Here is a 72,089-nt window from a genome sequence, read left to right on the forward strand (position 1 = left end):
TTTGATTAATATAGATTTAAAAATTCTGGCCAAGGTTCTGGCGTTACGCTTGGAGTTGATTGCTCCCCTCCTTATGCATGAGGATCAGTCTGGTTTTGTCCCAGGTCGCTTGGTCTCTGACGATGTGAGGTAAGTGTTAGAATTGATTTGGCGTTCACAGCAGGATCATGTTTCCACAGTCCTCCTGGCAGTGGATGCTGAAAAGGTATTTGACAGAGTCCATTGGCCATTTATGTTCAAGGTACTCAAGAGAATGCAATTGGGCTGTGACTTTATTGGCTGGTTTCATTATTTATATAATAATCCCAGGGCTTGTTTGAAAATTAATAGGGTTATTCTGTGGCCTTTGAGGTAAAAAGTGGTACGAGGCAGGGGTGCCCACTCTCACCTTTGCCGTTCGCCTTATCCTTGGAACCAGTAGTGGAAAGGGTGCATCATCATCCCCACATTCGGGGTCTGTTGGTGGGCCCACTTCAGTATAAGATTTCTGTTTGCAGACGACCTCCTTTTCACAGTGGCTGACCCGGAGTCCTCCCTTAGAGCTTTGCTGCAGGAACTGAGAATGTTTGGGAAGGTCTCCGGTTTGAAAGTTAATGAGGATAAGTCCGAGCTATTGAACATCTCTGTTCCAACTGATCAATTTGCACATATTAAGACTATACTTCCTCTTCAGGAAGCAAAACGTTGGGTAAAATATCTGGGGGTGAAAATAGGGCCTGACTTGCAGGAGCTGTTTGAGCTTAACTATACTCCTTTAATTTCTGAAATACAAAAAGATTTGGGTAGATGGGATAGGATAAGCTTTTTTTGGCTGGGGAGGTTAATCGTTGTTAAAATGAACGTACTCTCGTTTCTGCTGTGATTTTCAAACCCTTCCTGTGCGTGTTCCTGACTCCCTCCTGAAGCTCTGGCAGAATAAATTACTTAGATTCATATAGAAATGTCAACCGCCTGGGGTCTCTAAGGCTGTCCTGTTTTGCGACAAACTTTGAGGGGGGGGGGGGGGCTTCAGGTTCCAAATCTAGGAGCCGATGCAATACAGTGCACTCAGCCGAGCGCACTGTATAAACCCGCAGTCGAATGCAGGTTAAATAGGCACTAATCCACCCCCTAATGCAATAGGAGAGATTAGCGCCTATTTAACGTGCGTCCAACGCGGAGTGAATGGGATAGCCCTCATCACATGCAAGTGCATGTGATGAGGGCTATTACTCATTCACTCCAAATGCAAAAAAATAAATGTGCGTCTCAGACGCACATTTATTGCTCAGCTATTAACTCTTGCCTGGAGTTAAAAAAAAAACCAAAACAAAAAACTCAGCTGGCCGCACTGAAGACCGAAGCCGATATGCTCAGCGTCAATTTTCATAACCGGCTGGCTATGTTATGAAAACAGACGCCAATACCGTATTTCTCCAATAATAAACCCTACCCTGAAAATAAGCCCTAGCTTGATTTTCAGGATTTTTGGAGTAGGGCTTGAAATATAAGCCCTACTCCAAAAATAAGCCCTAGCTTTTAAGAGGACGAGCGGTTCCACCCCAAGACTTACTGAAAGTCCCTGGGGGGGGGGGGGCCAAAACTTGCCTTTCTCCCTTCTCCAGGTTAATTTTAACAGTATGGGGGAAATGGAGATCCTTTTTAGTGGGTGATAAACAGGCATATACCACCTTACCGCTTTCCTTTTTGATAAATGTTTTTTTGTCGGGGCTGGAACCTGCGGAGATAGAGCGGGGGAGGAGAAGAGGCTTGTTTAAATGGGAGCAGATATGGGACAGGCAGAAACGTTTTACCATTTAATAAATTACAACAACTATATCCGGTCTCTGCGGCAGATCGTTTTTTGCCTATAATCAGCTTCTTCATTTTTCACATCGATGGAGGCTTGGTCAGGAGCTTCTAAAGGGCAGGTCTCTTTTTGAAAATTGTGTGCGAGCTGACAAGCTCACCAAACCCCTCTCTAAGATAAATGCACCATTCACTGGAGAGTCCCAAGGGAAAATGACATTCCAGCCTGCGTGGGAGGAGGACATGGGAGGTGCACTCGGGGGGATAGGGAGTGGGATCCCTCAGCTATCAGCAAGAGCTCAGTCTCGTCCTTAGTAAAGGAGAATGGATATAAAGTGTTACACCGATGGTATTTGACTCCAAAAAGGCTGAGCCAGATGTTCCATGGAGCTAATGACAGGTGCTGGAAAGGCTGCGGGGGCTCGGGGTGCGTTTCTTTCACTTGTGGTGGGAATGCCCAGAAGTGGTGAAGTTATGGGAGGCCGTCCTTAACTTTATTCCCTCTCCCAGGGATCCCAAGCTATGTTTATTCTGTATGCCTGCTACCGTGGGGAATAAGCTCTTCCAATGTTGGGTACAACACGTTGCCTCTGCTACCAGATGTGAGTTAGTGTTCTGGTGGAAGTCTAAATCTAATTTGGATGTTGAATAAGAGCGTATATAGATCCTCAAACTCCGACTTGCTAGATATGTGGGATCGTGTTTTGAGCTCTATATGTGGTTTAATCATTTCCCATTCTATAGGTTCTCTCTGTAATTAGGTAAATGTGTTCTTCTTTGTATACTGTCTCACCCAGTTCCTTCCTTCCTTATCTGCTATGATCGGGGGAGAGGGGGAGGGATTGTAGGGTGTAAAGACAAAAAGCCATTTCTGGTTTGCAAAAACTGTAATTGTTTAAACCTTGTATACACTGTGATTCAACAATACTGTATTTCCAAGCCATTGTCTTACAGTTTTTCATAAGGATACAGTTAAGATCTCTTTTCAATAAACAGTTAAAGCTTTTTTTTTTTTTTTTGTATAATTATCTTCTTTGTAAGTTCTTTTTCTTCCTCTCCTGGTTTTGTGTGTAGGAGTTTTCTCACAGCTTGATCTCAACAAGGTTAGAAAACCACCACCATGTGCTCCCATAGTGTCACTGTCATATGGATATTTCTTGTGGATCGATAGAAAGTTTGGCAAGCAAAGATTTTTTTTTTTTCTTCCTTTCATCATAACCTTCTTTCCAATGTTATCCACGCTCCAGTAACCAATCCAGTGATGCCCAGTCTCACTGGTGGTCGAAGACCCCCGAAGAGCTAAACAACAGAAACGGAGAATCTCTGAGACGGGTCCTGGTTCCGTGGCTAGGACTATGAGTCGGGAGATGCATGGGGCCTGGCTCAGCTTGTTCCCAATAACCAGGGGTGGCGTGGAAGCCGCAGACCCAGGCTGAGTTAGGGATGCCCTGGGACTGTGCTGACCCGAAGATCAGCAGTTATTATCTGTAAGGCCCAGGTAACAGTCACCTAACACCAGATTTGAATTTAGCAGCATACGAGATCACTGATTTCAAAACCATTTTTCGATTCCATTTTGCTTTTTTTTTTCCCCGCATGTGTTGTGACCACGTACAAGTTTAGATCAGCAGTTTCCTCTTACCAGTTCAATCAGAACTGGCCTCTCTGTTGGGCTATGGGCTCCATGAGCCTTGATTTGCAACTCCCTGGGGGTCCCCAGCCCTGTTTAGAACCTTTCCCATCCCCTCTCCCCAGACTCAGCCCAGCCGTGGCTGCATCCGTCCTCGGCCGGGGACTTCAGGTGCCCCGTGGCTCCCTGCAGAACTCCGTGTGCAGTGACGGAGACTCCCCTGCCACCTTCCTCCACCCCCCACCCCTCGGGGGACCCATGAATGAGCATTTTGTGCCAGCGCGTCTCGCAGGCACCCATTACAGGAACTTTTGGTTTTTAGACAGAGGGATACGGCAGTTCTATTAGAAGTTTATTACATGCTAATTCAAGCAAATAAATGCGCTCCAGCTGTGGAGCGGAGGAGATTAATAACCTGGAAGATGGCTTTGCTGCTTTGATGAGTTTCTTGAACAGAGTGGAGTATATTTAGGAAGAGCAACTAAATTAGTCAAAAAGCTCTTTAATTATTAGTGACACCGATCAAACCGCTTCTATCTGAGCGGCATGCCAATTACTTAACTCCCTGACCTTATTATTCAGATAAACAGTTCCCGTCAGAGCAGCGAGACTGGCTCGCTGGAGGATGTGAACGTCCCTGCTGTGTCCGGGACTTCATCCGGGGAATGGGGGGGCTGGGCTGAGGGTGAAATCTCATCACCAGTGGTGGTGCCTGACTCCCCCTACTTATGGTCCTTGTGTCCCAGGGCGATTGCGGGCTTCAGTCCACCTTTTTAATAAAGCTTTTAATTTCTGCTCCTTGAGTAGGGGAGGATGCATTTGTAGGATCTTGGGTGCAGGGGAAGTCTCGTATAGGGGCCGATTGTAATAAGCGGCACTGAGTTTTAGGGCAGGTTTTTTCACGCTAACCTAATTCTGGCATGTAATATGGGTTAGGGCATTGAAAAAACCTACACTAAGAAACTCCTCGGTATGCTTACCACCGGTACATGCAAACAGCATGTAAACAAAGGTATTGGCTATTTCCGGGCAATGCAGAGAGCCGCATTAGCAGGGGGACATTTGAATGCGTGTTTATTAACGTCAGAAATGTAACACCAGGGTCAGGGTAGGAGTAAAGCCAACATTTCTGGTGGCCGTTTTACTCTCTTGTGTTGCTGTGTTGGCAAACATAGATTATGTTGTGTTGGCAAACATAGATTATGTAGTATTTTTGTTTTGTTTTTTTTAATGCTTTGGTACATTTTGTGGGTGAGCCAAAGAATTAGCATGGCAGAAGCTTTACAGGAAAGAAGAGAGAGAAGTCGCTTTATTGCCGAAGAAGAGAGGAGGCTCTGAGAGGCGCAGGCTGTCCTGGCTTAAACCTTCGCAAAAGGGCCCGCAGCCAGCGGATGTTTCACCTGAAGGCAACACTGCTGGGTTTACCAGAGACAGATGTGGTGCGGATGTATAGCCTCCAGGTCTGTTCCTTTTCTATGAAGAAATCAGAGATGACGTTGACCCTCTAACCAGTCATAGACGGTGCCATTCAAGGCTTGGTCCAGCTTCTCTCTACCTTGCACGTTCTTGGCTCATTCCAGAACACAGTGGCTGTGGTGGCTGGAATGGACCAGCCTTCGTTTTCAAGGCATTTCAGCGAGGTACAGAGGGGGGTTGATGAAACGGGTCAGGGAGTACCATCAAGCACCCACAGGAGCTCTTTCAGGAACAAAAAACACAATCGCAGACCAACAATCAGATGCACTCTAAAGATTCACTCAAGAACACAGACATAAGACAAAAAAGACGGAAATCAGCAAGGGGACAAACAAGCAGCACAAAAGAGACCCACTCGGCAACCACAATTAAAGAACCACCACCAACTCCAGCACCCACAAAACCTCCCCAACTCCTAATCCAAAACTTGCTCAGCACCACCCAGCACTGACAAAATGGCCCTGGGAGAGGTCGCCTTTTATGTCCAAGAAACCAGATGGACATCTGTGCAGCACCAATCACATCGCAGGTCAGCCTAGGTCACTTCTAGCAATCACCAGGGAGCACCGCAGCGTTTTTCACACTAGTGCTGGTTTTTAACACCGTTAAAAACCAGCACTGGTTTTAACGCTGTTTTGGCGTGCTTTTTGGACTTGCTGCAGATTTATAGCGCAGGTTTGGTTTGCAATCGATTAGTTTACTGCATCGAGCGGGGCTGCATGGTTTTAATGCGTACGGTATGAAAACTCAGCGCTCAGATTGTGCACCGGTTTTGGTGCGGGTTTTATTACATCGGTCCCAGTTCTGACTGAAACCCCAATGTCACGGTCGATTGGGTAGGGGAGGTCCTACGATGAGAGAGCTCGACAGAATTTTGGATGGGGCTCCTCCTGCTTAGCCACACGCATGCGTATCAGACCCGAGTAAATCAAAGGGTGCTGGGCTGCTCCACGCCTTCCACCCTTCCGTCCGGAAATCATGCTGATAACGTGTTAATAGTGCAGAGACAGCAGGAACCTTCAAAGAACAATCCCTGGGAAGGGAATGTTGAAAAAAGCAGGAATTGTGTCCTTAATAAAAAGTGCACCTCTTTTATTCCAAAAGTGGGAAACTATAAGGAAGAAAATGGGCTTTGGCAAAACAGAAAGGGGACCTCAGAATAAGACCAGAAGAGGAAGCAACAGGAAAATTGATATTTAGTGTGGCTCAAGTAGCACGATTATTACTTTGATAGGTCTAAACACCCACCTTTGCTAAATGCTGTGACTTAAGTCTGTTTTGGTGCCTATATATATTTTTCAAATAATTTTATAGATTCATCAACAGTGAGAGAAAACAAAGACAACAGTTTTGTTGCTGTACCGCAGAAGCAAAAGAGCAGGGCGGACGACACTTTTCTCGCCCGGGGCAGCTGTGGCCGGCACGCAGGACCCAACGCAGCGACTCCAAGCGGCAGCGCGGAGTTAGCGGCCGCACAAGCAGGCAGCAGCAGGTTGGACGCGCCGGCTTCGTGTTGGGCCCGAGCGGTGTCTTGGCGCGGCATTATCTTGATCGATGATGCATACGACACGGCCCAGCTGGGTACGTACAGGGAGGGGGAGGGGGGGGGCAAGGGGGTACAATCTTTCCCATCTGAAGCTGTGAAAATTAGCACTGATACAGAACAATGGAGCGTGCTGCTACAGGGAAGGACACGCTGTACTGCTGTCAAAGCAAGCAGCACTGCCATACTCCTCAAGATATCAGCCGCCTGGCAGTGGGCTGGCTTGGTTGTGGACTCTTTTTAGGCTCGTCTTCCGCATTTCCATTCATTTTTATTTGGCACCTTTTATTTCTAATATCTGTGCTGTTAGACTATTGCGACGGATTGTCAGTGTGGTTTACCGGCTTGCTTGATTAAAAAAAAGTTGCAACTAATAGAAAACAGTGCAGTGAGGGGCTGGTATTTGGGGGGTGCCTCCTGCGTTGGCCACGCTACATTGGCTGCCGGATGCTGATAGGGCGAGCTTTAAGTTATCAGCAATGACCTTCCTCCGTGTCCGCGATGCCTCTCATCAGTTATCATGGCATCTGCCGGGACGAGTACTTGGAGCCAGCTTGCAGTTCTCATATGGATGAAGAAGGAGATCTAAATGTGCCTTTCCTGCAGCAGCAGCCCCTCTGGCCTGGGATAGGGTCCACCCGTGTTGGTTAGAAATGAACTGAGCTACAGGAAATTTTGTAAATGATTCGAGGTTTCCGTTCTGGATTTCAGAGGAGGAGGGATTGGTTATTTTGATTTAGGGTTGGCTTTTGATGCTCTGGACGGTTTGGGGTTAGGCCCTGGGAAGCGGTAGGTTCTTGGGGTGGCAGTGGCAGTAGAGTGCTACCTTCTTAGTAGGGGTGGTTGGCCTATTTGGTCTGTAGATGTAATTTTGTATGGCTGGTAATTGGTTTTGCCTTGGATTTTATTATATATGTTAAATCTGTAAACCACTTTTATTGTAAATTTTACTGCTTATGCAGTATGTACATTTTTTACAATAAATAAAAGGTGTGCATCTTTTAATTAGGCTCACGGCCTGGTGTTTTTTGTCTTTTTAGAGTGCCTCTTTACTTCATTTCCATGTACCGGTGCATTATGTGCACGGGATCGCGCTCCATCCAGATTAATTTGATTGAATTGATATCTTCGTTGGTAGGAGGAGCTCTTGAATGTCTTAACACCACTACCAGATAAACTAAAATTCAGACCAGAAAAGGGGGAATCTTAATGAGGTGGTTAGCTTGAGCTGCCCGTGACTCTTGGTCCAGAAATCTTTTCTGGTTTGTTTGTTTGTTTCTTTCTGCTAGGTCTCTGTTTTCTTTGACCTCCTTCGAGTACTAATAAGTGACCCAGAGACCCAGAGTCTCCTCTTGGGGGGGAGGGTTTTCCGATTGATGCAGCCATATAGATCAGCAATCAATAGTGACAGATTTATTCATGTTTCTAGTGCTCTGTGCTGTTTATTCTAGAGTTGTTAGGCTCTATAATAAAATGTCGCCGGGGCTCAAGAAGGAGGCACCAGCGATCCTAGGTAAAAAAAAAAAAAATGGTTTTACTGAAGTCATGATGCGACGATGGGGTGTAAGCCTCTCTGCAAGACCAGCCCAGTGGCCATGGATGTGCAGCAAGCACACAGGTCTTGCTTTTAGTGTATGCAGAGCTGATGCAAGAGAATTTGGCACCCTAGGTGAACATTTTGTTATGCAGCTTCCTATCCCAATTTACCTATTGGCAACAGTTTCAGCACCGTGCTCCCTCCTACCAGCGGCAGTGGCTCCAGCACAGTGCTCCTTTCTTTGATGGCACTGGCTTTGGCTGGTGAGATTTCGCCGGCCCCAAAATGTTGGCGATCTAGGCATCTAAGGGAGCATTTCTCCCATAGATGCAAAATGAAAGAAAACACTCAGAACATCTCCCTCTAAAACGCAGCCAGGTTTCACGCAATAAAACATTTTAAGGCAGTGTTGGCGGGTGTGATGTAAAAATGTTGTACTCCTCCATTGATGGACGGGGGCAAGATATCGGGCCATTTATGGACCAGAATTCTGAAAGATGAAACCAGCCGTGTTGCTCTGCAGTGCCACCACCTCATTTACCAACTGGGAATCTGAGGCCGGGAATCTGTAACCCTCTGACTTGTACCGCCAAGCTAAAGCAGCAGCTCCCCTAGCAGAGGCAGTGGGAGATCCTGGGCTACTTCAGCCAAGCTGCTCACATCCATCCCCCTTACTTCACCATGGGATGCCTCCTAGTGCCTTTTCTATACACCTCAAGGCACGCAAGCATGTGCCATTGGTGCACGTAACAATTACATGCAGATAGCACACAGACTCCTCAAAATACTTAATTTATCTGTCTCTTGACTCTGCTGCCGCCCTCTTTGGCTTTACTCTTTGATTGCTTTCCTCCTTAGTTTTAATAGGGCTGCTAATAATAAGGTGCATTGGGCTGAAGACTGCTCACGATTTAGTAAGGATTTTAGCTCACCGAAATTAGTGCAGATTCCAAGCTGATGAAGGTATTAGTTATTACTCCCCAGTGCAGGGGAAAAAAACCTAGGTCTGGGCCCTTGCTGGCACAGCACCATGGACTAACACTAGCTCCGGAAAAGTAACTTAATTTCACTCCGTCTCTCATGCAGGAGTCAAATTTCGAAGCCCGGGGGGGAAAAAAACAACCCAAAATCCAGGCTAAGCAGTGGGGCACTGGAGTCTGTGAACCCCAGTGTTTTTATTATATCAGCTTTAAAATAGTTGTCTTGTGTTTTTACGTCTTTTTTGGGGGCAGCAAGGAGAGGTATCTTTTATTAGGGTCACACAAGCCCGTTTTCAGAGGCTTCCAGAGCTCTGCTCTTTGGCTCTTTGTGGTGCACGCGCTCGTTTTGGCTGAGCCGGACGCGTTTGTAATTGGGTCGCGAGGATGTATCAGAGCGACCCAAAGCAACTAATGCTTTAATGCGTTGGCTCCTGACGGGGGGGGGGGGGGGGCCTCTACGCCGCTTCTGGAGATGCTGCCGGGGCAGGTTTAAAAAAAAAAAAAAAAAAGCACTATTTGGATATATTTCATTTTCCTCCGTGTAATTTACAAGGTCAAATCTCAAATATCCAAGTGGTGCTGAGCTGGGCTAGGAGGAAGGGGAATAGGAGAGCTGGCTTTGTAGAGCAGCAGCGCTAGCAAATTAATTTGAAGGTAATTCGGCTGGCAGCTAAACAAGTTTGTGAGGCTCTCCCTTTTGACTTTGTGTCTGTTTAATTATGGAGGAGGTATTCTTAAACATCCCCGCCCTGGATGTTAGCGAATTCTCCCGTGGCTCATCCTGCTGGAAGGCGTGGGGCAATGGCCTCGTGATTAGAGCAGTCAGGGAGACCCCAGGGTTCAAATCCTTGAGACCTTGGGCAATTCGCTTCACCCCTTCATTTGCCTCAGGTACAAACCTCGATTGTGAGCCCTCCGGGGCTTGGAAATAACAGCAGTGCCTGAAAAAAAAAATCTGAATATTAATAAATAAAATCCTTGCAACCAGAATAGCTCTCAAGCTTAGGGCTTTTTCCAAGTGAAAGATACCTGCAGCGTTTTATTTTCCCACCAAGCAGAATCTCCAGCCAAAAAGCTGCACCAGAGGACAAACGTGAAATCTGTTGTCCAAATGGTGGCAATGGAGGGCTGGATGCGCCGACCAGAGCTGCCCTTGTGCTGGACACCAGACGGGGAATGAATGACGGGGGTGAGCCATGGAAGCCCTGGCAGGGAACGCCATCAGCATGGAGGGCCCGTGGGCAGGCAGCCCCCCTGGTGTTTTCTCTTGGATGACGGTGCTGCTTGTTGATCAGAACACGGTGCAGATGGGATCTCTGCTGGGGGGGGGGGGGGGGGTGTTCATGAAATCGCTAGGTCACTGGAGGCACAGGGAGGAGAGCTTTCAAACAGCTGTTCGTGGCAGCATTCACGGCCATGCGTAATTTTACCACAGTATTTTATAATCCCCGCCTATCAGGTGCAGGTTATAAAATACGCGCATCTTTATCCCGCAACATGAGTGTGCATGTATGCTTACGCGTGAACGCATGCATTGAAAGCCTGAACTTTTCCTACCTATTTTAAAAATATACGCACGAAAATAAAGCAGGACTTAGGTAAGTTGGTATATTTTAAAACATGCATGCGAAAGTGAAATTACCAGTTTTACTGACTACATCAGTTCAGCAGGACCCCCCTCCCCGCCAGTAATACACAATACATACGTTTAACATGCAAGATAATTAGCAGGTGTAAAATTATGTATTGGCAAATCTGCGTGTTTTTTAAAATAGCGCATGTAAATGTGGCCCCGCCCCCTTTTTACATGCATATATGTGCGCCTGAAAGCATAGCTCCACATCTATGTTTGAAGTTTATAGAAACAGCATGTACGCGAGCAACTGCTACTTGTGGGTAAGTCTTTGAGAATTCACCCCAAGGTGTTGGGCTGGAGGGAGGGTGCTGCCGCTGATTGGGGCCAGGAGGAGGGCAGGCCTCTTGATCCACTGGAAGGAGGAAGTAGTAGCTTCAGAGGGGGAAAGGGTTCCAGCCTGGTGAGGGGAAGAGGGAGACAGCACTGGGGGGTTCTGGCTTGGGGAGGTAGGAAGGGAAGAGTGCTGGGGTCTTCCCTGGAAAGAGGAGAGAAAGAGCATGAGAGCGTGTGTGTGTTGGGGGGAGGAGTTTACGGGAGCGGGGACAGGGCACAGTAAATTCTCCCCCTCCCCAATTTAAACTATATTAAACTCGGGGTCACAAGAAGTGATGCATTCCTGGGGGTGCAAAGAAAGCCTGAAGGTGGCATGGACTTGGGGGGGGGAGGGCTTTTTTTTTAATTATTCCAATAAAGCATAAAATGCTAAGAAACTGCACCGGATGGGAAATGGGCGGGGGTGGGCAGAGAGTGGGGGTTGATCTAGGAAACAGCAGAGCCAACGTGATGGGCGAGATCAAGCTTAGCTGGCTCCGGTCCGCTGCTTTAAGAACAATCCATTCATTAATAGAAAGGTAATGTGGGAACTCTCCCGGGAGAGTCGGCGGCCAGGTTTGCAAGGAGATCCTCCCCATGCTGTGGCCCTCCACTAATAACCTCTCACGCCTCCGCGCCCACGCTGCTCTTCACGCTTGTCCCAAGGGGGGGGGGGTCGGAACACCCCCCCCCAATGCTAACCAGCTCACCTGTTTCCAAAACTCACAGCTAGAATAACTTTTGCCTTTAGGCGGCGCCTTTCTTAGAGGCTCCGTCCCCCACACGCTTTCGCGGTTCAGGCAGGGCAGAAAGAAAACGCAGCCGCCTCTGGCATGGAGCTGCGGTGGCGCGTGGAGATGTAACGCGTTGCCTTTTGCGCCGCCAGTCAGCCGGGGCCGGATCAGACGCCCATCAAGGCAGAAATCAGGATGGCAGAACCTCACGGTCCCTATGAGTCCTCATCTGGCGTCGTATTCTCCGTCTCTCTGATTTGACCTTAATGATGGGGGGGGGGAATCCTTCACTTTACAGGATTCTGCAGCACAATCCGGCTGAATGCCTGCGACTCTGAACCCGTGCATAGCTGGCTGGGGCCATGCAATGCTGTGGGACGTTGATTGCCTTAAACAATAACAGAGTTGGCTTGTAGATTTAATTATTCACCTTAGTTCAAGTACAGAGGGCCTACAATCTACGGGCCTCATTTACTAAAACTTTTTATCTACGGAAACAACTATTACGTGATCAAGGTCCTAAGTTTGTTCCTAGGACAATGGAGAGTGAAGTGACTTGCTGAATGTCACAGGCAGTGTTGGAGGGAGAAGCTACATTTGAACCGTGGCTTCCCTGATTCTCTGCCCGCTGCTCTAACCACTAAGATATGCCTCCAGTCTGGGAGTAGTTGGGGGGGGGGGGGGTTACATTCTAGGCTTTATCTGGTGGTGTAACAAGGTCAGGGGTTCGACAGCTGCTCCTGAGCACGCTTGGCAGCTGAGTGATACCAGCCCGCCTTTGCTATGAGGATGTGGCTTACCATGCTTGGGGATTCCAGCCGGTGTCTCAGTAATGGGAGTGGCATCTCGCAGAGTCATTGTGGAGGCTTTTCAGAAAAGTTACAGGGAAATATTTAGATCAATGTCTTGGAAGATTTTTTTCTGTCATTTCAGGGGGAGGGGGGAGGAGGAGCAGGGTGAAGGCTAGAATGATTCCAGCTGTCTCTTCACAACTAGGGGTCTTAATTTCCAAAATTAACTGGGAAAGCAGAGGGCCTGGAATCTGATCCCATGCACATAACATGAAGTTTCCAAAAGAAGAAGAAAAAAAAGAGTTGATGGAAACCTTGAATTCTGCAGAGTGCAGCTCCAGGTACATAAGGGAATCTGCGTTTTCCTAGCAAACCCTGCTTATTGACTGCAATTCTCACCCAACAGGCTTCTGCGGACCACCGTGATGTATGTAAGTGACCAGAGGCAGAAAGGGAGAAGCATGAAGCGGTGGACAAGCACCTCTGATCGACTCGTTAGTGTGGAACTGAAAAATCCATAAATAGCTCCTAATAAGGATCAATAGCTCTGGCAATTGCCCTGCTACAATGATCGAACTGCAAAGCATCAGAGAGAAGGAAGGACATTGGAAGGACAAAGATGTGCAAAACACAGATTAAAAGCAGAAAGCACTTCAGTGGAAGCATTTTGGAAACGTGCCAGTGCAAAGCCCACTGTCTCAGTAATTGTTGGGAAGAGTTGTAACTGAATGCGAAATCTGACCTCTGCGCCCTTTTCAGGGGTACGTCTCCATGTCCGCTGGAAAGCACGAAATAAGTCACCAGTCCATGATGTTATCAAAACAAAAGAGCCTGTTTGCCGGTGTTCTGACGAAATTAAACCCTGGGCTGTGCGTGGCCCCCGTTAGCCTTCTCAGACCTCTCGGCATGCTGGCGTGAATTCTGCTGCCCTTCCAAAGCCAGGTCAGCTTAATCTCCCCCCCCCCCCCAGTGGACAGTCTTCAAGCTCTAACTGGCCACACGGCTGTATGGCTGAGAAACCAGGCTGCCTTCCAGAGCTTAAAAGAGAAGGCCACACCAAAGGTGGCTTTAGATGGCCTTGTTTGTGGACTGGGTCGCCTGCCTGACTGTCAGCTTTACTGCTTCTCCATCACTAGGCACCCTCTGTGCTTGTCCCAAATCTCTTGAATTCTGATAGGTTTTTTCCACCCCCATCACCTCCGCCAGGCGATTGTTTCTTGTATCTACCATCTTTCCAGGAAGAAACGGTCTCTCTCTCTCTCTCTCTCTCTCTCTTCAATCTTGTGTTTATGACCTTGTTCTAGAATTTTCTTTCCAATGATCAATGTTGTTCTTGTGCATTACAAATACATTTGAGGTATCTGAGCATCCTTATCATGTCCCTCCTCTCCTCCAACAGTGCTCACATTTAGGATTTGATTCACTAAGGCTTTTCTCCCGTTCTCTGTCTATTGGGGGGGGGGAGCTTATTCAGTCAGGTCTTTAGGATGATGATTCTTGCTATGCTTTTTGTGATTTTAGCCTCCATCCAAAGGACAACATCCTAGCTACTTAAAAAAAATAATGCGCTTCTCCGTCCCCTTCTCTTATTCCCCTCATCTCTCTGGACATATATCAGCGTGTGTTAAAAGGGGCACTCATGACTGAATGCCCGCCCCCTTAAAAACATAAGAAAGAACATAAATTGCCATGCTGTGTCAGACCAAGGGTCCATCAAGCCCAGCATCCTGTTTCCAACAGAGGCCAAACCAGGCCACAAGAACCTGGCAAGTACCCAAACACTAAGAAGATCCCATGCTACTGATGCAATTAATAGCAGTTGCTATTCCCTAAGTTTAATTGATTAATATCAGTTAATGGACTTCTCCTCCAAGAACGTATCCAAACCTTTTTTGAACCCAGCTAAACTAACTGCACTAACCACATCCTCTGGCAACAAATTCCAGAGATTTATTGTGCGTTGAGTGAAAAAGAATTTTCTCCGATTAGTCTTAAATGTGCTACTTGCTAACTTCATGGAGTGCCCCCTAGTCCTTCTATTATTTGAAAGTGTAAATAACAGAGTCACATCTACTCGTTCAAGATCTCTCATGATCTTAAACACCTCTATCATATCCCCCCTCAGCCATCTCTTCTCCAAGCTGAACAGCCCTAACCTCTTCAGCTGTTCCATCCCCTTTATCATTTTGGTTGCCCTTCTTTGTACCTTCTCCATCACAACTATATCTTTTTTGAGATAACACGCGCTGATCCACCTCTCTGGGGCACCCAGTGCAAAATGCAAATGGGCTGCCGCGGTAAAAAGAGGTGATGGGGGAAATTGCACGCCCCTAGCACACTTTTTTTTGGGGGGGGGGGGGGGGCGGGGGACATTTCTAATTGTTTAATTCCTCCAACTTAATATCGTCACGGTATTAAATCAGAGGAAGTACACTTTTTGGGCTCCTTCAAAATTAACGCCTGCTTCGGAGCAGGCGTTAATTTTGGTGAGTAGAAATGTGCACCTCAGGTGCACATTTTTTGTATGGGAGGGAATAGTTAATAGCCTCATCAATATGCATTTGCATGTGATGAGCACTGGTTACCTAGGCGTGCGATTGGATGTGCGTTTTGGATGCGCTGACCCCCGTTTTGCATTGTGGGTTGCTGTAAATATCATCTCAGAAGGCTTCTAGTGCTAACCCCACACTGTTACTTCCTTGAGAGATTTGTTATGCAAACAGAAGGTGCCTGGACTTGCTGGTTCTCCCCTGGTCTTTTTAATCTAATTAGCCAGATAACTTTGCATGCCCTATCTTGTAATACTCTCACTGTACAGTTTCAATGCAGAAATATTGAGGCTTTGCACATTTTTTTTTGAGCCAGTTTGGACTTTGGGACAAAGCCTGATACATTTGGGAATGTGTCTGTAGAAGATTAAGCAGATGTAAAGAAACCTTTGGGTTTTAAAACCTTCTTATTTGTGTTTTTTTTTTTATGGTGACCTCTTTTTTTGGAAGATGACGTACACTTATGGCTTATTTGGGACTGAAGACGAAAAGTATTATATTTGGACTAGTGGATTTATTTTAAAGATTGATATCCGAGGATTCAGTAAGACGTCGTTTCCATAGCTGGACCCTAAGATTTCTTGCTGCTTCTGTCAATTAGATGCGAGTCAGCAGTTGCTGTTTTGACTTTAAGGAACGGGACGGTCCATTCCTTTCACTAAAGGCTATCAATGCTTCCCTCCTCCTCATCACTCCTCCTCCCACCCCATAGACTCAGATTAGGAGGCTTTAAACCTGCAGCATCAGAAGAAGTGAATTCCAATAACGTCCACAGGATCGGAGCGCCTGGTTTTTAAATATTCATCTGCTGCTGCCGGGGACCCTTGTAAGGCTCATCTGGTGTCAGAAGGGGGCAGAGAGTGCCTTGTAACAGGCCGCCCTCATCCCCATCTCTGCTGCTTCAGCACATGCATCGAGCTCCTCTTTATGGCACCTGGCTTCCTAGTTTTGTCAGATTTTCAGGATCCTCGGCTTCAGTAAAACCATCAGCAACCCAAGTAAGGATGTGGAAGGTTTCCAGCCAAACTCTGAAGACCCTTGGAGAGCGTTCAGCCTCTGACCTTAACCTAATGACAAAGAAAAGGGAGAAGTCCTTTAAAACCATCCTTTTTTTTTTTTTTTTTTTCTAGCATGTCACAGTGCCGCGATTGTTTCTGCTTTTAACGCTCATTGTTTTGGGAATAAGGGCGGCCTTGGCTTCCATTGTGGTCCCTTCCGCCTCGCCATCCGTTCAAAGGCTTCTTAAGAGAATGGAATAACAAATTCATTGCCTGAGTATTGAATTGAGCTGGCAGCCAGCTCCTGACAGGTACTTTATCACTATTCATATCCGAGATAGGTCCTCCACTTCCCTCTGAAGCTCTCCCTGCATTTAAATGCGTTTCTGCCACCGCCTCTGATGGTGCTGCACGAGCTTCCGAAAAAGAATCGGTTCAACAACTTTGCGCTCGGAGATCCTTTTAATTTAGCGTGCTTCTCTCAGGGTATTTTGCAAAAGTGAATTTAAAAAAAAATAATTTACCTCTTTTGCTGATCATTCTTAACCACAGCAATACTCCAGGACTGCCGGCAGTATTGCAAAGGACAGTGGACGGTAGCCAAGTCCCTTGAGGAGTGGCCTATGCAGACCTTATCAGTTAAGGAGCCATTTTGGCAGCAAACGGAGTCCCAGCATTGGCTGCCTTGCGTTTGGATGCCGTTTTTGTTCACACCCTGTTTGTACGGAGGAGCCACGAGGGACTCCCGAGCCTCAGCGGAGAAGCGCCGCTCCAGCTGCTGCCTGCGCCTCTCAGTATTGCGCCCCATATACCGGAGAGTAATCGCGGTCTTTTGGGTTCATAGTCAGCCTCCTAGGCTGGCTCCACACACAGATCCTGGGATTTATCATCGTGCCCACAGCGTTACCAGGTGTACGCAGCGCTGTACAGAGGCGCGTAAGACGCCTGCATTCCCCCTGTGCTTGGAATTCAGCTTTGCTGTATTTCAGTTCTTCTGTCTGTCAGGAGAACAACATTTCTGTCTTCTCTTAAATAAGCAAATTTCCTGAGATCATGTGGGTAGTAAAATAAAAAAAATTCAGTCCAGTTGAATTTTGGGATTCACGGTACTGCTGTGCCATGCTGCGCTGGCGGTGTATGTATTGTCAGGCCCTGATTCATCTCCTCGGCGTAAGGTGGGAACATCTTGATAAAAGTTCATAGTTCCCGAAGTAATTAATCGTGAGAGCACAAAGAGTTTTTCTGTATTAATTAATTAATTAACACTTACAGTAGGCCTTTCATTGAAAAATATCCATCCAAAAGCATGTTGGGCTCAGGATGGCTTCTATCTATGGTCTGCATCATAGAAACATAGAAATGACAGCCGAAAAAAAGACCAAACGGTCCAGCAAGTCCATGGCAGTACCCGCCACGCCATACAGGTCACCCCCATACTTATCAGTTTCCCAGACCGTCAAAGTCAGGGCCCTTGGTTGCTGCCTGAGTCCCAATTTCCCGTTACCTCTTGCCGTTGAAGTAGAGAGCAGTGTTGGAGTTGCATCAAAAGTTTCAGGCTTGTTGGTTAAGGGTAGTAACAGCTGCATCAGAAAGTTACCCCCCCCCCCCCCATGCTTATTTGTTTCCCCAGACCGTAAAAGTCAGGGTGCTGCCCGATGTCTGCTCATCCTGACTTTACCAGTCCAGGTTGACAGGACAGCAGCCAAATGAATTAAACCAAAATAAAAAAAAATTAAAGAATATAACTATTTCCATTTTTTTTTCTTTTATTCCATTGAACTGAGCAGATGTAACCTGGCAGCCACAGAGCAGCAACACATGTTTAACTCAAAGAAACTCCCATGTATTTTTATTTATTTTAAAACAAAAACATTTGTTACTGATAAATTATTGTAACTATTCCACAGATTGGGAGATCAGCTTGAAGAACAGGTCCAGGATAGTTACCACTGGAGCCACAAAACTTTAAGAAAGAGAACATAAAAACTAGCACCTACATTAAAATATCTTTCTCTCTATATATATATATATGTGTGTGCATACACATATACAGTGTACATATGTTCCATTTGCCTCAGCATTTATGATTAATCTATTACCTGAATCGAGAGGATTTTCCCTAAAGCAGAAATACTGTACAAAACCTCTCACTCGCTAATGGGCCGATACAGTAAAATGCACGGGAGAGCCGGCGCTCCGAGGCGAGCGCCCGCTCTCCCGACGTGCGCCCAGGCCACTCTCCTGGGTGCGCGATTTTGAATTCAAATGAGGGCCCGCGGTAATAAGGAGGCGCTAGGGACAGTAGCACCTCCCTAGCGCCTCCTTATTGACAGAAGCGGTGGCTGTCAGCGGGTTTGACAGCAGACGCTTAATTTTACCAGCGTCGGTTGTCAAACCCGCTGACAGCCATGGGTTCAGAAAATGGACGCCGGCAAAATTGAGCGTCCGTCTTCCAACCCGCGAGCCGCGGGATGATTTTTTTTTTTTATGATTTTATTTTTTTTTATTTTTGGGGCCTCCGACTTAATATCGCTATGATATTAAGTCAGAGGGTGTACAGAAAAGCAGTTTATTCTGCTTTTCTGTACACTTTCCCAGTGCCGGCTGAAATTAACTCCTGCCTTTGGGCAGGTGTTAATTTCTGAAAGTAAAATGTGTGGCTTGGCTACACATTTTACTTTCTGTATGGCGCAGGAATAACTAATAGGCTCATCAATATGCATTTGCATGTTGCGGGCGCTATTAGTTTTTGGGGGGTTGGACTCGCGCTATTACCCCCTTACTGTATAAGGGGTAATAATAGCGCATGGAGAACGCGCGTCCAGACGGGGGCTAACGGTGCGCTCGGCCTGAGTACACCGTACTGTATCGGCCTGTAAGTTGGGCCACAGTAACTCAGCCCACTCAGGGAGGCAATGAACCTACAGTGAGAAGGGATGGGCTGAGCCGGACTCGTAGTTTCAATGTATTTATTTAAAAGTTTTATATTCCACCATAATCAGAGAAATTGTTCTAGGCAGAACATATGAACAATATCATCACCAACAAGACTGCGCTAAGAGTTCATGAAATGCCACAGCATTTCAAAAGCTGCAGCTTAAAACCTTTAATAAAACAATTGGGCTGGTGCCTGAACAGAAGCAAAGGCTTTCTCTAAGGACAGCAGGAATTAAGAGAGTAAAACCAGGGCTGGGCCAGCCCGACTTTTCAGACTTGGAGCTGTCCGGCTACTTTAGTTTTTAAGTCTACACAAGACTCGGTCAGCTCAGATTTTTGTGCCGGAGAGAGAGAGAGTGGCATTGCTTTTTTTTATATTTTCCTGCAAAGCCAGAGAAGACTCTTCTCCTATATTTTTTTTTTTTTCCTCACATGGAGAGCTCAAAGTCAACATTTGCCAAGGAAGACGACTTCTCCATTCAATCATCCTGAGAGATGAACTGAAAGGCGGACATCCCCCAGTAGTGCCCTGCTCCATTTCTGAAGTGTTCCCGGAGCTGCAGACGGCTGACGATTGCACATGCTAGCCAGGCACTCTGGTGCATACCCCACCTGCATGAAATTTCCAGGGTAGATTGGATGGGGGGAGAGGAATACTGGGGTGTGTGTATGTTTATATACATAGGGAGCCCAGCTTTCAGAACCGTCCATGGAACACCATTTGCGTCCATAACTAGGGTCCATAGAGATTCATGCGGGAGCTGCACAGTTTATGAAATACTGCATATGTCTTCTCCGAAAGTACGTACGTGTATTTGTAATTCAGGAACACATTTGCTTTCTCTGCCTATTTTAAAAAAAATACATAAGGGGGCAGATTTTGAAAGCCCTACGCGTGCCGAGGCTATTTTGCATAGGCCTGGCGACGCGAGCGAGCCCCGGGGCGCGCGCATGTCCTGGGGCTTTGTGAAAGGGGCAGGACCGAGGCCTCCGGCACAGCGGCCTTGCCGGGGGATCGCGCGCCGGCACTTGGCCGGCGCACGCAACCTACGCCTGCCCAGAGGCAGGCGCAACTTCCAAAATAAAGGTTGGGGGGGGGGGGTTAGGTAGGGCTGGGGGGCGGGTTAGGTAGGGGAAGGGGGGGGGGGGGGGGCGGAGGAAACAGGGAAAGCCATCGGGGCTCCCCTAGGGCTGCGCGCGCATGTTATAAAATCGGGCGTAGATTTGTGCTCGCCTGGTTGCGCGCACAAATCTACGCCCGCGCGTAGGTACTAAAATCTGGCCCAATGTATTTTACGCACAAAATAATTGTAACAATTTGCACGTCATAATACGGAATTCAACATGGAGGCAGGGTGTCTGGTACCCTGTTCTGAAAATACTTACAGGTCGATACTGTAATGTGCGGTTGAAGATTTCCCGTCAGTAACCCGCTGTGGGCGCACAATTTGGACGCGTAAGGCGATCCTGCGATACAGTCTCCAGTTTCACGCGTCCTTAGCGCTTCTTAAAACAGACGCATAACCCTTTCCGCACGCAGCATGTATATGATATGTAAATGAACAAATTAGCTGTATAATGAAGGAATTAGCTATTCCCCTCCGATACTGTGACGCGCGCTCAGATTATCTCCTTTGTAACCCGCTATTTTTTCCCGTCCTTAACCTTTTAGTTTACCGCCACCCTCTACTTGTTGTTAGTGTGGTGTTCGAAAATTAAAACGGGAATAAAGTGTAAAAAATGGGGGTAAAACCAAAGGGAGTAAAGTGTAAAAAACCATGGACGACCTCCATATTAACATTGCAGCATAAGTTGTTTATATATATGTATAAATACCTGTCACTTTCCGAATCCCCCAGGCGTGCGGTCATCGAGGCGACGGCGGGAGCCGGCAGGCGGATGGGTGCCCGTTCATCCAGGCGGCGGCGGCGGTGGGAGCCGGCGGGCGGGTCCCACTGCCGCCTGGATCCAACGCGCGCCCACCCGCCCGCCGGCTCCCGCCGTCGCCTCGATGACCGCACGCCTGGGGGATTCGGAAAGTGACAGGTATTTATACATATATATAAACAACTTATGCTGCAATGTTAATATGGAGGTCGTCCATGGTTTTTTACACTTTACTCCCTTTGGTTTTACCCCCATTTTTTACACTTTATTCCCGTTTTAATTTTCGCCCTGCGCCTTGCTTCGGGAGGGGGGGAACCATCCACTTCCTGGTGCCTGTCATTTCAAATGTCAGTTGAAATGACATTTGAAATGACAGGTACCAGTGCACCCAGGATACTGTATAGGCGCTGTATACCGCTCTATACAGTAAAATGGGTTGCGCGGGCCTAACGCTTGCCTAACGCTTCGCAGACGCGGCATGCATTTGCATGCAATTTGAAGAGAGTATCAAGCGGTAGGTGAAGAGAACTGTGCGTGCGGGGAACGAGGGTGCGCCTGGCACTGCCGCACTCTTTCTAACGCGGCATAACTGTATCGACCTGATAGTACCCTAAACCAGGGAGGTGTGCAAGATATCACATATTGATACAAGCAGTCCCTTCCCCAGAGAGCTTATAACATGAGTATCTGACATGCAGGGAGATTGTGACACTGCCAAGGTCTTAGCGAGGGTCCTTAGCAAAAGTAACACTTGAACTCTGATCTCAAGTTGCAGCTCGTAACATTGAACATGCTAAGGGATTCATGAGTTTACCGAGGTAAGTTTGAGACTGGGTGGGGTCCCACAAACAGATTTTCACGGAGTTTGAAACTTCAGAGCCGTCAGGCACCATGAGTACAAAAGTGCCCAGAGTAAAGTACGTGCGGGGATTTCAAAATAAAATCCACACAGATACCCTTGGCTTACCAGCGCCATCCCTAGCCCGCCTCGCTTTTTTCCTGCAGTGAAAAGTACATGCCCTGTGAAACAGCACAGGGAGAGGGGGAGGGGGATCAAGTTTCAGCCAGGAATTTACCCAGGTGAGTGCTTAATTATCCGGCAAATCCCTTTGCAAATGATCCTCCCAGTGGCTTTGGAGCAGCAGAGTGGCAGGACATCAGATATCCTGGATAGGGGCACTCCTTACACAAAAATAAATCTTGCTTTGCTGGATTCAGATTGGGTGCAAAGCATGAAGCACAGGAGTACATCGCATCAGGAAAGTGCTGAAGGTCTCACGGGACAGCTTTTTCTTACGAGGAAAAAGAAATATCTAATGCAGTCCTGCGCATGCAACCTTGGGGTGCAACTTGACCAGCAATTGAACCTAAAAAAGCATGTCAATAAAATCCTCAAAGAAGGCTGCTACAAACTCAATGTCATGAAAAAACTGAAACCTCTATTGCATACCAGTGACTTCCGTACCGTCATCCAAGCCACTCTCGCTTCAAAACTTGACTACTGCAACTCCCTCTTCCTAGGCCTCTCCTCCACCTCTCTAAAACCACTACAACTTCTGCAGAATGCAATAGCGCGAACTATATCCAATGCTCGCAAATATGACCACATCACTCCCATCCTCAAAGACCTGCACTGGCTCCCCACCCCCTTCCCGTATTGTCTATAAAACCCTCACCATAATCCACAAAGCCATTCACGTCCATAATTCCAGTTGGCTTGAAGAATCATTCCAGCCCAAACGCTCGAAGCTACTCACTAGAACCTCCAAGAATGGGACTCTTCACGTGCCCGCCCTAAAACACGCTCACCTCACATCCCCAAGGGACCGAGCTATCTCCATAGCTGGACCAACTCATTGGAACTCCCTACCCACTAACCTACGGCTTGAAACATGTCCCTCCAAATTCTGATCTAACCTAAAGAGCTGGCTATTCAAACAAGCGTACCCCCAATAATCCCAGCTCCGCCTCCCCCCCCTACGTAACATGCCAGCTCTTTGATATTCCCTGTAAATAATGCGGTTACAACTTTCTGTTAGAACTACAACCATAATTATTCCTATCAATATTTATATGCCGTACTATTATTACGTAGTTGATGTTTTTTGCCTTTATTGCCTTATTTGTCTTTTGTCTTATATGCCTTATATGCATTTTGCCTATATGCCTTTTACCCTATACGCCTTATTGTTATTAAGTAGTTGATGGTTTTTTTTTGACTGGCTTATCGCGTCATTTCCTTGCTAAGCTTACTGTTCCTATGTAGCCCCCTTCCTGTTCAATGTAATTTCCACCTTCTGTTACACTGTAAACCAATATGATGTCGCTACGAATATCGGTATAGAAAAGTTTATAAATAAATAAATACAGTGGCCCAGGTAGCTCCAGGGATGCGACCATACCCACGGCTCAGGCACTTGGCAGAAATCAGATCATTATATTTAAATCAAAGACAAATTACTCCGAGCACTGTTTTTTTTCTTAAACGGTTTCACTTTAAAGACAGCCAACATATTTCAGTAAGAATGGCAGGACCTCAGCTTACAGAGATGTCATGGTTTAACCCCCCCCCCACCCCCCCCATCAAATGTTCTGGGTTAGGTTCACGTTCATAGTTGTCAGGAACTGGAACGTGACCTGCAACCATCAATTACCACGCCAATCGTTCGCCTCCGTTTTCTTTGAAAGCTTAAAATCCTGGTTTTCGGTGAAGGGAGGAAGAATGTAATTATTGTGCTCGACAGGCATCTTTTTAAGGAAACCTGAGCCGTAGGGTCTGAAACCCGGTGTTGGCATGCCGGACTCCACCAAGGGACCTCCGTAAAGGAAAGGCAGACAGCGCCGCCCCGAAACCGTTAACCCTGCAGCGGGAAAGGTCAGGGAGGAGCCGCGAGGCGTGGGTGAGCGGCAGGGCCGGATTTAAGCACACGGTGCCCGTGGACAGAAGACAGAATGGGAGGGTTTCACCCCCCAAAAAAGCAGCAGGGGGAGGGGTTCCTGGTTTGTTTTTTTTTTGGGCCTCCTTCAGAATTTGGCACCCTGAATCCGAGCGAGGTGAGCGGCATTCGCACCTCTCTTCGGATTTCATGGAGTCATCAGTGCTGTGTGTAAGGCGATGGTCTGTGACCCACCGGTGTCACTACTGGTGCTGTAGAGTAAATCAAACCTCTTTCCCCCCCCCCAACAAAAAATAAAAACATGGGTGCACTGCTTAGTAACTCTTCCAGGACTAGGAGGCGACCGCACAATCCAAGGACCCTCAAGGTAATGAGGAAGTGGAACCTTCGATTCCTATTCAGAAAAATAAGATTAATTTCAGAGACAGGATTTGACCCTATTAGGTTTGAAAAGGGCTCATCTTTTTTATTTTTTTTGTCCCTCTTCAAATTGGAGAATCCATCTGTCTTTCCTTTCTTTTCCTTTTAAATTATAGTATAAGTGATAGCTGAAGCCACTTTCTCTCTCTCTGACTTATTGGAATGAAAGGCTCCATGCACCCTTGTCATATTGACTATTAGGGCTTCAGAATTGCTTTCCATCAGGGCCCGCTGCCAGGTTTGAGTTAAGCAAGGGCGCGTTATCATCTTATAAAGCACAAGATTGCCGTGGGATATCCATGAAAATGACTGGCCGGCCAATTGGTTAGGAGCCTAAAATAGGCATGTTTTCAAGAGTGGAAAATGGATTTCTCCAGCTTTAAGCGCCGTTTCCACAAGAGAAGTGGCAGGGGCAGAGTAATGAAGAGTTTAGGGGGCGCCAGTCAATCAATCAACAAAGGAATTCTTCAAATTCTGTGCACTTCACCCGCGTCTGCGTTCGGCTCGGCTCACTGCTGCCTGTCGCCGTGTCGGCCCGGGGAGTCCCTGCTGCAGTACAGCCCCTCCGGGAGGCTTTGCCAGACTCCGCCGGTCGCTTGAAAATTTCTAGATGGCTCCGAAGATTGCTTGGGGGTTTTCGTGAAGCCACTACGAAGAGCCAAAATCTGTGCAAAAGCATATACCATGCAGGGTGCGTTTAATGGGGGTATCGGGCGGGAAACTCTTTACAATGTTTGCATCGAACCATAGGAAAGCTGATTTTTTTTTGGGGGGGGGGGAGGGGTAAGAAACGGGCAGGCCTCGTTCCCCGCTGCGCGCACAAGAGAATTTGGTGTCGGAAATCCTAGCAGGAGCTGAAAGTCTTGGGACCTTTCATATTGAAGCTGCTGGTTTAAATCCAGTTCAGCCATTCGCCATCAGGAGTTGTCGCCCTCTCATAGCCTGCGTGGCGACCCAGCCAGCATCCGGTGGAGAAGGCCATTACTAGGGTCAAGATGCCATTCAAGAAGATAAAGGGGGAAACACCTGGGATCTTTCCCCAGTCAACCTCGGGAAGTGGAAGACCCGACACCGGGGCGCAGCCCTCGCCACTTGGGGGGGGGAGGCGAGGGATGCGTTTGGGCGCTCCCTGGGCTGGCCCCTAGCAGCCCGGCCTTGCCAGGCAGGGAGAGTTAAGCGCTGCGCTGGGGGCGGGGCGGGAAGGATGGCAACTCTTGCCCCCAGCACCCTTTTCCCTGCCACGGCCCTGCCTTGTTAAAAAAAAAAAATAATAATAATAATAATTAAAACTGGTAAAACTGCTTAGAAAAAAAGAAGATGCAAATTCTTTACCTCGACTGAAAAAAAAAGCGCTGGGGCCAGCCAGCTGGCTAACACACAATAAATAAATAGGCCATTGGTAAAAAGAGCACACACAAGGAATATGGTTTCATTACCCAGCCCCCGGGGAGGGTGCAGAAAAATGAACAGAGGCCAGCCACAGAAATACTAATCCTCCCCCCCACCACCCAACACGTTTATGGCTTACTCCAGCTCCACTTGATTAAACACTTTGCGATGTGATCACTGTTTATATTTCATCCACCGCTGTTCTCTAAATTAGTGGGGAAAGAAAAAAGCAGCCCCCACCTCCAGATTAAATGTTTGCCTGAAATCGAGCCACGGAGGTGCCCTGACATGACTGCGGAGATAATAGCCGCAAATTAGCCCCAAATACTAAAAACCTTCTAAATTACAGGCAGAGGAAACTAGTTATTAAATCCTTCGCACTAATGAATATTTCTCTAACCGGTCTGCAGTATGGAAAACATATCGGCCCTATTAAATTTGCTGAACTATTGATATTGCTAAACTGTGTTTCTGCTCAGAAAGCGCCGAGCTGAAGGACTCAGGAAGGTTACGGATACATCCAGCATGTGTGGATTAGGCGGCATGTAATTCCCCTAGCTATGCAGCACTCTTTACAAGTAAAAAGCAAACAAGGGAGAACACACACACAAATCCTGCATCCTGATTAGCCTTGCAGGATTGTGCTGGCAGCTCTGACTGCTTGCGAATGATTTCATAATGCTGCCCCCCACCCCCTCCTCCTGCATCCATCCCTGGCTCTCTTCATAGATGAGGGTCGTTTGGTTAATGGGCGTCTCAGTCTTCATTGCCTTTTAACTGGTTTTTAATCAGTAATTATTACCGAGTTGGAATGGAGCACATACTCCTGCTCACTCTGTGCCGGAAGAGTGCCAGTCAATATGTCATGTCAATTAGCGTTGGGCACGTGGGTTGGCACGAAGCTCAGAGCCGCCGCTGGCAGAGGGCAGCTGGCTAACCAGTCTGTCTGCCCGTCTTGGATGATCAACTTTTCCATCTCCTGTGGCTTGTGATGGGACTGAGTGTGGGGGAGGGAGCAGAGGGTGACAGGGTGGGGTGGGGGGAAAAGATTTAGGGTTTGCTAGACTATGAAAGCAAAGGCAAGTGCGGAACAGTGGTGGTCGTACCACGTTGATGAATGCTGCTGCATCTGTATGACGTGGTTGCCACAGATTGTTAGCCCTTAACTTCAGGAGTCCCCTCTGGCTCTCCAGTGGTGGCACAGGGAGGTGACTGTGAAAGGTGATGGCATCTCTGTGAGCCTTTCCTCCTTGCTGAAGTGGGCCATTGAGTGATGGCGGTGGAGCATCAGCTGGAAGTTCCTGGCCTTTCCCTGGTTTCTAAGGGGGGGGGGGCGGGGTGCTGCACAGTATTCAAACACTCTTCTGGGTTACTTGACTGGAGGCATTGTGATTTTCTTTTCATCTCTAAGGGCTGCATTAAGGTCTCATCCTCTCAGAAAAGCAGATGGAGCAGAATTGCTATGGGAGAGAAGCATCAGCCAGAGTTCAGTGGAAAGGAATTTCTAGAGCCAGGGGTCACGGTATGAGGGTGTTCAGGAGGACAGACCCGGGAGTAACAACAGAAATTATTTCTTCATGGAAAGAGTGAGGTGATGGAGGCTGGGGGCAAGCACAGAGGATCCTTAGCTACAAAGAAGTGAGGGGAATGCCAGAGATCAGCTGGGGTCCATGGAACTGCACCAGGAAGTAAATTGGTCAGACTGGATGGGCCTTTAAGGTCGCTATCTGCTGTCAGATTCTGCGCTCTTTTGAGGAGAAGAAACGGCAGACATGGCCTCGGGATAAGTCTGCGTGCATGGGAGACCCAGCGTATTTTTTTTTTTATATATAGCGCACGCAGATATCCAGAAAATGTGGCTGGCTGTGGAATCACCAGGTCTGGTTTGGGAAACGCTGCCCGATAGGAAAGAAAAAGAAATGTGGATTTTAAGGGTCATGGGGCAATCTACTATTTGTGGTAGAAATCTTGAATGAAATCAGATAAAACAATTACAAATTATTAGGAGGGGACGGGCACTCAGACATGATGGTTTTATAAGGCAGGTTTCCCTCTAGGAAGCTAAGGTAATGACTAGATTATCTTGAGGAAGATCCAGTTGTAGGACTGAAATGTCATCGTATTTCACCTTGGATTGCTGTGAATGGAAAGTTTCTTGAGCTCTGAGAGAGGTGTGCACTCGTTTTCTTGCAGTATTGTTCACCTATCAAACACACTGCATTGCTTTTGTAGGCCTTTCGAGAAACCTGTTGTATTTTTATTTTATTTTTTTTTTTTTTTTTTTCAAATTGGTGCAAGGTTTGAATTTCCTAGATGTCACAGCCTATGAGCAACATTATGCATTGTAAACATGATGAAAAAGTCTCCTCCCTGCAGAGGACATATTTATAGCCATATATCTGTGGAGAGGAAGGTGAACACCTCCTGGCCTTTGCAGATGGTCGCTCCGCACAAGATAACACATTTACAAGATAAGAAAAACCCATGCCAGTGAATGCAGGAGCCCTAATGGTTTCAGTTGACTGAGGTAGCAAAATATTTTTATCATTTTGATCCGGCAGTTTTCTCCTGAGATTTTAACCTGCATGTGGATCAGCGTCCCTTGTCAGGATCTGGAAAGGCTTTTATGGACACCATGACGGGCATAGGATGGGAGCAACATGTTGGCTGCCTGGCTCTTAAGCATGGGCATACTCTAGATCTGATTTTTATTAATCACAACTTCTTTGTACCTGGACTCCAAAGATTATGAGTTACAGAATACTTTGGTCTGATCATTATTTGATCTCCTGTGTGATTGCTATAAAGCCTCTTAACACCTCTACTCCAGTCTCTGAGCGCTTTGTTTTCAAACCTGGGCACATAGATGTTGATTAGTTTAAAGCGTTGCTTTTGCCACGTTTGACCGATGTCTGTCTGTACATCTGGTCCAAGCCATGCTGTTGAAGCTTGGCATACAATCATACTTGAGGTTTCTAATGGACTTGCCCCTTTAAAACCTGTTTACACAAAAAACGCTCGAGATCTGCTCCTTGGTTTACTGCCAATACTGAAAGCCACCGAGCAAAATCTGTGGTAACTTGAGCACCTATGGCGTAAACATCCACCTGAAGGCTCAGAAGCTGAGTATCCCTCACAGTTGGCAGTTTATCGATCTCAGATTAATGAGATGACGAGAAAATATTTCTCTCAAAGAATCGGAATAGCCAGGAATAACGTACCTGAACTCTTCCATACAGTGAAACAGTTGACAGGTAGATCCTCTAATACTGATATTAGGGATGAAGCTGCTTCTACTTCTGATCATTGCACTGAGTTCGCAAACTTTTTTGATTTCACTTAAAGTAGCCAATATCTGTAGCAGGTTCACCTCCAATGTTCATATTTCTCTTGGAAGAAGCTAGTCCAGAAGGGGTGAAATGGGAATCTTTCCATCGAACTACAGAGGATAATATTATCCATATTCTTGCTAAAATGAATTCAGCGTCATGCCCAGTGAATCCTTTCACAGCTGTGCTCCTGAAGACCATCAGGAAGAATATCAGTAAATCGATAGCTGAGATAACTAACCTCTCACTATCTGAGGGTGTTTTGCCCGCTCCCCTGAAACAATAGCTGATCCTTCCTCACTGACAAGTTATCAGCTAAGATCATCTTTGCCTTTCCTTACCAAGGTTATAGGATCAGTTGTTTTGAACCAGCTGACAAATTTTATTGAACAAAAAGGCTAAGCAGAGTGAAACAAAATAAAATCCTAGTGTGCTTAGTCTCTAAGAGTGGATCCCTGATATTTCGATTTAATTGAAGAACATGCTGTTGTTAGATCAACACCAGTTTGGTTTTTTGGAAGGCTTTTAACACTGAGACCATACTCTTGTCTAGTTCTGATACATTAATAAGGGGGTTTGATAACAGTATAAGTTATGTGATAGTCCTCTTGGAGATCACAGCTGCATTCGATACTCTGGACCACCAAATCCTCCTCACACGTTTATAATCCATTGGTTTTCTGGCCATACTGGGTCAGACCAAGGGTCCATCAAGCCCAGCATCCTGTTTCCAACAGAGGCCAATTCAGGCCATAAGAACCTGGCAAGTACCCAAACACTAAGTCTATTCCATGTAACCATTGCTAATGGCAGTGGCTATTCTCTAAGTGAACTTAATAGCAGGTAATGGACTTCTCCTCCAAGAACTTATCCAATCCTTTTTTAAACACAGCTACACTAACTGCACTAACCACATCCTCTGGCAACAAATTCCAGAGTTTAATTGTGCGTTGATTAAAAAAAAACTTTCTCCGATTAGTTTTAAATGTGCCACAAGCTAACTTTGGCGCCCGAGCGGACCTAGTGTCCGCTCGGAGCTGTATAATGTGGGCCCAGGCCCACTCGGGAATTGGGCCGCCCAGGTGTCGGGGGGGAGGGCGGAGGAGGAGTGGGGTTAGCGTGGGGGCACCGGTAGGTCAGCGGAAGGGCTGGAGATAGGGGGGGGGGGGGAGAGAAGCAGGGAGGAAATAGAGAAGGGACAGGAAGGGCATGGCAGGGTGCGTTGCTAGGCAACGGCAGCCCTGATTGGCTGAGAGGTAGAGCATGGGGGGAGGAGGGAGTTAGCAGGGCGTGGGGGAAGGCAGTTGGACTCGGGATGGCGCAAGGGCAGGCAGCGCGGCGAGATTCCCTCCCACCCGCCCTCGTGCTTATGGTGTGTATTGCGTTCATGGTTGGGGGTGTTGTCGCAGCAGGGGTTGTTGGGCGGTTGGCCCGAGTCAGAACTGTTTGGAGTTGTGTTAATTGTTAAAGAGGGTCTCAGCTAAGGTGGAGGGGGGGGGTTGACAACTGGGGGCCGTTGTCCGGGATGGGCTCCTTGCTCGAGGTGGCGGGAGCGATCCAGCTGGACTCCTTGCAGGTGGGCGGCGGGAGTCCAGCAGGGTTGGCTCCTTGCAAGCAGGCGGCGGGAGTTTAATCCGGGGGGGGGGAGTGCTGGAACGGCGAGCCGGTTGGCTGGAAAAGGCTATCCTGCCGGGGGGGAGCGGCGGATAGAGGGGGGTTGGGGGAAAGCTGGAAGACAGGGGGGGGTGTTAAGTTGTATGTAAGACTCGGGCCTTCCATATAATAAAGCTGCGGCCTTGTTTACCCAAATTAATGTGTCTGTGAATATTTGGAATGTGAAAGGCGGTGATGGATGAGTGGGGTACTGGATGCCCATATTAAAGAGTAAATAACCGATTCACATCTACCCGTTCTAGACCTCTCATGATTTTAAACACCTCTATCATCGTCTCTTCTCCAAGCTGAAGAGTCCTAACCTCTTTAGTCTTTCCTCATAGGGGAGCTGTTCCATTCCCTTTATCATTTTGGCTGCCCTTCTCTGTACCTTCTCCATCGCAATTATCTTTTTTGAGATGCGGCAACTAGAATTGTACACAGTATTCAAGGTGTGGTCTCACCATGAAGCGATACAGAGGCATTATGACATTTTCCATTTTATTTACCATTCCCTTTCTAATAATTCCCAACATTGTTTGATTTTTTTGACTGCCGCAGCACACTGAACCGACGATTTCAACGTGTTATCCACTATTACGCCTAGATCTCTTTCTTGGGTGGTAGCTCCTAATATGGAACCTAACATTGTATAATTATAGCATGGGTTATTTTTCCCTATATGCATTACCTTGCACTTATCCACATTAAATTTCATCAGCCATTTGGATGCCCAATTTTCCAGTCTCACAAGGTCTTCCTGTAATTTATCACAATCTGCTTGTGATTTAACTACTCTGAATAATTTTGTATCATCTGCAAATTTGATTACCTCACTCGTCGTATTTCTTTCCAGATCATTTATAAATATATTGAAAAGTATGGGTCCCAATACAGATCCCTGAGGCATTCCACTGCCCACTCCCTTCCACTGAGAAAATTGTCCATTTAATCCTACTCTCTGTTTCCTGTCTTTTAGCCAGTTTGTAATCCTCAAAAGGACATCGCCACCTATCCCATGACTTTTTACTTTTTCCTAGAAGCCTCTCATGAGGAACTTTATCAAACGCCTTATCTTCTTATCTATCTCAACAGGATAGAATAGGTGCCTCAGTGTCAGATTTGAATGCAGTTATTTCTGGTGTTCCCCTGGGTTCAGCTTTTTCCGCAACCCTCTTTTTTTAGTGTCCAGTCAGATGAATCCAGAACAAGTGGGTTATATACCTCTACCATCTGATGGAGACAAAGCAAATTGACGTCACAGTATATATACCCCTGCAGTGACATCAGCTTGCCAGTATTCTCTGTCTCCAGCAGATGGTAAACATCCATCTCCCTACTGGAGATTGCTTCATTTTGAAAAAGGAGAATTAAGGATATTACATTTGCCCAACTCTCCTGCGGTGATACCAAAAGGTCCCTCCCATAGTTGAGAATTCCTGAAGTGATTTCTGGGAACCCTCAGATGAGTGCATTGGTCCGGTAGCTGGATTTTCAGCCAGCGTGGATTTAGCTGCTTAAGCAGCTGAAAGGCAATGAGTGCAAGAAACTGAGTGCGGCAGTAACGGCATATTCCCTCTCTCCCCACAACCAGAGACCATTTCTGTACTCAGCCAGGTAAGGCTGGGTTCAGGTGAGTTTAAATAATAATAATAATAATAATACAGAGACATCAAAGGCTTTTGTAACGTAGAGCTTTCTCCTTTACTCCGGTCTCCGTGTTTGGCACGCCGTTCCGACATTCGTCCACTCCATGAAAGGTCGAGGGACATGGGCAGCTTGGCGGGATGAGCAGCCTCTTAGGCTAGGCCCCACTCTGAGGCTTTTTGGCTGTGCTACGTGGTAGGCCACAACGGCATTTTGTGTGCTTTCTTAGGCTGCCCTCTACAGGATTGTCAGTTTGACGTGTGCATCTAGTTGCTCGTCCAGGTTGTGTGTCCAGATTTTGGACACTTAGTTAGGCCTTATATTATGTGCATCTGAGTTAAGTGATGCCTTAAGTGGTTGCACGCTTACCTGTGCGCACAGGTTTCATTGTGCATTTAAATTGTTTTACTGAGCGTATTTTTAGATTACCTAAGTTTTGGATGCCTAGGTGTGAGATGCCTGAGTGTTGGACGCCTAGGTTGGATGTCTAGTATTTTTGGACTTACAAAATAAAAAAGAAGCTAGATTCATGCCTCCGGCCGCCGCTCAAGCGCACTGTCAGCCATAATGGCGCCTATGCCTAAGAAGCCTAAGCGTCTTTCTCTTTGTGGTGCTGTCATATTCGGGCATTTCAGCCAGGAGTGCCCGCTAACTTGTGCCAGCGCTGATTGTAACTCAGGGAGAATTGCCTTCCTCTGATTTCAATAAGTCTGGCTCTTCCCAGCCGGATATGGGCCAGAATGCAGATGTCTCAGGTGGGGCACCTGATTTTGAAACTCCCCTAACTGGTTCCTCAGCAGGGGAAGGTAGCTCAGTGAGTACGCCTCAAGTGCTTTCAAGATTGGATGCTTCTACCTTTTTGGGGTTAGAGTTTTTCCAGGGATTGCAATCCTTTCTCCAGGTGCAATCTTCAGCCCTCTCTAATACTCCCAGAGCAGAATCACAGGTGGGAACCTTGCTGGGACCTACTGTTAAGTGCTGGGGTACGGCTAGACCAGCAGCAGGACTTCCCAGTGGAGGTCTGGATGGCATGGATGATGATGCCAATTCTGACTCCCTTGAGGATGATGAAATTCCTCCAGGATTAGAACCGTATAGAACTATGCCACGGTTCTTTCATAAAGATGAACTGCCAGCTCTGATTTCCCAGACCTTGAAAATGCTAGGAGTTCCTGGGGCAGACGCAGTGACTGAGCCAAAAATAAAATGGCATTTTGGTATCCTTACTTAAGACCTCTTGTTTTTTCCCCATGATGGAAGCCTTTCAAGAATTCATTGACCTTGAGTAAGGCACTCTAGAGGCTAATTTCAAAGGGGGTCGGGTTTTGGAAGGCCTGATCCAGTGGCAAGAGTGTTTGTTTTTCCGAAGGTAGATGCCCTGATATGTGCAGTCTCCAAGTGGACCAGTATTACCGTGGAAGGAGGAACGACCTTGAAGGATGCTCATGATAGAAGGATTGAGACTATCCTTCAGCAAGCATTTGATGCAGTGGCAATGACCTTGCAGATCACTTCTTGTTGTTCCCTGGTGGCTCAATCTTGTTTGCTTCTCGCCCAGGAGGTCAGTGAGTGTGGGGTGAACTCCAGGGCAGTTATGGAGCCAGCTACTGATTTTTTGTCAGATGCGGGCTGTGATTTGGTCCACTTTTCAGCCAGAGGAGTAGCATCCATAGTAGCGGCGAGACATCAGTTATGGCTGCGAAATTGGTCGGCCGATGCAACCTCCAAGGCTAACTTTTTACCAAATTGCCCTTTAAAGGCTCACTATTGTTTGGGAGCAAGTTGGAAAAATTGGTCAGTAAGTGGGGCGAATATCCATTTCCTTGTTTGGCAGAGGATAAGAAGCAGACACCACGTTCTTTTAACATGAGAGGTCGTACTAGGGGATCCAGACGTTTTTGTCCCTATAGAGGAATGACCCTTCAGAGAACTCGACCTTTTGGTAGGACTCAGTCCTTTCGTCCCTGACAGCCAAGAAGGGGCGCGGGTTCGGGTACTGGAACCTCTCGACCCTCTCAATGAAGGTTTGCTGACCTACCCCCTGGTACAGGAGATAGCAGGACGCCTCTTTCTCTTCTATCAGAAAGGAGTGCAGTTTCCAGTACCTTTATGGAGTCTCAATTTGGTTTTGGATTTCTTAGCTGGCCCTACATTTAGACCGATGCGTAACCTGTCCCTGCGGTTACTGACCTTGAAAATGTTGTTTCTTGTGGCAATCTGTTCTGCACGGAGAGTCTCCGAGCTGCAGGCCTTGTCTTGCCGGGAGCCCTTCTTCTGGGTAACTCCAGGGGCGATACAGCTGCGTACTGTTTGTTCCTTTTTACCGAAGGTGTTCACTGAATTTCACTTGAATCAGTCCATCTTCCTGCCGTCTCTAGACAGAGATTTAGAGGCGTATCGTCAAGAGACATATCATATGGTATCTGGAGGTTACAGAGTCTTTACAGAAAACAGTTCACCTGTTTGTTCTTCATGGTGGTACTATCAAGGAGAGCTGGCCTTGCAGGCTACAGTAGCCTGTTGGATTAAGGAAAGCCATTACCTAGTCAGGTTATGTTTCATTCCACTTGGCCTCAGGTAGTGTCTTGGGCGGAAGTTAGGTTGCTCTCTCCTGTTGACATTTGCCGAGCTGCGACCTGGTCCTTCTTACAAACCTTTTCCAGGTATTATCATTTGGATGAGGAGGCCCGGGAGGACACGGCACATGCAGTTTTGACTGGACCATGGGCAGCCTCCTGCTCTGTTCGGGAGTAGCTTGGGTTTATCCCATTTGTTCTGGATTCAGCTGCCTGGACGCTAAGAAATGAGAAATTACTATTTACCTGATAATTTCCTTTTCTTTAGGACAGTCAGATGAATCCAGCTTCCCTCCCTTGGCTGCCGAATATTTATTTTATGATTCTCTTGTGTGACTGTGTCACAGGGATTACTGGTAAGTGTGAGTCCAGTCCCTAGAATAGTGTTAATACGTTTCTTGTCTGAGCTCAGTGTTGCCTGTTGGCTGAGTTTTGAAATGGTTATCTGTTTTTAATTACGTTTTTTGTTAGTCTGTCCACAGCTGCTTTTGAAGAGAATACTGGCAGGCTGATGTCACTGCAGGCGTATATATACTGTGACGTCAGCTAGCTCCGTCTCCATCTGCTGGTAGAGGTGCAAAACCCACTTGTTCTGGATTCATCTGACTGTCCTAAAGAAAAGGAAATTATCAGGTAAGTAGTAATTTCTCCTTAATATCTCTCTCTCCCCACTGTGTAAAATCCTGGATGTTGGGTGTGAATTACAAGATCTATGATGATTGCATCTGATTTTTGTATACCATTCAGATCCACATGGATGGAGACTTTTGATTTTGTCAGCCTTTGCCTAAACTCCATTAAGAGCTGGCTGCTCGCTTAATGTTGAGAAGATTGAAATAATGATTCTAAGTAGACTTCCCTTGCCCATCACCCTGTCTATTTTCCATTTCCAGTGTCTTGATATTCCAGTCGCACACCAGGCACAAAATCTCAACGTGATCAATAGTAATCTTTCCATGCGTGCTCAAATGAAATCGGTAGTCAAATCATCCTTTGATAAGTTAGTCATGTTAAGATGACTTAAACCATTGCTAGAGCTGTCCATAAAGCCTTTCCAAATACTGACAAGGGATGTTGGGCCACATTTAGGGGTAGATCTTAAAAGGTTGCGCGTGGGCGTACATCTGCGTGTGTTACCCGCCCGATTTTATAATATGCAGGCGCGCGCATGTTATAAAATCCGGGGTTGGTGCGCACAAGGGGGTGCACGCCGAGCCGAGCTGCCTTCCCCCTTTCCCTTCCCCCCCCCCCCCCCCCACCTTCCCTTCCCCTACCTCCCCCGCCCTTTTCCCCCCTACCTTTTTTGTTTTCTTTTTGTTGTTTCCAAACTTACTTCAGCCCTGGAGCTGAAGTAAGTTGCACGTGCTGGCCAACTGCCGGCGCGCGATCCCAAGCACAGCTCCTGGACCGCCCACGCCTCGCCCCCTCCCCACCCCTTTTTGCGAGCCCCGGGGCTTTACTTGCGTCTCTGGGCCTTTTTAAAATCCGGCCCTTGGGTTCTTCATTGACTACTGTAACTCTCTTTATATCGGCTTCCAGCAAATACTATGCATGCTTAGCAGATTGTGAAGAATACCGTGGCATGGAGTTTGACTGATGCAAAGCTACGTGACAATACTCCTCCTCTCCTTTTTCATTGGTTGCTAATCCATTGACATGTTAAATTTAAGCTGGCTATGTTTATACATAAGCTGCTATATATTGACTCTTACCCCCTGGATTAATGCCATTCTGTGGATATATAACCCTCAGCGCTCATGAAGATCCGTCAACAGAGGTCTTTTTGGAGGATCCTCCTCCTAAGTAGGTGCACCTCAATATTGCACGTGATCGAGCCTTCGCTTTGGCTAGTCCACTCTTCTGGAACTCTTTGCCAGAATACTTACGAGTGGAACCATCTCCCCAAGCCTTACAGGAAGGCTGTGAAAGCTTATTTGCTTTAAACGGGCCTTTGATGTGGGCCCCCTTAGTCTACGGCAGCTTTTCAAGACCTGGTACTGATGGGTTTTTCTGTGCTTGTTTGTTTTGCATTTGATCTTCTTGTACTTTCTTGTACTCCCCCACAAATATGTCCTGACTGCATGTGGATTATAAATCCCTTAACTAACTAAATAAAATACTTATTGAGCCTGATAGACAGAAAAGATTTAGCCAAATCAGTTACTCTACTGAATATCTGGCTATAGTCAGGGGGGCGTCACTTAGCTGGATAAATAACTTATCGGGCTGTTTGTACCTGGATAACTTGGACAGATTGGGGAGGAATCGAGCTAGCTGGATAGAGTATCCAGCTAACTCTGGCCAGGCTGCAGGACTGCTGTAAAGTTATCTGGATACTCTTTATCTGGCTAACTTTAAGGTAGCTGGATATATTCGGTGCTGCCACTGTGCCACTGGATATCCCGGCTCAGTCAGGTAAGTGTATCTGGCCATCTTGCCGAGGCACAGAGCGGCTCAGTATGGCCACCTCATTTCTAAGGCAGCGCTAGACATACGCAGCAGTGTACACAATACACATAAGAGATGCAGACAGGCAAGCCAAGAGGCTTCAGAAAATGAATTTAGTACAGAAAATGTGGTTAGATCCAAGAAGGCTGCAATTGGGGGTTTAAGGGCTAAAAAAAAACCAGCCTCAAAAAGGTGGATTTTCAGGACGGATTTGAATATGGCCAGAGAAGGGGATGTGAGGCAGCAGTAGAGCAAGAGTTGCTCCCTTCCTACAGTGTTTCTTTCTCCGGCCCAGCCAGATCTGGGCCTCAGGGCCATATCTCTTACCGTGCTGGAAGCAAGGCCCCTCCATGCATGGTGGCTGCTTGTGTTCCCAATCGGCAAAAAAACCGAAGATTTTCAGACAGCCCTGATGTATTCCTATACAGAAGGAGATCCATTTTCAGCTGCTGTGCGGCTTGGCTAAGTAGCAGGTTATATTCAGCAGTGCGGTTTATCCAGCTAGCTTTAGGACAGGTCTGAGGCCTGATCAGAGTTAGCTGGATAAATTATCCGGCTAACCCACTCCTCTCCGGAATACCCCCCTCCCCTTATTCAGCTAAATTCTAGCTGGATAACTAGTTCAAATTTAGCCAGAGAAATGGCTATAAATATGCTTTTAAGACTAGATGGCTTTTGAATATCAACCTCAACAATGTTTTGCACACCTGCCAAACGCACAAAAGAAGGGGGCCTGGTTTTTTATAAATGGGGTTTCTTAACAACATGCATGTTTGTGTTTTTATCCTCAATCAACAGAAGAAAATGCTTTCCTATGTAGCTGAGGTAAAGCCTTCATTCTCCTCTGGCTGCTCTTGGGTAATTACTAACAGGCCGATACAGTACAGTGCGCTTCGACTGCTTTTCTGTGCACCCTCCAACTTAATATCATGGCGATATTAAGTCGGAGGTCCCAAAGGGTAAAAAAAATAAAAAAATTTTGAAGTCGGCTGGCGGGTTGAAAACCGGACGCTCAATTTTGCCGGCGTCTGGTTTCCGAACCCGTGGCTGTCAGCGGGCTCGAGAACCGATGCCGGCAAAATTGAACGTCGGCGTCAAACCCGCGGCCAGCCGCCGCTCCGGGCCAAAAGGAGGCGCTAGGGACGCGCTAGTGTCCCTAGCGCCTCCTTTTGCCCGTTTTTACCGCCGGGCCTCATTTAAATACAGAATCGCGCGCACAGGAGAGTGGCCTGTGCACGCGCCGGGAGAGCGGGCGTTTGCCTCGATGCTTGAGTCCAAAATTTGGAGGTGTACGGAGAGACCCCCACCTAAAGATGGCCCTGCTCCCCCTCTCTCTCTCTCTCCGGAGCCTACCCCAAGAAATATTTTTAGCATCACAAGAACAAGCGATGCTTTCATCCAAACGGCTGCAGATATCTGGCTTATTAACACAGCGGCTTTCTCCCTAGGCTGCGATACTCTTTACTGCACTCACAATCAGTGAGTGCAAGGGTTCTCAGCTTCCGCCGGGTCACTTCTGAGCTCTGAAAGGATCATGCACGGCGGTGCCTTTGGGTAATTCTTACGGTGCTCCCAAAAACGCTGACTACAGCCTTTGGTTTATGATTAGTGGCAAGCAGCACAGCAGCGCTCCAGACTGGTGGCAGTGACGAAGGGCAAAAAGCTTTCCAGAACTCGTTTCTCATTGGATTGAAAGGACTCACCTTTGTTTTACAATATTTTCACCTGCAGCTGGAAAGCTAAACGGATTTTGAAACTGCAGATGTGCCAGTTGTGAGGCACTTGCCCGCTGCCGATGACTTGTGGTAGAAGGATTGGATGAGCCAGCCGTTCTGTGGACCAAATTTAGAGCAAAGTGCCAGGGGGTGAGCAGAAGCTGTTAACAAAGGGGAAAGAGAGGGTTTGAATGAGTTTCTTTATAGAGCGCCAGGGAATGCAGTTTTTCCCACAAGACGGTGAAAGCAGACCATGAGATCCTTGCAGAAGAGAAGCTGGAAACAGAGGCAGAACTCGGTGTCCAGGCAGATAGTCTGGATGACGTAACCTCTGGATCCTTTACAGAGGCCCCGGAGGGCACCAGCGCGTGCAGCAGTAACTTACCCGAAGGAAACTCGCACGATGATCTTAGAATTACACACATGTGAAAGTCACTTTAATCGGCGAGGCCTTCTATTTCTCTCAGGTTTCTCATTAAGAAACATTAGCACCAGCTCTTTGAAAGATTATGACGTTTCCCCTTGCTGACCTGGACACACACACACATTTAAAACTTATCCCCAAGCCACAACTCGGCAGTGATCAGTTTTGAGGAGAAATCTCAATAACTATATGCAGAAAAAAAAAAAAAGATACAAAATCACCACAGAACAGTGACGGGTCTTCATGTGCAGTGGGAAACGGTTCTAGTGTAACCCAGCGAAGCAACGGTTTACAGAAATAAAAATAATTAATGACATAACTTCCTCTCCAAAAGTGGAGCATATCCCAGAGCTTCACCATATTATTAGATGCATTTTAACAGCCGCAATCATTGGCATAGAAAGCACACTTGGCTCACCCAGTCTGTCCTGTTGCCCTTGCCCAGTCATGATCCTCTCTTGCCCTCACCATTGCCTTTCTGTCTGTCCCAGGTAAGCTTGAACTGTGGCCCGATTTGGTTCCTGTAATACTAGCAAGCCCACAGCTGGCAGCAGGAGAGCACAGAGAGTTAATGGCCTCCACTGCGCATGCCGCTCTACAACAACGGTGGGCACCTCCGGTCCTCAAGGGCCGCAAACCAGGTTGGGTTATCCAGAGACCCCTAATGAATACGCATGAGAGAGATTTGCATGCACACTGCCTCAGTTGTAGGCAAATCTGTTTCATGCATATTCATTAGTGTTATCCTAAGAACCAGACCTATTTATAGCCCTCGAGGATAAAGACCTGCCCACCCCGCTCTACAACAGCAAAGAGCCAGCCCCAGTCTGCATGAAGGACAGGATCCCAGGTGTAAAGGCACAGAATGCCCCTCCCCCTCTCCACTGGATTTTCATGGGAGATTTTCATACTTTCAGAAATCTTGCACCATAGAGTTCTTGATCACATCCGAAGATGGGACCTTTGTGCTCCTGAAAGCTTAGGAGACTTCTCTGGGAGTGAGTGCCTGGAAGCGACAACAGGAAGGAACTTGATCGCTTTGCGTTCTGTCCCCGACTCTGTTTTATATATTAAAAAAATAGAAATGTTACATCGCTGGAGACTCAAGTGGTGCATCAAATAGATTTTAAAAACAAAATTACATCTTGTCTTATTCCCTGTGTGGAAGTGTTACTTAGTGTAATGACGTGGGAGGAAGGGGGGAAATCGAGCCACAATGCGCCTGTCGCTCAGGTCTCTTAGCACACATTTCATCATATCACTGTTCTATATTTTCACAGTTTCTTATCCATAAATTATTTGAAATTGACAATTTCATATTCAATTGTGGCTGTTTTTGCTCAAAAATAAAATTTAAACTTACAATCAATAAACAAACATTTTTGGAACAGAAGCATCCATAGTTGGATCGGTTCTAGGGAAATCGGAATTCCTGCTGCTGGACTGATCTAAGAATTTGCTAGAGATGGTGCACGGTTTCTGTGATTTGTCGCTGTTGCAGACATAGTCGATCTATGCGTCTGCTTTTGGGGTCATGTTGATTTTTTTTTGTTGGGGGGGGGGGGGGGAGAAGGGTGGAAATCCAGTGTGATGGTTTAAATTTGTTGTCATGTTTTAATGATCTTTGCTCAGTAGTGGTGGACAATTCTTTTAGGCGAATTGTCAGAGTATATCTCCATGGTGGCCATAGAGTCTGCTTTTGTCAAACGCTTACATCACAACATTTGAGAGAAGAACCTCCTGGCCCTGCTGTGTCACTACAGACCCTGATCCATCTCCCCTCCCCCTCCCCCTCACTATCTTCTGTACCCAGTTCAAGCCTGCTTGGATTCTGGCACTGTTCTGGTTACTTCGGCCTCCACGGGTGGGCAAGTCCAGACAGCTGGTACCCGGGATATCATGGCAGAATTCACTGCTGGAGACAGAAGTCTGACTGCTGCATGTCCAGCTGTCGATTCTCCTTTGAACCCGGGTCTGTCTGTACTGCAGGCAGTAACTTGCAAGCATGGTGGATAGCAGTTTGCTGCTCCCCCCACTCCTACATCAGTCCCTAGATCTGTCAGTCTATAAAAACTCTTACTAAGGAGCCATTTAAAAAGAATTAAAAAAAAAAAAAGCCCAGTAAAGCACTGCTGCATTTATTGAGAAGAGACAATCCGTGACACGGTCAGACCATTGACGGTGAAGGAGAGGATTCAGTTGCGGTTACTGTCTGCTGTGCTGGCGTGCTCTCCCTGTATGGATTATTTTGCAATCAATTACACTCCGGAAGAAATGAGCTGTGTAAATACACCTTCTTAATCTTTTTATTATTCATGGCATGGGGAGGAGGGGCAATTATCAGCAAGGGAAGAGAAGAAATGAATAAAGGCTGCCAGACAGGCAACAACCTTGAAGAGTGCGATAGAGGACAGAGGCTGTACCTCTGGCTGACAGCAGAGGGCGCTTTGGGATACGCGACCAAGGCTGACAAGGGGGCTATTTGCCCATGTTAATACAGTAAATGCAATTTGAGATCAGTTTCGTTCTATGGAATTACATTTGTTGTTGCTAGAATCGAATAACAAGGTCATGCTTTGAGAATAATGCTTTCAGAGGCTTCTGGAAAGGTTAAAGCCTGGTTGATTGGCACTACTGCTCACAAGTTTCAAACTTTAAGCTAATTCGACCCCCTTTATTTTCTGTGCCCAAGATTTCCTGAACATGCATTCACTCAGGAGAGGGGAAAGCTTAAAAGTTACTTTCAAAAAGAAAAAAAATACAATCAGTTACAATTTGAAATGCAAAATACTAAGTAACTAGTTCATGTTCACAGATACTTTGCAGCCATTTCACTACTGCAGGTATGACGTTACCCTGGATATAAAACAAATGCAGAAGAAAAATAATTCACACCAGGAAAGCAAATTAATTGCCGCCCCCCCCCCCCCCCCCCACTGTTTTCAAATATGGGAACAGTATTTAAATATAAAATAAAATAAGGTTTTGAGGGCAAAGGCTTCCCTGGCCTGTTGTTCCCATGTGATCTGGGCTGGTTGTTAACTCTTTTTTTTTCCGGGTTAGTGTATCCGTGTTTACTGTGGACAGTGCCAGCTATCTGCATTTCAAGAGAGAGGCAGCGTTGTGGGAAGTATTTTGCCCAGGCCCAAAAAGTATAGCTGAATTTCTGTATTATCAGAAAATATTTACTCAAAGGGACAAAATGATCAAGTACTGTAACTAAATTATTTGTAATGACTTCGAAGCTCAACGTAAACAGTCCTGGTAAGGGACAAGCCATCGAGTACATGGAGATTAGGAAGTGGTAGGATTATATGAATTTCCAGTCCACACTCTGGACCCCGGGTCCTTCAACAGTAATAGCCACAGATACTAGCATCAGTAGCATGGGATATACTTAGTTTTTGACTCCCTGCCAGGCACTTGTAGCCTGGATTGGCCACTGTTGGAAACAGGATGCTGCGCTTGATGGACCTTTGATCTGACCCAGTATGGCAATTTCTTATGGTCTTTATATATATATATATATATATATATATATAATCACATTATGGAATTTATCATTTAATAATAGGAAAACATTTTGATTTTGATGGAAGGTCCAGGGGAAAACACCTCTCTGCTATTTTCCAGAAAATTGGCCATGCCAATGCACCTTGAGCAAGGCCAAAGCTTGTAGGCGTCCTCAGGGTCAGGGCTGACCATCCCTGGTCAGTAGGAAGCTGCTGAGTAATGAGTTACTGGGCCCGTTCCCTCCATCCCTTCTGTCTGTGACTGCACAGGCCAAAGTAAAAACCAGCCCAGTTCTGACCTGGAGGAAGGGGCTGCATTAGTTAGCACCGGTCAGCGAATATAAAAACGTAGAAATGACGGCAGAAGAAGACCAGACGGTCCATCCAGTCTGCCCAGCAAGCTTTCACACTTATTTTCTTTTACTTATGTGTTACTCTTGTCCCTTGTTAGTAACATTTTGGTTCTATTTCCCTTCCACCCCTGTCATCGATGTAGTTAGCAGTGCTGGAGCTGCATCTAAGTGAAGTATCTAGCTAATTGGTTAGGGGTAGTAACTGCCGTCATAGCAAGCTACTCCCATGCATGTTTATCCAGCCTGTGCAACTCAGTCCTTGTTGGTTGTTGTCCAAATATAAATCATCTTTTCATCATCCCCCCTGCCGTTGAAGCAGAGAATTATGTTGGATTTGCATTGAAAGTGAAGTATCAGGCTTACTTGGTTTGGGGTAGTAACTGCCGTAACAAGCCAGCTACTCCCCGCTTTTTGTGGATTCAAATCCTTTTTTTTTCACATTTCCTCTTGCCGTTGAAGCATAGAGCAATGTTGGAGTTGCATTAACAGTGCGTATGTTTTTTGAATAAGGTTATTAATCTCCAGGTAGTAGCCGTCATTCCCGCAAGCCGCCCCCATGCCTCTTCACTTCAGCTTATCTAGTAGTATCAGGATGGGAAGGACTAGTGGGTCTTGGCCCTCAGTGGAAAAGCATTGGATCTGGAGAGCAGGCAGCACGCATTGTGAACATTTAAATCAGAGTCTGGTTACTGTCTGATTCTCCCCTCCTCTATTACCATTCTGTCCCACCCAAGTCTGTGCACCAACCAGGAGAAAGATCTTGGAGAGGTTGTGTCCATGTTCTCAAGATAGTGAAACAGTGTGATAAGGCAGAGGACAGAGCAGAGGAATATTTGGGTGCATAAGAAGAGGCATAACCAGCAGAAAAAGAGGAGGTGATAATGCCTAGGTACAGGGCATTAGTGAGACCTCACCTAGAATATTGTGTCCAATTCTAGAGACCATCTCTCTGAAAGAAACAGAAAAGGTGGAGACAATCCACAGAGAGGCTACCAGAATGGTAGAGGATTTGTACCAAAACCCCTATGTCATGAGGCTGAAGGACCTAAATATGTATACCCTAGAGGGGAGGAGAAACAGGGGATATAATTAGACATTCAGATATCTCAAAGGTATAAATGGGACACAAGAAACCAACCTTTTTCAGAGGGAAAAATGCTCTAGAACCAGATGTCACAGTATGAGTCTCCAGGGAGGTAGATTTAACAGTAACTTCAAAAAATATTCCTTCACAGAAAGGGTGGTGAATGCATGGAACGGTTTCCCAGGGGAGGAGGTGCAGACAGGAATAGTAACAGAATTGAAAAACGCCTGGAATAAGCAGAGAGGAATTCTAGTGGCAGAGAAATGAAGGGGAAAGGTTGGCTGAGGTCTGTGGCCCCTGGATTGAGACTAAATAAATTTAATGGTCCTTGTCTGCTTAAAGATTCTCTGACAGTGGTAGGTACAGGGTTGGGAGGTTCCGTATTACAAACAAGCCATCTTTCACTCCTCTAGGGCAGAGGCAAGAGGAGAGCTGAGAAGAAGAATAGAAAAGGCTGAGAAAGGAAGCATGACCTAGCGATACTGCAGGCCATGCAGCAGCCACCAGAAGGCTACAATTCTCCAAAAGCCAACCGGTCTGGTGCTGGCTGGTTGTTGTGAGCAAATAAGGCCATGGGGGGGGGGGGGGGTGGTGTCCTAGGAGGCTGCATGTTCAGGCAACAGGTTCACCGCTTTTGGATTGTGCAGGGCTTGGCTGTGGGACTTTGTGAGGAGGTGAAGGCTGAGTGATGATGAAGAGCCAAAGAGGAAGATGACAAAACTTGAACTGGATAAAGGGTGATGCCCTATGAATGGTCAAACTTCTCTGGCTGGCAGCTGGGTTACATCCGTATCCTTGTGGACAGGAGTAACTGGGCAGACTGGATCAGGGGTGGTTCTGTCATCAGGCAGGATGAGGCAGCAAAATTTTGGGAGCATCAAAATGTGCCTCCTCCCCAAAACACTCCTGTGGCGGCTGCTTCACCTTGCCACAAACATATGATTGTTGAGGTGCTTATGGGGCCACAGCTGCGGCCTGAAGAAAGGAGGCCTGGCTGGGCTGCAGTGGAGCCCATCCTATTGCTACATGAAGAAAGAGGAGGCCTAGTAGGGACATGGTGAAACCTTTAAAAGCACTACACTGGCCACCAATTCAATCTAGAATACAATATAAAACATTAACGATCATATTCAGTAACATTAACAATAACCACAATGACCTTCTTGGGATACCACTTAAATAACACGAACCACAACGAACTCTGAGATCACAAAATAAATAAATAAACCTATCTTGCCATGGCCTGAAAAAGAGGAGACCAGTCAGGGTTGTAGGGGAGCCCATCCTGCTATGGTCCCACTGTGGTAGAACCCATCCCACTGCAGCCTGAAGAAAGAAGAGGCCTAGTAGGGCTGTGTTGGAGCCCATGCCACCATGGCCCAAAGAAAGAAAAGCCCCTGTGCATATCTGTGAGAGAGGCTGTATGCATGTGTGAGTTTTTGTGAGAGTCAGAGCCTGTATACATGTTTATATGTGTGAGAGCCTATATGTTTTGAGAGAGAGCATGTATGAATGTGTGAAAGAGCCTGTGTGCATGAGTGTATGATGTGGGTGTGAGAGAGCTTTTATGCATGTTGGTGTATGTGGTGTGCATGAGAATCTATGTGAGAGATCCTGTGTGCACATGTAAGTTTGTGTGTGTGAGAGAGAGAGCGAAAGCCTTTATGCACGTGTGAGTATGAGAGAGCCTGTGTGTATGTGGCGACTGTAAGTGATATGAGTGAAAGCCTATGTGTGTGTGTGTGTGAGGGAGATGGATCTTGTGTATATGAGATCATGGGAGTTTAAATAAATAAATAAATAAGTGTATGTGTGTGTGAGAGAGGATAAAGTTTATCCCAATCCATGACAGTCTTAGGGTAAATGGAAATCAAAAGATTCCAGGTATGGAGAGTGGGAGATTTTTTTTTATTCTTATTCAATTTAATTAAAAATGTTTTTAATTATTGAATAATGCCCTGAAAACGACTGTTTTAAAATATTTATTCTTTCTGTTAGTATTATCCAAGGAAAGCAGAACAAACGGTAGTGATTGGTGTATCAAGGGATTCTTTATTGGTATATTGCCCGGCTCTGGCCGAGTTTCGCTTTCGCAGGAGCTGCCTCAGGGGCTACTACAAGAACAATATTAATTAAAATTACACATGACAGACATACATATACATTAAACAAATGGACATAGATATGTGTCAATACATATAAAATGTCGCCAACTTGAAGTAAATAATAAAACATATATATACCAATAAAGAATCCCTTGATACACCAATCACTACCGTTTGTTCTGCTTTCCAGTATTATTGATCAGCTTCCGATTTTTTTTTTAGTATTATCCAAGGGAAATCTTGACTCACAAATCTGCTTCATTTTTTTAAGGGTTAATAAACATGTGGATAAAGGTGAAGCGGTAGATGTAGTGTATTTGGATTTTCAGAAGGTGTTTGACAAAGTCCCTCATGAGAGGCTACTAAGAAAACTAAAAAGTAATGGGATAGGAGTCGATGTCCTTTCATGAATTACAAACTGGTTAAAAGACAGGAAACAGAGAGTAGGATTAAATGGTCAATTTTCTCAGTGGAAAAGGGTAAACAGTGGAGTGCCTCAGGGATCTGTACTTGGACCGGTGCTTTTCAATCTACTAGATAAGGGAGCCCTGACCGACGTGCCGCAAATGCGCAGTAGAGAGCAACTCTACCGCGCATGCGCGGGCAAGCACGTCAGTCAGAGCGGAGCGTGCCCGAAAAAAAAAATGGTGCTGGGTCCAGGAGCAGGAGCGCCGGCGATGACGACGAGCAGGAGCGGCGGCGGCGAGGAGCAGGAGCGGGAGGAGCAGTACCAGCGGCGGCGGCGGCGATGACACGCACGAGGGAGGGACACCCCACGTCTGCCAGTTATGGATGAGCTGAAAGGGGAGGGGATTGAGAGAGGGGGAGTGAGTGAGGGGAGGGAGGAGAGAGTGAGCGGAGCTGAGGGGAGGAGGGAGGAGAGAGTGAGGGGAGGGGGAGGGAGGAAGAGGAGGGGGAGGAGAGAGGGAGGGAGGGGGAGGAGAGAGTGAGGGGGAGGGAGGAGAGAGTGAGGGGGAGGGAGGAGAGGGTGAGCGGAGGAGAGAGGGAGAGGGTGAGGGGATGGGTAGAGTAGAGGGAGGGGGAGGGAGGAGAGGGAGGGAGAATAGACAGAGGAGAGAGTGAGGGGAGGGGAGGGAGACTAGAGGGGGGAGGTGAGAGGGAGGGGGGGGGGGAGAATGAGGGGGAGGGAGTGGGAAGGAAATGGACCGAAACATTTTTTTTAAATGTTGCCCGTTGTTACAGGCTTAACGGCTAGTATATATATAAATGATCTGGAAAGGAATACGATGAGTGAGGTAATCAAATTTGCAGATGATACAAAATTATTAAGAGTAGTTAAATCACAAGCGGATTGTGATAAATTGCAGGAGGACCTTGTGAGACTGGAAGATTGGGCATCCAAATGGCAGATGAAATTTAATGTGGACAAATGCAAGGTGATGAATATAGGGAAAAATTATCCATGCTGTAGCTACACGATGTTAGGTTCCATATTAGGAGCTACCACCCAGGATAAAGATTTAGGCATCATAGTGGATAATATATTGAAATTGTTGGCTCAGTGTGCTGTGGCAGTCCAAAAAGGGTTTGGCCCTCAGAAAGCCTAGAGTAAACTGAATGACAATGTTAGCAATTATTAGGAAGGGAATGGTGAATAAAACGGAAAATATCATAATGCCTCTGTATTGCCCCATGGTGAGACTGCACCTTGAATACTGTGTACAAATCTGGTTGCCGCATCTCATAAAAGATATAGTTGCAGTGGAGAAGGTACAGAGAAGGGCAACCAAAATGATAAAGGGGATGGAACAGCTCCCTTATGAGGAAAGGCTAAAGAGGTTAGGGCTGTTCAGCTTGGAGAAGAGATGACTGAGAAGGGGACATGACAGAGGTCTTTAAGATCATGAGAGGTCTTGAACGAGTAGATGTGAATCAGTTATTTACTCTTTCAGATAATAGGAGGACTAGAGGGCACTGCATGAAGTTAGCAAGTAGCACATTTAAAACTAATCAGAGAAAATTGTTTTTCACTCAACATACAATTAAGCTCTGGAACTTGCTGTCAGAGGATGTTGTTAGGGCAGTTAGTGTAGCTGGGTTTAAAAAGGTTTGGATAGGTTCTTGGAAGAGAAGTCCATTAACTGCTATTAATCAAGTAGACTTACGGAATAGCACTGCTATTAATTTCATCAGAGGTATGGGATCTAATTAGTGTTTGGGCACTTGCCAGGTACTTGTAGCCTGGATTGGCCACTATTGGAAACAGGATGCTGGGCTTGATGGACCCTTGGTCTGACCCACTATGGCAATTTATGTTCTTATTGTTTTTCTATTATGATTGATGTGTTATATTTCTTGATTTTATTATTGTTTTATGAGGAATGATGGTGTTTCTGTTTTTCCATTGTTGCACTGCATACAGAGTCTGGCTTTTTATGATTTCCAGTTCAGGTTTTGTCTGCACCTTTCTGTTTAAAAAAAAAAGTATAAATATTTGGTGTCTGTCCGTCTGTGTTCTGCATGGGTGATTGAGGTGAGGTATTCTGCTGGCATGTAGTTTCTGTGTAGGGATCTACAGCAGCCTGGCTTATTTTGTTTTCCTATAGTAGGTGTTTTAGGTTCTGGTGTAATAGTTGCAGTGTTGCTTTTTCATAGGTAGGGTTGTTTCTGTTTGAGTACTAGCATTTAGTGCTGTTTTGGTATGTAAAGTTTACTATATTATAATTGCAATTCAGTTCAGGGCCGGTGCTAGCGTTTTTTCTGCCCTGTGTGAACAATTATGGTGTTGCCCCCCCCCCCCCCCCACCCCATTCTGTTTTTTTTTAATACAGGATTTTTGTTGTTTTCCCAATAACCAACACACAGTAGAAACTGTCAGTCTCACACTCTGTCGCATACCCTTTTTCCCTGCTGAAAAAAAGCCCTGCGCCCTCTGACAATCCAAACTTTCAAAATTGACACATCTCCTGAAATCATCTTACCCCATCCACGGTCCCAAACACCTAAATTGTGCAGAAGTGATCCCCAGGTGCTCCTGCCCCACCTCCAGTACATACAAATGGCACCGGCTGGGTCCTGTAGCATGCATTGCTGTGGTGCCACCCAGAAAACCCTGCAAAAAATACTTTTGGAACCCATATGGTATTAGGCCTCTTGTAATATGTATAGATGTAGGTTTGGCCCTCAGAAAGCCTAGAGTAAACTGAATGACAATGATCTAGTAAACCTCCTGCACCAAAAAGGTACTAACTGTCAGCTTTGAAATAGGAACAACCCTAACTATGAAAAAGCAACACTGCAGATATTACACCAGACCCTAAAACACCTCCTTTAGGAATGCAGAACAAACCAGGCATTATAAATCCCTACACAGAAACTATATGCTAGCAGAATATGCCATCTCGGTCACGGATGCCGAACACAGACAGACCCCTCACCAAATATAAAATAAAGAGACCATAAAGAATAAATAGAAATGGAGAGACAGAAACCGAACTGGAAACTGCAACAAACCAGACCATTTATGCAAATCAGCAATGGAAAAACAGAAATATTCCTCATAAATCATCAAAGAATAAAATCAAGAAATATAACTCAAGCATAATAAAGCATACTAATAAAAAGAATATTGCCAAAGAGCTGCCGAATAGAATAACATCCAATAATTAAGAACACGTATAAAAAGTTTATAATTTTTCTAAACAGCTATAAAATATTTCAAAATAGCAGAGACATCAAATACCCAACAATTAAAACTAATAAGAATGGAAAAATCCCCCATATCTGAAAAAAATTGATATCCTGTCATCTTGAGCTTGTTGTGATTAGTGAGGATGGCACAAAATTTCTTCATACACACAACTCAGGCAGGCTCTCAGGCACATAAATACACACACACACACCACCCAGGCAAGCTCCCATTCACACAAACACACACATAACCAAGACAAGCTCCCATTCACACAAATACACATACACCCATAACCCAAGTAAGCTCCAATTCACATAAACACACATGCACACATAACCCAGGCAGGCTTCCAGTCACACAAACACACACACACACAAATCCAGGCAGGCTTCCATTCAAACAAACACAGACACACCGCTGCTTCTATTCCTCTTTTTAAAGGGCTCCCCACCTCGCTCAAAACTTCTGCAGCTGCTCCTGCTTTTTTTTTTTTTTTACCTCTTCTGACTGGTTTCCTCTGCAGGAAAAGCCCTCCCACAGGCTTAAATAGGCCTGAAAGCAATTCTGCCTCCCCTGCTGATACAGCCACTTCTGTTCTTGGCCGGCACCAGTGGCAAGAGCAGGAACCGGCAGATCAAAACAAGCTGCTCAGAGGTGTTCTGCAACGCCGCTCCGCATGCCTCTGCTGGATGCAGCAGCCATGGCTTCGGGAAGGCGCAGGGAAATCGAAAAAACCCCCCCAAAACCGCTGACTTCAGTGGCAGACAGGAGGAAGGGGAGGGCCAAGCTCTCCACGGCATTTTTCCATGGTGACTCTGTGCGTCTACTAACTGCTCTTCAGTACCTCAGCCCAGCAGGACTCAGGAGGATGAGGCTGCCATGAATCTGCCTGCTTCCACTGCCGCCCCCTGGGTGTGCCGCCCCATGCAAATGCACAGTATGCCTACCCGGTTGCACCAGCCCTGATTCAGTTTACCCATGGCTTTGAGGGCCAGCCCACATCAAACACACTTTACAATAGGCCTTATACCAGATGGGTTCCAAGTGTCTTTTTCTGCAGGGATTTCTAGTTGGCACTACAGCAGTGCCTGTAAAAATAATATTCATGTTATATTTTATTTTATTTAGCGCTTTTCTATACCGGCATTCAAGATAGGCATCACCTCATGCTGGTTTACATTTAACAGGGGGTGTAAAATATAGATAAATAAATTAAAAAACTGTAGCAAGTGAAAAGAAAAACTCTGAAGTTACAATAAAACAAGGGAGTTCAATACTGGGAGGAGGAAAGTCTAAAGGAATTTAACAGCGAGAGCAGTTATTTACAATGTTGTGATATTTTGCTTCAGAAAACTCTGAATATCCTTTTCATGGAAAATCTGTTGTTATAAAGGCACAGTTTTTAATTGTGGGTAGCGAGGGTTGGAAAGGTGAGGGCACACAAGTCTGTATAGTTTGCCTAGGGCACCTAATACCCTTGCACTAATTTGGAGAGAGAGTCTACCACACACAGACCCCCACCATCCACCCGTCTCCCACTTCTGCAGGTGGCAGGGCTCCTGGGGGTATGGCAGGATTGCCAGCTTCCTGGAAATATCTGCTCGGTCTGCCACTCCTCTGGGAACGCTGAACCCTGCTGTCCCCATTCTGTAGCATTTCAAATCACTGAAAGGGCCAGAACTCCAGACGGAGCCCCCTCTTGGCCCTATACTAAGCACCATCTAATCTCTCGCCTAAGGCAGCAGATTGCCTTGAGCTGCCCCTGGACTGGATGGGCCAACTGGTCTTTTTTTTTTTCCTGCCGTCACCCAGTACGTGACTATGGTCTGCCCGTCCTCCTATAACCTGTCAGCATGGAGCATACAGCAGAGGGAACGTGCGGCGATTTTTATTGTTACTAAAAACATACGGCTTCTGCTTTCAACTGCTCCCATTAAATTCTATCCTTCCCTGTAGACTCATAACAGTAACCTGCTGCCGAACTGCACAGAGCGGGGAGAGAGAAAATTAAGCCTCGTGGACAGCAATAAAAAGTAGCTGCAGACAATCAGATTTCCAAACTCAACTGCCTGTGAGCAGATTTAGTGGCCCAAGGCTCTAGTGCTCCTTGGGGGCAGGTTTAGTGCTCCAGGAAACGCCAGCACAGGGACAGTGCTTTGCACCACTCCTCAGGTGAAACAGCCTCTGGTTAGTTCTTCTATTGGTCTGATACGCGGTACGAGGGCCTGGAAAGGATACAACGCGAGGACCACAGCAGCTCTGGGCAGAGGAAGGTTGCTTTTGAATTCAGAATAAAATGCCAGAAGAAAGCACATTCATCTTCCCTGTTCAATAGATCAAGAGCAATTGTTCTAGAGCAGGTTCCCCAAACTCTCCTCCACCCAGGACTCGTTTTTGAGATTAATCAAAACACTCGGATTGTCATGGGCCCCGGCGGACACATGCGTAGCTCACGGGCTCTTCGTTGTGGATATCCTGAAAACCCAGGCTGGGGTACCAAGGGCAGTATTTGAGGAGATCCTGGCCTAAGAGGTTCTAGACATGACAAATCCCGTTTTAGTGCCGCAGTGTCAGCTGGAGGCCCGTTGGAAGGCTTTGCAATCCTGGGCAGGTTAACATTCAGCCTCACTAGGAAGGAGGACAGCTGGCTCCACTTTCTGCCCCACAAGCGGGTTAATCCAGTCCTGAATTTACCTTCCCACTGTTATCTATGGACTTGAAGTTTTGACTTTCCTAAAAAAAATAAATAAATAATAATCCATTGCTTTGCTTAGACTGGATTTTTGCCTTTTCAATCGCTTCCCTAGTTTTGATTATTGTTCCGAGTTTTCCCTTGAATTTGTTCCATGAAAATCAGAAGTACAAGTCCACGTGCTGGACTGGATGAGCCTGTTTCGTTGGCCCAGGGTGAGCTACCAACCCTACTCCGAAGTCTCCCCTCCCGTATCACAGCATGGACATCCGTGCGCACCACAGGGGCAAAGAGACATGCATTCTATTGATCTTCCTGGTTTCCTTTAGCAGGGACCTAATTTGACAGGGATCCTCGGAAAGTACATTTACAAACCAGCTCAGTCTGTGAGTTCTTCTCGGGCTGTGGGAGGCTAATGTGAAATTCTTTTTTTTTTATGGTTAATTGTTATTGCATTTCTGTGGAGGTCATACAAAAATGTACGTTCTGGCATGAACACCCGCTAGCATTATAACACTGATGAGAAAGGCCTGGGGGCATCCGTCCCCCCCCTCCCCTCTCCCTGAAAAAGCAGCACATAATGCAGTCATAACTCACGAACGTCTGCAGAATGATGGGGTTAAGTGGTTGCTATTCCCTTCCTCCCCTTGCGCTAATGTGCCGCAGATCCTGGTCGCGTTCACCTCTGCATCGGGCTCAGGCTCTACTGTACCCCAGCTTCTTACACGATGAGGAAAACAGCACTTGCAAAACGAGTTCTCTTTCGCTGGCCTGATCTGAATTCCTCCCCTGGGGCTTGGTGGGCTTGTCTTCCGTTAAGGGCTGGACGCAGCAACTGCCTCTTGTTGGGCACCCAGCGCTCCGACGGCCTTCAGCACCGCAGAATCCAAGCACCCAGCAGGCTTGCAGATGACCTTCCAGGGGACTCAGAGTAGGGGGGGGGGGGGGGTGAGTTGAGGGATTGGTTTGGCCCTTTGGGTTATTGGATGTCCCATTCTGGTCATGGGACAGAATGGGACATCCAATAACCCAAAGGGCACAGTACAAGACGAATTGTGCTTGATGTACATGAGCGGAGACTATACCCGATTGAAAACGCACCAAATTCACAGACCACAAGATTATTAAACACTCGGTGTATTTACCCGAGCGTGTTCTGATATATACAGAGAGATCAACTTGACACAGCCCCTGAGGCAGCCCCAAGTGGGGCGAAACTCAGCCTGAGTCGGGCATTCGTATGAACCTAAGTCTCCACTGAAATAAAAGCTTACACATGGACTACCTTGGTGTCTAATCTATATTGTTGCCCAAATCTCAAGGCATTTAAGAAAAGTTTAAAAACATGGTTTTTTAAACAGGCATTTTACAAGGAGACGGGAGAATAGAAATTATTCAGGAATAAGCAGATAAGCACCGACACACAGTACTTATGACAATACAGTAGAGTAGTCTATGAACCCCACATCACAACTAGCATATTGATAACACCATGTATAATAAATTTACCCGTAAAAGTACTTTCAGTACACTCGGTCATGACCCACTTCTCTAAAAATTATTTTGTCTAATGATATATTGTAACCGAACCTTTGACGGCACCTGTTAGAATGTACTATAGTACACTTTTACTTACATTAAATATGTGCCTACATGTAAACCGTTGCGATGGTATATAACTTAGCGACGGTATAGAAAAGATTTTAAATAAATAAATAAATAAATGGCTTTCTTAGACAACCTACCTTCTTGTTTTATCGGTCCATTCTGGTCATGGGGCAGCCTTGTTTGGGTAGCACAACTGATGCCACCAGCTTCTCGTCTTTAAACTTAACAACCAAATTTGCAGAGTATACGGAGTGGCCACTTTATCCATCATAAAATAAGTTATTTGAAACAGTCTTACTCTGCTTCCAGGAAGCAGTACCTGAAAGACTTCATGAATGATTCCTGCAGGTATAACTGAATGTTGCAGAGGACCCAAGCAATTGTACCCAACACTATGGCAGTTTTCAGGAAGACTGCTGCGGCAGGGCACCAGTGCCCCAAAGTAGGACGCTAGGGGGGAGGTTAACACGAGAAATCAGCCAGGGCCATGAATTAGGCGCCTGCAGCATTTCTGCACCATTCACAGCTCTCTGTGGCCATCAAGTTCATGGCAAGGCCTCAGCAGGTATCGAAGGCAGGCAAGTCCAGCCTGGAAATCTTCTCAGAAAGACACTGTGTTAATTTGTTGCACAGGAAAGCAAAAGAAGAGAGAAATCGAAATGCCTGGCAACGGTGGTGAGCAAGCGGTGACTCTGCCTGCTATCACTATCTACAGGTCATTTTACTGGGCTTTCGAACAATTTCCTGGGACAAATTGTACCCACAGCGACCCAGACTTAAGGACTGCACAAGCCGCACTCTTTGCTGGGGAGCTCTGTGGAGGGTTTGATGTCAAGAGGGACACCTGGGTGGCGAGTGAACCATCCCAACTACGAAGTGCAGCCCAGTAATAGACACAGGTTTGCTCCAAGTCTTCCTTATAAAAGGCAGCTGAGCCAGTCTCTGTGACACTGCTACCCAGGGGGAGAAGGCGTAGCGCCTAGTGTTAGAGCAGCAAACTACAAATCAGGGAGGCCAGGGTTCAAATCTCACTGCCACTCCTCGTGACCTTGGGCAAGTCACTTCACCCTCCATTGCTTCAGGTATAAACAGATTGTGAGCCCTCTGGGGACAGGAAATACCTCCAGCGCCTGAATGTAATCCACTTTGAAGTGACTAAAGGGGGGGGGGGGGGACGGAATATAAATCTAATAAATAAACCTGTTAGCCTGTGCTGCTGGGGGGGTTCATTGTAGTCAACTATTTATATCGCTATAGGAGGGCCAGCTAATAACTCGAGATAAGGTTTTGGTGTTGGTTTAGGGTTTTGGGGCCAGTTTGACATGCAGAGTGAGACGTACGAACAGCACAGTACACCTCAGTGAAGGTTTGAAGTCATTTGGAGTGAGGAAAGTCTCACAAGGATGAGATTTCTACAGTATTCTCTCACCCTAGCTTGATAGTAACCTGTGACAGAGTCCATCAAGCTAGGGCGAGAGAACATAGTAGAAATCTCGTTTGTGAGACTTTCTTCTCTCCAAATGACGTCAAATCTTCAATGAGGTGTACTGTGCTGTTCGTTCGTCTCGCTCTGCACGTCAAACTGGTCCCTAAACCACATCACCTCCTGTTATTAGCTGTACTACCGCCTTTAGTGATAAAAGAAGTTGAATACTGTGAAGGCCTCCCCAGAGCCTCTCTCTCCCAAGCCCAGAAATGGCCAAAATGCAATTTGCAATCTTTATCATGAATTGTGCTACGGTCATTTCAGGCATTTCGCACAGCTTAACTCCAGGAAAAAAGGTGAGGTTATTTCTGGCATTAAAACTGTGCGATAGTGTGCGTTACACTATCGCACAGTGCAAAAATGCCCTTCATTTTAATGAATCCCGCCCCTATGAAAAATTTGCATTCGCACAATGGGATAGCATTACTATCGCATGCGTTATGGCGGTCATTAATACCATAATGCATTTTGATGAATAACTTTAAACATTTCCTAATCCATTAAACCAATTAAAATACATAAGAACAAATAAGAAAAATAAAAAACAATTAAGACAACAGTACCTGTCGCATTAAAACAATGGCTCAGTAGACAAACGCAGAACATGTTGCTTCCATTAGCTCTTCATTGACCACAAAATTAAGGATGGAACACCAAGGTCCATCGAGCCCAGCATCCTATCTCAGTCAGTGGTCAGTCTGGGTTGCAAGCAGGGGCGGATTCCCGCTGACGACCGGCCCGGGGATTCGCTGCCCCGGCCGGCCCCGGAGATACCACGTGGTCTGCCGAGCGCGACTCTGTCACAGCCGCGCTCGGCAGATCACGTGACTAGAGCGACCGGCCCACCGGGGAATGCCCGATCCCCCCCCCCATAGGCCAATCTGCCCCTGGTTGCAAGTACCTGGCAGATCCCAAAAAGTAAATCTGTTTCTTGGCTACTCCCAAGTCTACCTGGTTAATAATATTTAATGAAGTTTTGCTCCAGAATCTTCTCCAAACCTCTTTTAAACTCCACCTATGTTAGATACCTTGATCACATCCTCCGACCACAGATCCCTCAGCTTGATAGTGTCCTGAATGAAAAATTATTTTCAATGATCTGTTTTGAATCTGCTGGTTGCTAGTTTAAGGGAGGGTCCCCTCATTTTAGTATTATCTGAAAAGGTAAATAACCGTCCTTTTTTTACCTGTTCCACCCCACTCATGACTTTATAAACTTCTATCCTGTCCCCTCTCAGCCGTCTCTTTTCCAAGCGCAGCCTCTCATCACAGGACAGATGTTCCATCCCCTTTATCATTTTCCTTGTCCTTCTCTGCACTTTTTCTAGTTCTTTTTTTTTTTAGATGGGGCCAACCAGATGCATTACTCGATACGGAGGCAATATGATATTTTTCATTTTATACTTATTCCTTTTTGGATCATTTCTAACATTCTTTGCTTTTTTGACCGCTGCTGCACATTCAGCCCGATTTTAAAAGGGCCACGTGTAAATTTTGGGGGTTACACACGTGGCCGGGCCTTAACGCGCACCTCACGCATTTTACAACAGGCCCGGCCCCGCGTGGAAGATACTTCTCCTCCGGAGGAGCAGTAAGTATTAAAATAAAAAATTAGGGGCTAGGTAGGGTTAGTTTAAGGGTTGGGGAGAAGAGGGGAAAAGGTAGGGAGGGGTAGGGTTAGGGAACTGGCGACTGGCCAATCGCATCGCCCGCACATAGGTTATAAAATCCCCCCCACCACCACCACCACGGGCCACCCGCACATGTGCACGCGGATTTTAATTTTTAACTTCCAGTGAATTAGCATTACCTGGGAACTCTCCAGGCTTGGTCCCAGAGACTCCGCTGTTCTAAAGGAATTGCCAGGTCTCTAGGTCAGCACCGGGAAACGCCAGACTCTGCAGCAGAAGCAGGCCCGCGTGAGCCCTGGAAGAAGAGTCGGGCTCGCCAAGCTGAAGAAGGGAAGGCATCATGCCGGGCGGGCTGGAAAGAAGAAAAGCAGGAAAATGCCAGCACGGCTATAGGAGTACCACCCAGCCACGCGGGCTAGGAGAAAGACATGGTTGGGCCTACGCGGCTAAAGGAGAAGAAAAGCAGTCCTCTGCCTTGGCCTAAGGGAAGAGGCCTGCCGCTCTGAGGGCCCAGGGAGGAGGCTGCTTGTCTGTGGTGGGTTCCGGGAGAGAGGAAGAGAATGAACATGTGTGAATGCATACGGTGGTGTTGTAGGAGGAAGAGAAGCGAGAGTGTGTGAAAGCGTGTGGGCATGTGTGTGAGGAAGAGGGAGAGAAGTCAGCGAGTGAGCATGCGTGTGTGTTTGTGCATGTGGGAGAATGAGAGGAGTAAAGATGTGAGGAGTGACAGTGAGTGTGTGAGAATGAATGTGTGTGCGTGGAAGTGAGCATGAACATTTGTGTTAGTGTGTATAGCACCCAGTCCCACCTGCACTCCCTGGCCACCCCCCCGGCACTAACCCATAGTAATCTCAGGGTGACTGTCATACCTGCAAACTTTTGATTTCCAATTAGCTTAATGCAGTGGGATTTAGCCCAATGTTTACTGCACACGTAAGGGTCATAAGAACATAAGACTTGCCATACTGGGTCAGACCAAAGGTTCATCAAGCCCAATATCCTGTTTTCAACAGTGGCCAAGGATCACAGATAAAAGATGGCTTGTGTATTCTTTTGTTAATACTTCTGCTTATTTAACTCTATCTTCACTTCAAAAATTATTTTTGTGAGAGGAAAAGACTTCAGTACTGGTAGGAAACATACCATACTCTATATATATGTACCACTCCAGAGGGGCACTTTGAATTAGGGTGGGTGGTTGCTGCAGACACATTCAGAGGTATCCATTGAAAATGGACCTCAATAAAGAATTATAGTTCTTATAAGTAATGAAAGGTCTAACAAGAGAAGTTGATTTTTACACTGCAGTGCTAGCTGCATTATCCAAATCTACTCCTTTTCATCACTTATAAGGGTTACTATAATTCTTTACTGATGTCCATTTTACTATGAATACCTCTGAATGTGTCTGTAACAACCCCCCCTAATCCACCTGCCAAAAACCCGCCCCAATTCAAAGTGCCCCTCTGGAGTGGTACATATATACAGAGTGTCAGACTGACTCACTCTGGCTTTCAAATTACGCAGGCAACGTACTTGCATTGCCTGTGCAAAATTTGCAATTACGTACATCAGTCTTGGAAATGCCCATGACATGCCCCTTTTCCGCTAGCACACCCTTCCTGGCTTCTTACATGCGTATGTGGCCATTTTTGCATGAGCAATGCTTTTAAAATCTACCTCTATGTGCATCTCTTTGCACTTGTCCACATTAAATTTAATTTGCCATTTGCCTGCCCAGTCTCCTAGTTTTGCAAGGTCTTCTATCAATTCTCTTGTGATTTAACAATTTTGAATAATTTGGTGTCATCGGCAAATTTGATTGCCTCACTCATTATTCCTATTTCCAGGTTATTTATAAATATATTAAAAAGCAGTGGTCCGAGCTATTAAAATGGTTTATAGGGGGCGGATCCAAGATGGCTGACTGATCGCACATGGTGTGTGGATCTCTCTCGGGGGATTTCCGCATTTTTCTGCTACCCCTGTTTACTTCTTCCTTAATGGGCAGAAAGAGGAAACTGAGGGCGGGACCTTTCCCCACAGCCCCTCCAACGTTCCCCTTGACGGGCCCAATGGACACCCACGTTGGGCTAAGCAGCCCAGTGCTGGGGACCCAGCCGCTGGAGAGAGTGGGAGGGGAATTTGAACTCCCCTCTCTCCCTGGCTCACTTTCATCCTTGAACCCAGCAGAGGGAACACCACCTGGCAATCCGGCAGAGGAGAGAGTCTCCCGGGTGGCACTGGAGATGCCGACAGATCTCGCTGTGGGATCGGTGATTCTAGTGGGGAGTAACGGGGATACTAACGCTGCTGTTTGTCCGTCGTTTCAACTTGGACAGCTGGCTGAGAAAACCTTTTGAGATAGAAGACAGGGAGTCGGTGAAAGAGCCAGCGAAGGTGCTGTGAGTGAACTTATGTTACCCTCTGTATCACTACCTTTGATTCAGAGGCCTTCTGTTTGTTTCTTTGGAGGCTATTTGGGACGCTATAGTAGAACTCCGAAGTTCCATTCATCAACAATTGTCTCCCTTAATGCAGAACTATAAGGATTTGGATCAGAAAGTTTCAGGTTTATCCACTACATCTGATTTGGAACAACAATTTTCATCTCTACGTGTTCAAGCGAATTCAGTTCAGCAAACTCAAGCTGCATTGGTTAAGGAAAATGCTAATATGGCTTTAAAAATTGAAAATCTTGAAAACTGTGTGAGGAATAAAAATCTCAGGTTCATTAATTTTCCAAAGTACCCTTAATATCTCCTAGAGAGATGTTTAAGAGATATTTAATAGAAGTTCTGCAGGTCCCGGAGAATGCAATTCCTCCAGTTTCTAAAATGTATTACTTACCACAATTTAAAAGGTCTAGGGATGATGCACAGGGAGAATGAATGGCGTCCCTGGTTCCTGCCGAAGGACTTCGGATACCGAGATGGCAGTCCCAGCAACGCGCATTGTTTCACTAGTCCTTGAGCCTGATAAAGACCGGTTGTTGAGACTCTTCTTTCGTCACAGATTTAGAGTCCTTTCCGCAGCTTAAAGTAAGAGTCTTTCCGGATGTCTCTAGCCAGACTCAAAGAAAGCGAAAGCAATTTCCTCTATTGCGTCCCAGGGATCCAGCACGTGAGGGGTTATTTTTTTCCTTACGTTCCCATGTAAGTGCATTCCTAAGTATCAAAATAGTTCATATATCTTCTATGGCCCTCCTCAGCTGACCCAATTTCTGATTGGTAAAACACCTTCTGTTGATTCGTTTCCTGACCTCCAGTCGCAATAACTTGCAAGTAGCTCCCTATTTTGTGTAAGGGCTGCTGTTAGTTGATCATTGTTTCTTTGTATAATTATTCCTAGGGTTGTGGATTGGGTCCTCCCCCTCAATCTTGAGGACCTGAATTTGGAACTGAGAATGTTTAATTTATACCTATAGTATATGGTGGGTTTTTTTCTTGTTCTTTATCTCAATTTCACGTTTTCTTTCAAGATGTCTATCTTGTATAATTTGGAAATTACATTAAAAAAAAATGGAAAAAAAGAGAAAAAAAAAAGCAGTGGCCCCAGAACAGATCGCTGGGGCACTCCACTATTCACCTATTTCCACTGGGAAAATTTAACATTTAGCTCTCTTCTCTGTTTTCTTTTCTTTTTTAAATTTATATTTTTATTTTAAACATTTTTTTAAAATGTATATCTTGCTCATGTCATTCTAGGCGAGCAATGAGCTGTTGAGTCATGTCTTATTCAAATCCAGTCTAAAAACCCACCTTTTTTAGGCTGCTTTTAAATCCTAACCCTTGATTCTCCCACTCACAGCCTTATTGGCTTTAACCATTTTCTTAGTAAATGAAATTCTCAAAGTCTCCTTTGCCCTGTTTGTCTTCATTAGATCGTAAGCTCTGCGGAGCAGGGACTCTCTCTTATGTGCATTTATGCAGCGCTGGGCACATCAAGCAGTGCTACAGATGTGATAAGCTGTAGTAGTCTTGCTTGTTAAGGTCATTGCAACGTGGAATGCTTGATGTTCCTTCAGTTAGCGCTGCTCGTCTTTCAGCCACCAGAGAATGTGCTTTTTCCATAGCAGATCCTCTTTTTTTTGGAATTCTCTTCCAGTGGAACTAAGATTAAGCAATTGTATCAAGACACTGAGAATACTTTTGACAACTTTCTTTAAGCAGGTGTGTTGCTAAGTTTAGTAGGTGCTGTATGTTAGTGAGTTGTCCTTTCTGGATGTGATGGGACATACGATTGAATTTGCTGTTTAGATGCAGTTTTGCTTCACCGAGATGCTGCTAATACGTAAAGTGAGTTTGTTGTCATGTCTGTTTTATTGTTGCTGTTGTACACTGCTGTAATTTGTATGTATTTGTTTCTGTACAACATTTTGGTAATCTGTGTTTTATTTTGTACATCGCTTAGGCTATGTGTTAAGTGATAAATACATTTTAATAAATGAAAAAAAAAATGAGCGAGGACAATCAAAGCACAGGCATGAAGCTGAGCTGGTGCTGAGCGAGGACAATCAAAGCACAGGCATGAAGCTGAGCTGGTGCTGAGCGAGGACAATCAAAGCACAGGCATGAAGCTGAGCTGGTGCTGAGCGAGGATAATCAAAGCACAGGCATGAAGCTGAGCTGGTGCTGAGCGAGGACAATCAAAGCACAGGCATGAAGCTGAGCTGGTGCTGGCACTTTCCCTTTCTACTCTGGGACCGCGGTGCCATGGAAGCCTGGGGAGTGGAATGAGGTAACTTGGACAAGGGGATGGCCTCCTTCTGAGGGAGAAGTTGCAGAGGGCACGGGAAGAGGGGTGGTATGAAAACATGCAGCCAGTGAGCCGAAACTCCTGCTCTCGAGGACAGGCGTGGGCTCTCCAGCTAGCAACACTGAATATTCATGAGCTTGCTTTGCATGCAAAGCCTCTAGCTTATTGGTCAGCGTAGAAATGTGGTGGGTGTCCTGAAAACTGGACCTGTTTGTGACCCTCGCAAGTGGGACCTTGAGGTCATCATCTCAGGTGCATGGGTAATCTCATTGCCAGCCCCAACGCATGCACCCAAACTGCAGTTTTGAAGTACTTGTGAGACTGGCAAACAAGGCTAGCAGAGTGGCAGTTCTACATCCTACCAGGCAAAAAAAGTCCCTGATTTGACCGCCAGCTCAGATCTTCCGCTCCTCGGGTCAGCTGGGGTTGTGGTGGAGGCAGCACTCACAGTCCTTGGGTGGTACCTGATGGCCGGACTTAGGGTCCATGACTGCAGGGTTCTGGAAGAAGCCCTGGTACATGGCATCCGGTCCAGGACTGTCACTAAAGTAAGTTGGGAGGGGATATAAACCGAAGGGAAATAAATCCCCTTGTGTTGTTGTGAAGAAAGGCTGATGGGTGCCTGATCCCAGCCCTGCTTCCGACTGGACTGGTAGGCCAAAAGAGCAAAAGCAAATCACACTCCACCCTCCTAGCCCCAAATAAAAATAACGGCGTACAAAATTGTCTAATGAAAGTGACCTCTAAACCAGTTTCCATTCTCCCACGGTTATCTATGGAAAGAAAAATCACTATCCTCTGACCCCCCCACTACTGTACGAGCCTCACTGGTTACCAGTTTGCATCCATATACAGATTCAAAGTTGGATGCCTGGCATCCATCATGGCATTTTGCTGGGGCACCTTATCGTATCTCACCAGAGGAACCTGTGTTCCTTCCAGCATGAGCTGCTCAATTCTGGAAGTGACCCATGAGAAAAGCTTCTCAAATCCCGCACCCAGTCTTTGGAACTCACTTCCTCTCAGCCTTGGTATTGAGAAAGATTTTGCTAAGTTTAGGAGGGCTCTTAAAACGTATCTTTTTACACAGGCTTTTATGATCACTGCAACTTACTTTGATTTGCTTATTCACCTCTTTGCAAATTGCTTGCCGGCCTCTGGTCAGGACATCAGTTATACACGGATGTTATACAATTCTATGTCCAAGCTGGATCTTTGTGGTCAGACACATCTGCAGTTATAGTGTTTTGTATTTCCACTGTGAGACAGTGTCTGTCACACGATAAGATGGCATTAAACTTCGGAAATGGAGAAATTACTTACCTGAGAATTTCGTTTTCCTTAGTGTAGCTAGATGGGCTCAGGACCAATGGGTTACGCTCCCCTGCTGGCAGATGGAGACTGAGTCAGGCTGCAAAGCTGACGTCACAGTACATACACCTGCAGTGACCTCAGCCCTCCAGTATTCTGTTCAAAAGCCACTGTGGACATACTAGTGAAAAGACTTGATTAAAAATATGATTAAAAACGGATAACCATAACTGTACTCAACCAACCATAAACACTGAACTCCAGTAAGAATATAGGGACTGGATGAACACTTACCCATAATCCCTTGGATTCGAGGCCCACTCCACAAGAGAACCCGTGGCACAGTTCTTGGGCAGCCGAGGGCGGGACGCTGAGTCCATCTGTCTACACTAAAGAAATTGAAATTATCAGGTAAGTAATTTCTCCATTTCCTAGCATGTAGCCAGATGGACTCAGGACCAATGGGATGTACAAAAGCAACTCCCGATCGGGGCGGGAGGCTGGCTACGGTCCGGTCAACACTGCCCGTGCAAAGGCTGTGTCTTCTCAGGCTTGTACATCCAGGCGATAAAACCTGGAGGTGGTGTGCGAGGAGGACCACGTCGCCGCTCAGCAGATATCGATGGGAGACAGCAGTCTAACCTCTGCCCGTGAGACCGCCTGAGCCCTAGTGGAATGAGCTCTAATCTGAGAAGGTAATGGCTTTCCAGCCTCCATATAGGCTCCCGTGACCACCTCCTTAATCCAGCAAGCTATGGTAGCCCGCAAAGCCAGTTCACCCTGCTTCCTTCCACTGTGAAGGACAAACAGGCAGACTTCCAGATACCACACTAGAAGTCTCTTGACATCTAAATGAGACTACCTTGGGCAAGAAGGATGGAACAGTACGTAGCTGTAATGCCCCTGGAGTCATCCGGAGGAATGGCTCCTGGCACGACAATGCCTGCAGTTCAGAGATGTGAAGCACTGAGCATACACTGTTTTCAAAGTCAATAAACGCAAGGAAAGACTGCGCAGTGGCCGAAAGGAAAGACCTGCCAAAAATTCCAATACTAAATTAAAATTCCACAAGGAAACCGGCAACCCTAAGGGAGGTCGAAGGTGTTGACCTCCCTTCAGAAAACTCTGAAGGGAGATTACCTTAAAGGAGTTAAGGGCCAAAACCTTTATTCAAGCCATTCTGCAAAATTTCCAGAATAAGTGGGATTTTAACCACCCGAGGGAAGACACCGCATTCCTTGCACCAGGCCTCAAATACTCTCCAGACCCGCACATACGCTAAGGACGTGAAGAACTTCTGGGCATGGAGCAAGGTGACAATTACCGCCACAGAACATCCCCGCTTCATCAAGCAAGTCCTCTTAAGGGCCAGAGGGTAAGACAGAATTGAGTTGGATCTTCAAGAATGTCCGGGCCCTGCTGCAACAGGTCCCTGTGCAGAGGGAGGCACAGCGGGCTCCCCATCAGGAGTCTCCACGTGTTTGCATACCATGGATGCCTGGGCAAATCTGGAACTACTAGTAGGATTAGTCCCCAGAGGTGTTCGATTCTGCAAATGACTCTGCCCAGCAGGGGCCATGGATGGAAGGCGTATAGCAACTCTTCTTCCAGCCAGATCTGAACAAGAGCATCAATTCCTAGGGACCACGGATCTCTTCTGAAACTGAAGAATCGAGGAGCTTTTGCATTTTGAGATGAGGCCATTAGGTCAATTGACAGGAAGCCCCAGCGATCTACTATCAGTTGAAACACCTGGTCGACAACACCCACTCTCCTGGATCCAGACTCTCCCTGCTTAGAAAGTCTGCTCTGATGTTGTCTTTTCCTGCAATGTGAGAGGCAGAGATCGTCCATAGATGCACTTCCGCCCACTCCATAAGAAGATCTATCTCCTGTGACACTTGCTGGCTCTTGGTTCCTCCCTGGCAGTTGAAGTAGGCTACCGTCGTTGTGTTTTCCGACATCACGTGGACCGTTTGACCCTGGAGTCTGTGGCTGAACTGTAAACACACCAATCTGACTGCCTGGGCTTCCAGGTGATTGATGTTCCAGAGGACCTCTTCTTCCGTCCAACGTTCCTGAGCAGTCAGTTCCTGACAGTGAGCTTCCCAGTCCCGGAGACTCACATCTGTCATGAGAACCAGCCAGTTCAGGGAGGACAGTGACACACCCCTGCTCAGATGAGCTTCCTGCAACCACCACTGGAGGTGAGAACAAATTTCCATCGGCAAGTGGAAGCGAACCGAATAGTCTTGAGACTGTGGGTTCCAACATGACAGTAGAGAACGCTGAAGCGGATGCATATGCGCCTAGCCCATGGCACCACTTCCAGGGTTGTCACCATCAAACCAAGAACTTGGAGATAACGCCACACCATTGGGCCTATCGTGTTCATCAAGTGATACACCTGGGACATCAACTTCTGGAACCGAGTGGTTGGCAGAAAGACCTTGCCCTGCCTCGTGTCGAACCAGACTCCCAGATACTCCAAGGACTGGAAAGGTGTGAGACTGCTCTTGGTCAGGTTTACTACCCAACCGAGTTCCTGTAACAAGGAGATCACCCTGTTGGTCACCAGGTGGCTCTCTTCCAAGGACTTAGAACATAAGAACATAAGAAAATGCCATACTGGGTCAGACCAAGGGTCCATCAAGCCCAGCATCCTGTTTCCAACAGTGGCCAATCCAGGTCATAAGAACCTGGCAAGTACCCAAAAACTAAGTCTATTCCATGTAACCATTGCTAATGGCAGTGGCTATTCTCTAAGTGAACTTAATAGCAGGTAATGGACTTCTCCTCCAAGAACTTATCCAATCCTTTTTTAAACACAGCTATACTAACTGCACTAACCACATTCTCTGGCAACAAATTCCAGAGTTTAATTGAGCGTTGAGTAAAAAAGAACTTTCTCCGATTAGTTTTAAATGTGCCCCATGCTAACTTCATGGACCAGTGGGAGTCCTACTGAAAATCCCTCTAATCGTCTCTGAATTGGAAGATAAATCTTCTTACTTTTTTTTTTTTTTTTTTAACTTACCTGGGCTCAGCGCTTACTGGCTGTGAGGGGAGAGGGTTTTGGCAGTTGCTGCCGTACTTGGCTTCCTGCACCCGCTGTCTTTTAGCTGCCTAAGCAGCAAAGTCCATGCTGGGAACCGGCTACCGGTCCAAGGCACACCTCTGAGGGATCTTGGAAATCACCTCAAGAATTCCCAACTGGGGGAGGGACCTTTAGGTATCACCGCAGGAGAGCGGGGCTCAATTTTCTCCAATTTAGAATGTAGAATGTCTCCTTCCAAAATGTACAGCAATCCCCATAGGGAGAGGTACATCCACCATCTGCTAGAGACGGAGAATACTTGAGGGCTGAGGTCACTGCAGGGGTATATGTCCTGTGACTTCAGCTTTGCAGCCTTACTCCATCTCCTGGCAGGGGAGCATAACCCATTGGTCCTGAGTCCATCTGGCAACATGCTAGGAAAAACAGAATTTGTAATACTTCAATATGGAAGTTCACTTATAAGATCTCCTTTCATTAAGGTTCACAATGTCAAGATTCCATCTGCTCTCCAGGTGAAGAGCCTAGTGTTTTGATCGATCCTGCCTTGACCTTTAAGAATCAAATTAAGTCTGTTGTGCAATCAGGGTTCTTCATATTATGAGTTTTGTGTAGTTTAAAGTTCTTTTTGCACTCTACTGATTTTCGTTCAATCATACAGGCACTTATCATTCCAATCCTGGATTACTGTAACTCTTTATTCGTTGGTTTGCTAACTTCATTACTTAAAGAGCGTTACAGTTGTTACAGAATGCCGATCTCTGGCCAGTCAATGAGAGAACATATCTTTCCAGCGCTCCAAAGGTTAAACTGGCTCCTGGGCCAGCGGAGAGTCTCTTACAAGATCGCAGTACTTATCCTTGCAAATGTATTATGAAATGTAACAATTGCAAGAAGATATGTTTTCTTTGAACCTTCACAGTTGAGAGTAATTTTTGGACGCTCACACACACAACTGTGGATGCTGCTCACTGTCGTAGTTACTGAATAATTGAGAAATAGTCGGCTGATCTCTTCTTTCTTCTTAGTTTTGCCTTTTACCATTGCTTGTTTGAATAATATCCTCATAGAGCCTTGGATCTCCCTTATTACTTTGTTCTAGGTCTAAGGTAATTTTGCCTGTTTTTCCTTATTGACTTTGAAAATGTAATTTTTGTTTTTGTTACTTATGACCCTTATTTCAATGACAGGTTATATTGCTGTCAAAAAATGTGGAAACTTAATAAGACATAAATTTAAAAAAAAGGATTGCAGTACAGTAGTGCTACACGAATGACTAACTCTGGACTCTCGTCTGGGAGGGGTGGAGGGAACGCCCTTCTCCAACTACATAATCAGACGTGTGCATGTTATAAAACATGCCTGACTGCATCCACACGTGCATTGCAATTTGAAGTGGACACACGCCTAAGCGTGCATATGCTGCTTCTACCGCGTAGGTAGGGGGGATTATAATAGACGCACGCACCAATGCCATTACCAGTTTTCCCGGATAAGGGATAGGACTTCCAACCCCTCCCCCTTAGTTTGAAAGCCTCCCCTCTCCCCTGTTAGCCCTGACCTTAAAACCCTGCCGATCTATTTATCTTTATTACCTACACATCCTCCATAGCAGAAGTAAAGTTGCACGGCAGGGGACCGTGGTGTGCGCACGTACGTTTGCACTGATTTGGAGCTGAAACCCATGAACGTCCATGCCCCAGCCGCCACCCCTTTTTGGGACTTTTCATTTGTGTGCACTGCGGGAGATACGTGCATACACAGGCGGCTTTTAAAATCCGCTCGGCGTGCGCTGGTCCGACATCCAAACGTATCCCGGTTTTGGAGCATGTTGGGCTTTTAAAATTCACCTTAAATAGCCCATATTTGTGTAAATGCTATTTTACATGCATGTGAAGTAAATGATGCACAAATACATTTGCTGGTATGAAAAAAGGGGCCAGCATTTATTTATTTATTTATTTAAATTAATTTATATACCGGAGGTTCCTGTATAATATACATATCACCCCGGTTCACAAAGAACAGTAACTATCGCTACAAATAGCGGTTTACATAGAACAGAATAAAAGAAGTTTTACATTGAACAAAAACAAAGTAATAAGTTTTACATTGAAGTTAGCATGTGTAAATTTCTGATTAACAAAGGAAGAAAAAAATAGATCTGAATAACTCGTTGTGGGCTTGAAAAGACTTTTCTTCGTGTTCTTGGCTCTAGGGGAAAGCTTGTTTGAAAAGCCAAGTCTTAAGTTTCCCTTTAAATGTAGAGTGGCATGGTTCTAAACGAAGGTCTGGAGGGAGCGAGTTCCAAATTGAAGGGCCCGCTGTGGATAATGCACGTTTCCTCAGAACGGATTTCGCAGGTTGTGTGATTAGTCTGTTCTGATAGGCGCTTCTGGTTGGTTTCACAGATGTGTGTAATTGAATTTGGAATGTTAGGTTGAGAGGTGCGATGTTGTGTAAGGCCTTATGTATCATCATTAAAGACTTGAACTGGATCCTGTATTTAATTGGAAGCCAGTGGAGATGGTGGAGAATTGGGGTGATATGATCTCTCTTTTTGGCATTTGATAGAATTCTTGCAGAGGCGTTCAGGACCATCTGAAGTGGTTTGATGGTGCATGCTGGAAGGCCTAGGAGGAGAGAGTTACAATAATCCAGCTTTGGGAGTATGATGGCTTGTAAAACCATGCGGAAGTCTCTGTATAGGAGGAGAGGTTTGAGTTTCTTTAATGTTTGAAGTTTAAAGAAACATTCTTTTGTTGTGTTGTTGACGAATTTGTTGAGACTGAGTCTGTTGTCTATGATGACTCCCAGATCTCTAACTTGTTGTGTGGTGGAGAGCCCTGTGGTGACCGGATGTTGATTAGTGTTAGAATGTGAGGAAGGGGTATAGTTTTCCGGAGTTATAATGAGGATTTCAGTTTTGTTTTTATTTAGAACCAAGTTGAGGCTGGTGAGTAGATTGTTGATAGCTGACAGACATTTATTCCAGAATGATATGGCTTTGTATATGGAATCTTCTATAGGGATGAGGATTTGAATATCATCCGCGTATAGGTAATGTCTTAGCTTAAGGTTAGTGAGAAGTTGACAAAGTGGGAGTAGATAAATATTGAAAAGAGTCGGGGAGAGGGATGATCCTTGTGGTACCCCCCTTTTGGATTCGATGGTGTGGGACTCTTTGTTATTTATCTTGACCTTGTATGTTCTGTTCTCCAAAAATGATTTGAACCAGTTAAAAACTACTCCTGTAATGCCAATGTCTATTAGGCGTTGCAGGAGGCATGAGTGGTTAACGGTATCAAACGCTGATGAAAGATCAAGGAGAGCGAGGAGGCAAGGTTGGCCCTTTTCTAGGTTGAAAATGATAGTGTCTGATAATGATGTTAATAATGATTCGGTATTCATAGACTTACGAAAGCCAAATTGGTTTGAGGTGAGGATGTTGTTTTCGTCAAGATATTCTGTAAGTTGTTTGTTTACAACTTTCTCCATAACTCTGGCAATCAACGGGAGGTTTGCTATGGGTCTAAAGTTTGCTGGGTCTGAGGTGGGTAAGTTAGGTTTTTTGAGGAGCGGCTTGAGCATGGCTAACTTGAGTTGGTTCGGGACATGTCCTTGAGAGAAGGAGCAGTTAATAATGTCTGCTAAAGGTTTGGCTATGGTGTTGGAGATCAGACACAGTTTGTTGTATGGAATATGGTCTGATGGATGAGAGGATGGTTTTATCTTCTTGAGAATATTCTCTATTTCTAGAGTGGATGTGAGCTCAAAAGTGTTGAGTAGTGTTAGTGAAGTGTTAGGTTGTTTGACATTTGGGTGCGATGGTTGTTGATCTGTTGGGAGTGGTGGTTGAGCGGTTGAATGAGGTGTTTGTTGAGCGGGTGATTGCGAAGATTGGGGGGTGAGGTTGATTACGTGTTTTGGATGTGTAGATGGTCCCTTGAGGGGAGCTAGAAGTGAAGTGATTTTGTTGTCGAAAAAGTCTGCTAGTTCGTTCGCTTTAGTGAGTGCTTGATCGTCTGGAATGGTCGGTGCCGGGGGTTTTGTGAGGGTTGATACATAGGAGAAAAGAGCTCTTGAATCAAAGATGAGGTGGTGGATTTTTTTGGAGAAGAATATTCTCTTTGTTGTGTTGATGTTGTTTCTGTATGAGTTAAGGCATGATTTGTAGATGAGGAGGGTGGTTGTAGATGGGTTTTTTCGCCAATTTTGTTCCTTGCATCTCAACTCGTGTTTATGATTTTTTAGCTCTGGTGTGAACCAGGGTCTCCTGTTGTCTTTGTTTGGATTGATAGATTTAGTTGCCATGGGGCAAATTTGATCTGCAACCTTTTTAGTGATGTTGGTCCATGATGAAGTTGCTGAGTTTACGTCGGATAGGTCTAGGTGCTCAAGTTCCTTGGCTAGGTGTTCACCGAGTTGGTCTCCTGAGCACTGTTTCCTAAGCGATATAGTTATAGGTTGTGTGGATTGTGGTGGAAGTTCTTTTATTTTTAAAACCGATGATATAATTCGATGGTCTGACCAAGGTATTGGAGTGCAAGTTGGAGTGGTGTGGGTTGTGATACCTTCATTTATAAAGATAAGGTCCAGCGTATGGCCTGCTTTGTGGGTTGGTTCAGTCACTATTTGTCTGAAACCCATATTGTTGAGAGAGGAGAGAAAAGTTTTACAGTTGGTAGAATGAGGTTGGATATCTACATGTAGATTAAAATCTCCCATGAGGATGGTAGGTTTCGTGGAATTTAGGTGTTTTGCTGTAAGTTCTATGATGGAAGATGGGTCAGCTTCCAGTATTCCGGGGGGAGCATAGATTAGGCCGATAGTCAGATGTTTTGAGTTGAATAGGGCAAATTCAATCTTTGATATGTTATTGGAAGTCTGCAAAGTCAGACCCAGCGTTTTTTTGGCTGCGAGGAGAAGTCCACCTCCTCTTTTTTTAGGTCTGGGAATAGAGAGAACATCATAATCCTGTATGGGTAACTGATTTATTAGTGCAGTGTCGGTGGGTTTTAACCAGGTTTCTGTGATAGCACAGATGTCAGGTTTTGTATCGGATAGGTAGTCGTTGAATATATGACTTTTCTTAGCGATCGATTGCGCATTAATCAATGTGAGTGAGAAGAGAGTTAGTCCAAGGAATTGAGTGAGTGGTGTCAGTAAGATGGGCCTGAGCCTCTGTTGACGATTGTGATGGGGGAGGGAAGGGGGCTTTGGTGTTCTCCATTTGGGATTGTGGATGATGGGAATTGTGAGGGGGTGCATGTTGGGATGTAAGTGGCTGAAGTGGAAGACTGTGGGAATTGTTACGGTTAACAGGAGTGCTAGGCGAATGCTGTCTGAAGAGAGCTGGACGAATGTGGTTTGAAGAGTGCTGGGTGGATAATGTTAGAAGAGTGCTGTATGTATGATGGGGTATGTTGGGTGAGTGCAGTCCGGAGAAAGATGGGTGAATGTTAAGTGGAAGCTTAAGGAAGACCTGGTGGTATTGGGTGGACGTATAATGAGATATTACAAATCTTCTGAGGGGTCTGCTGGTA

The sequence above is a fragment of the Rhinatrema bivittatum genome, chromosome 8, assembly GCF_901001135.1.
Source record: "Rhinatrema bivittatum chromosome 8, aRhiBiv1.1, whole genome shotgun sequence".
NCBI classification, from domain to species: domain Eukaryota; kingdom Metazoa; phylum Chordata; class Amphibia; order Gymnophiona; family Rhinatrematidae; genus Rhinatrema; species Rhinatrema bivittatum.